The 63,171-nt window shown below is 39.9% G+C and overlaps 1 protein-coding gene and 1 long non-coding RNA gene across 3 annotated transcripts; one reads left to right on the plus strand and one right to left on the minus strand.

Annotated features, from left to right (window-relative positions):
* Positions 1 to 25,695: 25,695 nt before the first annotated feature.
* On the minus strand, positions 25,696 to 29,043 carry LOC149126263 (uncharacterized). The gene is made up of 4 exons (XR_016235796.1): positions 28,931 to 29,043; positions 27,493 to 27,659; positions 26,560 to 26,722; positions 25,696 to 25,828 (listed from the first exon to the last, which is right to left on the minus strand). It is a non-coding gene; the product is annotated as an uncharacterized LOC149126263 (long non-coding RNA).
* On the plus strand, positions 28,996 to 60,654 carry OSGIN2 (oxidative stress induced growth inhibitor family member 2). 2 transcript variants are annotated; one of them, XM_070075846.2, is made up of 6 exons: positions 28,996 to 29,306; positions 36,051 to 36,205; positions 46,818 to 46,954; positions 47,778 to 47,969; positions 53,895 to 53,986; positions 57,796 to 60,654. In XM_070075846.2, the coding sequence occupies exons 1-6, from the start codon at positions 29,263 to 29,265 to the stop codon at positions 58,823 to 58,825; spliced, it is 1,650 nt and encodes a 549-aa protein (XP_069931947.1). In that variant the 5' UTR covers positions 28,996 to 29,262; the 3' UTR covers positions 58,826 to 60,654. The 2 variants fall into 2 exon arrangements, with proteins under 2 accessions (XP_069931947.1, XP_069931949.1); XM_070075848.2 differs by lacking the exon at positions 36,051 to 36,205 and having other exon boundaries at positions 29,022 to 29,306; positions 57,796 to 60,220.
* Positions 60,655 to 63,171: the final 2,517 nt, after the last annotated feature.

Below are 63,171 nucleotides of genomic sequence, written 5' to 3' on the forward strand. Positions count from 1 at the left end.
TCTGGGAAAAGTTTGTATTTCCATCAAAGGCAAACTCAGGTTAAAATGAAAAATAAATTGGGTCTGAAAGTTATATAAAGACAGTACTTATTGAAAAAAACTATTTTATGTAATTTTATTCCCACTGACTAAACCTGACAAGTTATTACAAATTTCAAACCTTGCTCAATATGTAAAATGCTAATTATCAGGGAGTTATTATCTCTTCTCACAACTGAAAGGCAGCAATACTTGGCAACTTATGGAATAATAAGAGCCTCCCTACAGTTGCTCTGAGAGTCAAGATAGTCCCCTGACCACCACAGTTACATGTGGCTTTGACTTGCAATATCTACAGCTACAGAAGCACACACAAAGTATCCCAGATAATTTTCTTGGAAAAAAACAGTGTATAAACCTTTATCTTACTCATAAGGCATGTTTTTCTTTTGTAAATCAGCAGGCACCCTGTGAAGATTTGGCAAGGTCTGTCTGGTATTTCTAGAGCAGAGGTAGAATAACAAAGGAATCTGAGCTGATAAGACTATAAGATTATGAAGATAAAATGTTTTATCAAGTTGTTTTTGTAGTGATTGTGGTGATCCATCAAAAGCCTATTCCCTCTGGTAAATATTATGTTTTTACCCAGGAAAGCTTGAAAGTTTTAGAACATTCAAGTAACTTCCTTCATATCACCTAGCCAAAGATGAGAAAACAAATTCAGTCATATGACTTCATATCCTAATTCCCACACTGACTCTAACATGCTTTTCCTAACTGAATATTTGCAAAAACAAAAATACTATTGTTTAGTTACTTCAGATGATGCGGGTTGGTGAGGAGTCAGAGAAGAGGGCAGATTAGTGTCAACAACACAGAGTGTAAATAAAATAAAATCTTTCTTAAAACTCGAGAAGTGTTCCTATATCTATGTTTGGGTATGAGTGTTACCAATAATCTGAAAATTCATAAAACTGAACTGCCTAATTTTGCAAAGCCAGGACAAGAAATTAGCTATCCAGAGTTTAATGTAAATCTCACATCACTTTCTCTTTCAACAACTTTCAGGATTGGAATTTTGAAACTACAAAATGAGATGAATGTACTTACGCTAGCAACAGAAAACATCTGAAATCAGGATTGGCTGAAATCCATGTTTGTTGTTTTTGCAAAATATAATTTAGGACTATGCATAGGCAAGGTGATAATGTTAAAAAAGAAACTATCAAACTGAACAAATGAAAATGTGTTGGGAAAGCTAAAGACAAAATTTACTTTGGGGAGCCGGCATTGTGGCGTAGCAGGTTAAGGCCACTGCATGCAGTGCCAGCATCCCATATGGGTGCCGGTTTGAGTCCAGCTGCTCCACTTCCAATCCAGTTCTCTGCTATGGCCTGGGAAAGCAGTAGAAGATGGCCTAAGTTCTTGAGACCCTGCACCTGCATGGGAGACCCGGAAGAAGCTCCAGGCTCCTGGCTTCGGATCAATTGGTGCAGCTCCAGCCATTGCAGCCAACTGGGGAGTGAACCAGTGAATGGAAGACCTCTGTGTCTCTACTTCTCTCTTGTGTAATTCTGACTTTCAAATAAAATAAAATAAATCTTTAAAAAAAATGTACTTTGGATAAGTCTGAATTGTTTATGTACTCACAGGACTGGGCAGGTGATACTTTAGTGTCAACGTGCCTTGCTAATTCTAGATCACCAAGGAGACAGAAAAAAGCTTGGAACTAAAAAAGCAGCTAAACTAACCAAATTGCAATGGTGCTTTCAGATCAAAATGTTATATATGTGGAAGAACTGCACTTTCTAATCAGCATTTTGTTTATTTTTTAAAGACTTATTTATTATTTATTTGAAAGGCAGAGTTACAGAGGCGGCAGGGCGGGGGGGTCTTCCATCCACTGGTTCACTTCCCAGATGGCCGCAACGGCTGGAGCTACACCAATCCAAAGCCAGAAGCCAGGAGCCAGGAGCCTCTTCTGGGTCTCCCACGTGGGTGCAGGGGCCCAAGGAGTTGGGCCATCTTCTACTGCTTTTCCAGGCCACAGCAGAGAGCTGGATCGGAAGTGGCGCAGTCGGGTCTCAAACCAGTGCCTATATGGGATGCCAGCACCACAGGCGGCGGCTTTACCTGCTACGCCACAGCACCAGCCCCACACAAAAATATTAACTTCAGTTTAAAATGAGAGATTCTTGAAGAACTTATACTACCCACATACTGCTATGCAAAGAGCATTAAAATAGGATCAAAATTTTCTACAAAATATAAAACCCACTCTTATTACGCACACAAAAATAGCACCCACAAAACTAGATCAATCTTAACAGCTATCTTCAGGCTCTCAGTGTCTTTCAAACCAAATAACTCTAATTTTTATTGCATTGTAAGATGATTGATAAGAAAATCAATAAATTTCCTTTTACATGTAAGTAGGTTATAAGCTGGCATACTGTATAATGAGAACTTTTTGACATTTCAATTTTAAAATTAGGAGGAAAATGTTTGTTAGTCTTTGGAGATCTTCTCCCCCACCATGTTTTACCCCAATTGTTTTATTTCAGTCAGTTGTGCAACATTTTTAGTATCTCCATAAATAACTTCATAATGTTTACTTCAGGATGCAGTCTTACATTTCAAACTAAAAAAGTACCATCACTGAAATGTTTTTCCTTTATTTCAAATATTAATGCATTTTTTAAAAGTTATGCTTTTATGTCAAATTTAATTCTTTGAATCAGCTGGGACCATATAAGGATGCAGTTTTTGCTGCCCCTATAAGACCAATGGTATTTCTGTTCTAACAAGGCACATAATATTCCAAATTACATTTCAAAAGGGCTAGCATTGTACCACAGAGGCTTAAGATACCACTTAAGATGCCAGCATACCATGTGAGCAGCACCTTTTGAGTCCAGGCTGCTCCACTTCTGATCCACCTCCCTGCTAAGGCTCCTAGGAAGGGACCAGCACCATGGCATGGAGGGTTAAGCCACTTTGTGCATGCCGCCATCTCTTACTGGCACCAGTTTGAGTCCTGGCTGCTCCAATTCCAATCCAGCTCTCTGCTAATGTGCCTGGGAAAGCAATAGAGGATGGCCCAATTCCTTGGGCCCCTGCACCCACATGGGAGACTAGAAAGATGCCCCAGATTCCTGGCCTGGACCCGGCCCATCCCCGGCTGTTGCAGCCATTTGGGGAGTGAATCAGTGAATGGATCTCTCTATCTCCCCCTCCTCTCTCTCACATAAATAAACAAATCTAAAATAAATAAATAATGTGCCTGTGAAAGCAGTGGAAGATGGTATAGTACTTGGGTATGGTACTATACTTGGTATAGTACTCATGTGGGAAACTCAGGTGGAGTTTCATCACAGCCATTTGGGGATTCAATCAGTGGATGGAAGATCTGTGTGTGTGCGTGTGTGTTTCTGTAACTCTTTCAAACAAATAAAAAAATCTTTAAAACAAATTACATTTCAAAGATTACATCAATCTTCAAACCTTCAGTGTATAATGATGGCCAAAGAGTTAAAATTCTTTTTTTACTATATGAACGTATTCTGAAAAACTACTTAAAGGCAAATATCCATACATCTTCCACCTTGTGTAAAATAAGTGGACAATAAACATTTATTGGTAATAATGCATTTCTTACTGCCTCTGCAGCAATTTTAAAATGTTTTCTGAAAAGATTTACTTATTTATTTGAAAGACAGAGTTACAGAGAGGCAGAGGCAGAAGGAGAGAGAGCTTTCCATCTGCTGGTTCACTCCTCAAATGGCCACAATAGCAGGAACTGGGCTGATCTGAAGCCAGGAGACTCCCTCTGGGTCTCTCACACGGGTACAGGAGCCCAAAGACTTGGGCCATCTTCTACTGCTTTCCCAGGCCATAGCAAACAGCTGGACGGAAAGTGAAGCAGCCAGGACTTGAACCAGTGTCTATATGGGAGGTCAGCACTACAGGCGGCAGCTTTACCTGCTGTGCCACAACACCAGTCCCTAAAATATAATATTATTGAGGCGAATTTAAACATTGAATGTTTTAACATTAAAATAGTCTGATTTCAAAAAGATATTTAGGGGCCAGTGCTGTGGCACAACGGGTGAGGACGCTGCCTGCAGTGCCAGCATCCCATGTGGGCGCCAGTTCAAGTCCGGGCTGCTCCACTTCCAATCCAGCTCTCTGCTATGGCCTGGGAAAGCAATAAAGGATGGCCCAATTCCTTGGGCCCCTGCACCCACATGGGAGACTCAGAGGAAGTCCTGGCTCCTGGCTTCAGATTGGTGTAGCTACGGCCGTTGCAGCCAATTGGGGAGTGAATCAGAGGATGGAAGACCTCACTCTCTCTCTCTCTCTTTGTCTCTCTCTCTGCCTCTCCTTCTCTGTGTAACTCTTTCAAATAAATAAATAAATCTTAAAAAAGATATTTATAGTAAAGGAAAATTTACAACAGATTCATCCTCATTCCATTTGCAACAAATACTAATACATGGTAGACTGTCTACAACTGTGTCTCTTTGTCAGAGCACTATTAGTTGAGTAAAATCAAAACCAAAGATCTCGAGGTTTTTGGAAAACACTGCAATAAAAACACAGAATAAGATATTTTGAGATTTTTTAAAAAAGATTTATTTATTTATTTGAAAGGTAGAGTTACAGAAAGGAAGAGGCAGACAGAGAGATAGAGAGAGGTCTTCCATCTGCTGGTTTACTCCTCAAATGGCCACAATGGCTGGAGCTGCGCCAATCCAAAGCCAGGAGCCAGGAGCTTCTTCTTGGTCTCCCTCATGGGTGCAGGGGCCCATATCAGACAGCTGGATCAGAAGTAGAGCAGCCGGGAATTGAACCAGCACCTATATGGGATGCCAGCACTGCAGGCAGCAGCTTTACCCACTACTCCATAGCCCCGGCCCAGAGATTTTATTTTTTAAGAGTCTACAGAACCAGTCTATGAACATACATCATATGAACAAAGACTTCACAAAAGAAGTAAATATTATCTAAAGACAACAGAGGAGGAAACTGAGTCTCAGGTCTAGTGTTTAGTTTGAAATCATAGTGATAATGAGGAGCCAAACTTGCACCTCTCTGACTTTGAAACTCTTTGAAGCTCATGATTCAAAGCATTATTTTCACAATTCTTAATCAAATATGAAATCTTTTCTATACCAAGCAAAATTCTGATTTACAAATTTATAGACACAAGATTTAAAGAAACTATTTAAAATATGTAAGGTAAATTATTTCTATCCTAAACAAATTGCTCCTATAGATAATACAAAATAATAAAAATCCTCATATCCTATGACTAAGCAGGACTATTTAATTCATATCTCTCTAACAGAAATATTCTCTAAGCATGGAGTAACATACACTTGAGAAAATTCTTAATAGCATTTTTGGAATTATAAAGACTAAGAAACAAATTCAAGCTGGGGACTTTTTAAATAAATTATGATAATAGTCTTTCATAAATAATAAAATTCAACTTCTTAAAATGAATTAGATATCTAAATGTTAGAAGGATACACGTCATTAAATTAAAAAAGTAAGCTACAGAATATGTTAGTCAAGATAGGATATGTTTTTTTTGTTTGTTTTATTTAAAAAAAACACAAGGAGCCAGTGCTGTGGCTCAATAGGCTAATCCTCCACCTAGCGGCGCCGGCACACCAGATTCTAGTCCCAGTCGGGGCGCTGGATTCTGTCCCGGTTGCCCCTCTTCCAGGCCAGCTCTCTGCTGTGGCCCGGGAGTGCAGTGGAGGATGGCCCAAGTGCTTGGGCCCTGCACCCCATGGGAGACTAGGAGAAGCACCTGGCTCCTGCCATCGGATCAGCGCGGTGCGCCGGCCGCGGCGGCCATTGGAGGGTGAACCAACGGCAAAAAAGGAAGATCTTTCTGTCTGTCTCTCACTGTCCACTCTGCCTGTCCAAAAAAAAAAAAAAAAAAAAAAACACAAGGTATCACATAAAAAAACATGTAATAGGGTAGAAAAAATGAATAGTTAAAAATGTTTACATCTCAGAAGGGAAAGTTGCAGGGGAAAATAGACAAAGAAGAAACAAATTTTAATATAAAAAACAGTGTGAGATAAGAATAGCTATTTTAATTTTAAGTGAATCATTTGCCATATCTTAATCTTCATGTTCAAGTGAACTTCTTCCTAAGAGATCTTAACAGTAGCACATTGCCCTAGTTAAAAAAGAAAGGCATGTCTCTTAATCATCCTAAATTTTACTATAATACTTCTGATATAAATGATTTCAAGATGCAAGGTAAGAGGAAAATCTGAACTAGTAAAATTGGTGTTAATAATGTGAATTACTCTAATGACTAGGTAACAATCATTTTTGCTGGTGACAGGTTTTCCAATTATTTTCTTTCATCAGAACTGAGAAGGGATTTAACCCATTAACTGATGTATTTTAAAAACATGTTTTTATGATAGATCCTTGTGTGGGATTTTTTGGGGATGTATAATTTGGAGACTACAAAATGACAGTTGTACAACAAATTTTACATGCTTATATACTTACTTTTATAACTTATTTAAATTTCTTAGCAAATGAAATATATATTAAATAGGTATGGATATATTAAATATTAAATATATATTTAAAGTATATTAAATACATATTTTAAAATAGTTCATTTCTCCATCTACCTACTAGTAAAATTCAGCAATGTAAAATTATACTTGCTTGAATATTTTAAAAAAAACAGATCCATCTCCATCTATCTCCTTAAGAAGTCAATTACAGTAAAATTTTACCTTTTGTTTTTCATAATTGTATAAACTTTATTTAATCTATTTCTTTTATGGATCAACTAAGATGGTATTTAAAACTCAGTTGAGATAAAAATATAATACACAGAGCTGCAGGATCACAGAAAATATTTTTAATTCAAAATGGATATTTTTGTGCAGAGAAATATGATGAGGTGAATCAAGGCAAGATTTTCAAGCTTAAAATTACATTAAAAGTATTAAGAGAGAATGGAATATGAATCTGAATCCAAAAAGAAAAAGGAATTATGAAATATTTAAGACTTGTTACAGGAAGCTTGTACATCTATATATATAAAAGAAACTATGTTACTAATTTTCAAAATAGGGACTGGCATTGTGGCCTGGCAGGTAAATCGCCACCTGTGATGTGGGAGGTATCCCATTTGGGTGCTGGTTTGTGTCTGGGTTGCTCCATTTCCAATCCAGTTCCCTGATAATGGCCTGGGAAAAGGGCAGAAGATGGCCCAAATATTTGGGCCCCTGCCCTCCACATAGGCGACCCAACCCAGCTTCTGCTTGGCTCAACCCTGGCCATTGTGGCCAATGGGGAAGTAAACCAGCAGATGGAAGATGTTCTTTCTCTCTGTCTATAACTCTGACATACATTTATGTATTTATGTATATATATATGTTATGTATATACTTAGATTTATGTTATTCATTTGAAAGGCAGAAGCTTCTTCTCAGTCAACCACGTGGATGTAAGGGGCCCAAGCACTTAGGCCATCTTCTGATGCTTTTTCAGGTACATTAGCAAGGAGTTGGATAAGAAGTGGAACAGCTGGGACTTTACCTGCTACACCACAAAGTTGTCCCATAATTCTGACTTTTAAATAAATAAACATTTTTTTTTAATTTGCAAAAAAAAAAAAAAAAAAAAAAAAAAAACCTCTGGCTGGCACCGTGACTTAGAAGGATAAGTCTTTGCTGCAATGCAGGTATCCCATATGGACGCCAGTTCAATTCCCAGCTGCTCCACTTCTGATCCAGCTCTCAGCTATGGCCTGGGAAAAGCAGCAGAAAATGGCCCAAGTACTTGGGCCCCTGTGCCCATGTGAGAAACCTGGAAGAAGCTCCTGGCTCCTGGCTTCGGATTGGCCCAGCTCCTGCAGTTGCAGTCTTTGAGGAGTGAACCAGCAAATAGATGATTTCTTTTTTGTCTCTCCCTCTCTTTGTAACTCTGCTTTTCGAATAAATAAACAAATCCTTAAAAAATGTAAAAATAGAATAATATATTATAAACCCCTGTCACCTACCTTCAACAATTACTAAAATTTTACCAATTTTATTTCATTTATTTCCCATTTTTTCTCATTTTAAAGCCCATTTCTAAATATTTTCATAATAAATCATATATTTATAAAGTAGATGACGGTAGGTATCAATTTAATACTGCATTTACTGTGATACCTAGCCCTATCCCTAATGACTCTGATGTAGGCATTACAGTCCACAGACCCCCCCTCGCCTTATCCAGCAGTTTGCCTGTCTCCATTCTGATGATTATAAGTCAACTCCTTACTAAAGATTAACTCAATAAATTAAGGGTTTGGCACAAAGGTCAGGATGGCCCCTCAGAAACTTGAACTGCAATCATCACTTCTACAGCTAACACACTACAGGCACAGGTAATCAAAGCCAAAATTGGCAAATGGGATTACATCAAATTGAGAAGCTTCTGCAAAAGAAATACTCAGGAAAGTGAAGAGGCAACCGAAATAATGGGAGAAATTGTTTGCAAACTATACAACTGATAAAGGATTAATAACCAGAATCTATAAAGAAATCAAGAAACTCAACAAAAACAAAACAAATAACCAGTTAAGAAATGGGCAAAGGACTTAAACAGTCATTTTTCAAAAGAAAAAATCCAAATGGCCATCAGGCACATGAAAAAATGGTCAGGATTGCTAGCCACCAGGGAAATGCAAATCAAAAACACAATGACTGCGGGGCGCCAGATTCTGTCCTGGTTGCCCCTCTTCCAGTCCAGCTCTCTGCTGTGGCCCGGGAGTGCAGTGGAGGATGGCTTAAGTCCTTGGGCCATGCACCCGCATGGGAGACCAGAAGAAGCACCTGACTCCTGGCTTCGGATTGGCACAGCGCGCCTGGCCAAAACGTGCCGGCCATAGCAGCCATTTAGGGGGTGAACCAACGGAAAAAGGAAGACCTTTCTCTCTGTCTCTCTCTCTCTCTCACTGTCTAAATCTGCCTGTCAAAAATAAATAAATAAATAAATAAAATAAAAACAAACATAATGAGGTTTCACCTCATCCCAGTTAGAATGACTTTCATACAGCAATCAACAAACAAGTGCTGGTGAGGATGTTGGCAAAAAGGTAGCCTAATCTTTTGTTGGTGGGAATGTAAAGTGGTGCAACCACCGTGGAAGACAGTATGGAGAAACCTCAGAAATCTGAAAATAGACCTACTACATATAACCCTGCCATCCCACCCCTGAGAATTTACCCAAAGGAAATTAAATCAGCATATGAAAGAGTTATCTACTGTGGGGAGCAATCCGGACTAGACTAAGTTACTCGAATTAAGACTTATTCTATGCATCTGCTCTCCCACAATATGGCGCTGGGAGAGAAGTAAACAGCTTCCGCACAGCTGCCTCCAGTTCAACCAATTAACTGTAGGACTTGCTCCTGATTGGAGAGCAGCGTACTTGGCGTGTGGGCAGCCGAGTTAGGATTGGCGGAAGAGGACTATAAAGGAGGAGAGAGACGGCATGCACCAGGAACATCTAAGGGGAACATCTAAGGGAACCCGTGCAGCCCCCGAGAGAGCCGGCCGGCGGTGTGCCGCTCCCCTGCGGAAGTGGGGAATGCGGCCAGGGGGAACTGCCCTTCCACGGAGGTGGAAGGGATAGTAGCCAACCCGGGAAGAACCAGCAGAAAACCCGGGGAGGGCCGAGCAGACGAAAGAACAGCGCAGGGTCCTGTGTTGCTCCTCCACGAAGAGGGGGAGCGACAATCTACACCTTCATCTTTACTGCAGCTCAATTCACAATAGCTAAGATATGGAATCAACCCAGATGTCCATGTACTGAAGATTGGATAAAGAAATTATTGGATATGTACACCATGGACAGTGGTAAAAGAAAAATGAAATCTGGTCATTTGCAAAAAAAACGGATGAATCTGGTAAACATCCTACTTAGTGAAATAAGCCAGTCCCAAAGGGGCAAATACCATATGTTCCTTACTTGTGATAACTATTAGAGCACCTAAAAGGCAATCTGTAGAAGTGAAATTAACACTTTCAGAATGACTTTGAACAGCCCTTGTCTTGACTGTTGAAGAAAATTTTATCATACTACTTGTTGAATTCTTTACTTAACATAGAGTTAATCATATTTGTATAAAGTTAATTGAAAATAGATCTTAGTGGCTGGCACTGCGGCTCACTAGGCTAATCCTCCACCTGCGGCGCCAGCACCCTGGGTTCTAGTCCCGGTCAGAGTGCCGGTTCTGTCCTGATTGCTCCTCTTCCAGTCCAGCTCTCTGCTGTGGCCCGGGACCCACATGGGAGACGAGGAGGAAGCACGTGGCTCCTGGCTTGAGATCAGCGCAGCACGCCGGCCACAATGTGCCAGCCGTAGTGGCCACTCGAGGAGTGAATCAACGAAAGAAGGAAGACCCTTCTCTCTGTCTCTCTCTCACTAACTCTGCCTATCAAAAAGAAAGAGAAAGAAAGAAAGAAAGAAAGAAAGAAAGAAAGAAAGAAAGAAAGAAAGAAAGAAAGAAAGAAAGAAAGAAAATAAATAGATCTTAGTAAAAAGTAAGTATGAATAAGAAAGGGAGGAGAAAGTGGGGTGGGAGAGCAGGCACAGTGGGAAGAATCACCATGTTCCTAAAGTTGTCATTATGAAGTTTGTAACTGTAAAGCTGTTTAGTTCTGCATACATTCCTATGCACTTACTTCCAAGGGTACAGTTTAAAAGCTTGCCATGGGACCCCAAATCCCCTTAAGCTATGTGGTAAAAATGCCATCTTAAGTGTTAAAGTGATCATACAGATAGGATTAAATGTTAAAGAAATCATGTAAATAAGACTGTCTGGTACTAAAAATAGAATCCAAAAGGAGTGACTGCTCCAACATGGGAAGCAGTCCCCACAGCAGACTCACAGAATGACAATCACTTTAGGTGGCACTCTGAATCAGCCCTTAAGGCATTCTCATCTGACTGAAAAGCTCATGAGAGCATTTCAAGCAAGGAAAGCCATGACACTATGGCAAAAATTGTTCTGCATGAAGGACCTCTGTGGGTGAGACCCCAGTGGAAAGAAGTAGTCATCAAAGAAGGAACTACTTTTCTCTGAAGGGAGGAGAGAAATTCCAATTTGCTTATGGCCTTGTTTAAATACTGAAGGAATCTGTGGATTCAAAAGGCTTCCAAAGCATAAGTAGCTCATGTCAAAAGCCTTGTATAGTCACTGATGTCATACATAAGACTGTTAAATGTTAAATTAACAACAGGAGAGCCAGCGCGTGGCTCAATAGCCTAATCCTCCACCTAGCGGCGCCGGCACACCAGGTTCTAGTCCTGGTTGGGGTGCCGGATTCTGTCCTGGTTGCCCCTCTTCCAGGCCAGCTCTCCTATGGCCCAGGAGTGCAGTGCAGGATGGCCCAAGTCCTTGGGCCCTGCACCCGCATGGGAGACCAGGAGAAGCACCTGGCTCCTGGCTTCGGATCAGCTCGGTGCGCCAGCCTCAGTGCGCCGGCCGCAGCGGCCATTGGAGGGTGAACCAACAGCAAAGGAAGACCTTTCTCTCTGTCTCTCTCTTTCTTACTGTCCACTCTGCCTGTCAAAAAAAAAAAAAAAAAAAAAAAAAGGAGTCACTGTGCACTAATTTCCTGTGCAGGACTTCTGTCCTCAAACAGTTGTATTATGATGGTTAACAGTAAAACTTGTTCCCAAAGATTTATTTTGTTTTAGTGTATTAAGTGGAGGATATTCTTACATGTCATTAGTTTAACTTATGCCTAAGTGTCCAACTCCATTGCTCATTTTCTTAGGTGCTTCCTTAATTAATGATAAAACTCATTCTAAAGGACTTACTTTCTTTTAATGTATTAAATGAAGGATATTCTTACATCTCATAAGCTATAGTCATGTCTGTGGGGAGCAACTGGGAGCAACTCGGACTAGACTAAGTTACTGGAATTAAGACTTATTCTATGCATCTGCTCTCCCACAATATGGCGCTGGGAGAGGAGGAAACAGCTTCTACACAGCTGCCTCCAGTTCAACCAATAAACTGTAGGACCTGCTCCTGATTGGAGGAGAGCAGCGTGCTCGGCGTGTGGGTAGCAGAGTTGGGATTGGAGGAAGAGGACTATAAAGAAGGAGAGAGACAACATGCACCAGGAACATCTATCTGAAGGAACACCTGTGCAGCCCCCGAGAGAGCCGGCTGGCGGTGTGCCGCTCCCCCGCGGAAGTGGGGAAAGTGGCTAGGGGGAACCGCCCTTCCACGGAGGTGGAAGGGTCGGTAGCCAACCCGGGAAGAACCAGCAGCAAACCCGAGGAGGGCCGAGCAGACGAAAGAACAATGCAGGGTCCTGTGTCGTTCCTCCACGAAGAGGGGGAGCGACAATGTCTAAGTGCTCGCAAAAGATATATCATTGTTGTGTGCTTCTTTAAAGTTAATTAAGTTGGCCAGCGCCGCAGCTCAATAGGCTAATCCTCCACCTGTGGCGCCAGCACACTGGGTTCTAGTCCCGGTCGGTCGGGGCACTGGATTCTGTCCCGGTCGCTCCTCTTCCTGTCCAGCTCTCTGCTGTGGCCCAGGAGTGCAGTGGAGGATGGCCCAAGTGCTTGGGCCCTGCACCTGCATAGGAGACCAGGAGAAGCACCTGGCTCCTGGCTTCGGATCAGCGCGGTACGCCAGCCGCAGCGGCCATTGTGGGGTAAACCAATGGAAAAGGAAGACCTTTCTCTCTGTCTCTCTCTTTCACTGTCCACTCTGCCTGTCAATAATAATAATAATAAAGTTAATTAAGTTGATTTAAAAAAAAAGAACTGAAATTAACTTAAAGATGCAATGCCTTTGAACAGCCCTTGTCTCGACTGCTGAAGAACAGGTTGTTTTTTTTTTTTTAATTTTTATTTTATTCATGTAAATTGTTAAACTCTTTACTTAGTATACCATTTGTGTATAAAGTTAATTGAAAATAAATCTTATTAGAGAATGGAACTGGGAATTGGAAAGGGAAGAAGAGAAGTGGTGGGAATGTGTGTGGCAGGGTGGGTATGGTGGGAAAAATTACTAGATTCCCAAAGCTGTACTTATGAAATGCATGAAGTTTGTATTCCTTAAATGAAAGGATTCTTTGGGGGCAGGGGGAAGTTCCATCAATAGCTGAATGTCCAGTCTCTGCCTTACCACTGCCTCCAGGAAGCAGGAATGTTGGTCTTTCCTAAGGTAGCATGTTTGAATGCTGAGCAATATTAATCATTTCTCCTATTTGTATATCTCTATTACCTCTGCTACTACTGCTGTTATTACTACCAGTTCTATCACATATACACAGATATTTTGCATATAGTATCTCACGTAATATTTTAAAAATTTCTCTGAAGTAAGAACTCCAAAAACTTGTTATTCTCATTTTATAAATGAAAAGACAGAAATCTGAGAGGTTAGGTAAATAGCTGAAGATCACACAGTTAGTAAATATCAATGCACAACTAAAGTACAGCCCCCAGCCCCTTCCTTCCACATTAATTATGCAGCTGTTTGTTCTGAATATAAAGTTTCTTCTTTAGAATCTTCCCCTATATTAATGAAAGTTGGGCTCTCACAAGCCTATAACCACATTGATGTTTCAATTCCAACTTCTGATTTTGATATAGATGCTTAAAAATCACATAATCAACTAAATTATTCAGCAGGTAAAAGGGAAACCAGCAAGATACTATAATGTATCTATTTGCATGGGTTTCAACTACTAGGTAAAGAAACTCAAAATAAACATAGCTTAACTTATTCTTTCACAGTAATTGTGAGATAAGACATCAAGAATTGTTAGTACTGTTTCACAAACTATTGCACTATCTTTACTGGATCAGTGCAGTACCTTTATTGAACCAAGAATGGACCCTCGTTTAGGGACTTATATCTGATAAAAAAAAAATTAGTGTCCATAGTCTAAAAGAACTCTTTTAACTCAAAAATAAGAAAACAAACACTCCAAGTAAAATAAAGGGCAAAAGACTTGAATAGGCACTTCACTAAAGAAGATCTGAGAGTTACCAATACATAGAAAAAGATGGTCAACAGTATTGATCATTCAGGAAAAGCAAATAAAACATAAAGAGATGCCAGCAGTGCCAGCATCACATATGGACACAGGTTCCAGTCCCCGCTGCCCCACTTCCAGTCCAGCTGTCTTCTATGGCCTGGGAAAGCAGCAGAAGATGACCCAAGTCCTTGGGCCTCTGCACCTGCGTGGGAGACCTGGAAGAAGCTTCTGGCTCCTGGCTTCAGATTGGCTCAGCTCTAGAGCATCCATTTGGGAAGTAAACCAGCAGATGGAAGATCTCTCTCCCTTTCTCTTCCTCTGCCTCTCTTTAACTCTGCCTTTCAAATAAATAAATAAATTTCAAAACACACACACACACACACACACACACACACACAGAACGAGATACCACTACATATCACCAGAATGTCTAAACTTCAAATGTCTGGTAATTCTAAGTGTTGATGAGGATACTGAGAAACTGGAACTCCATGCACTTATGCAGACGCAAAAATGACACAGCCGGGTTGGAAGTCTCTCATAAAGGTAAGCATATTCCTGCCATTTGACTCAGTAATCCTACTCTAGAAAAACCCAAAGGAAATGAAAACAGACTTCTATACAAAGACCTGTGTGCAAATGTGTAATTTTATTTTTTTTATTTTAATTCATGGTAGCTTCAAGCTGGAAATAACTGCAACATGTAGTAAGCATAGATAGATTCTGGCAGTCCAAAGAATGGAATTCTCAGCTATCGAAAGCAAGACACTCCAAGAAAAAAGAATGACAGGCTCAGGACAATAAATACTTTGTTGTACAGTATTGATGTTGTCTAGGACAGGATGGTTGCTGGAAGGCTGCATAAAGGGGTAAGAGCAATTAAAGCATTATCTAGTATCTAGTATGCTATGCTAAGACTCAAGATTTATGGTTTTGGGAAAAGGGTTAGCCTCTGCAATTCAATTTGGAGAGGATAAGAAAAACTGTCAAGCATTGAAATAAATAGAAAAGAAAATGTTGGTTCAACAGAGCATGAACTAAATAATGTCAAGGAATCCTAACCTGTGTGGGGAGATCAGGAGAAAAACACAAGAAAATAGTGGCATCCATGAGAGTTCTCCAGAGGGTATGATTTATATATGTAAAACAGATGAGATCTAAATGTATGTTTCTGTATAATTTCTTTGTGCTTGCATTATACATACAGTTTCTCTTTCAATGTTCAGGTTAATACATTAACAAATTCAGAAAACTATTAGCTGCATAGGCTCTATCAGAAATATCATCCTTTTTCAAGAAAACAAGATTATTGAGAGAAAAGAATATCCATATTTTCTTCTGTCAATAGAGTAAATAACATTTTACCTATAAATACATATATATCTAAAATATATCTTCTTAATAATGAAGCCAAAAAGTTTAACACAGAAATGAATCAGAGTTTACACATTAACCTTCCATTTAAGAAAGTAAAAAGCTTTGTCAAAATAAAGCCCTTCAGGACAGGTTGGCCATGGGAGTGCCACAGATGAAAATACAAAGTAGGAGGAAGTAGGATCCCAGTCACCAGGGGAAAATAAGAATTAAAGAAACAGAGGTAGTAGGGGAGGCAGTCACCAGACCTGTGCCCAGAAAGCCAAGTTATAACAATGGACGCGTATTGCCAGCTGCTGCCTTTTCACCTAGTTTCCCCTCGGCAGTCCTGAGTGTTCTGCCTGGGCTTGTAGCATCTAAAAGAGGTAATCAGAGGACCATGTCAGAAGGAAAGAACGTGTGTCCAAACGAATGAGTAATAAACAGGGGACTGAAGAGTAGATGGAAGATAATGAATCAGCTCTAGCAGGTGACAATTCTTTCTCTAAATGCTTTTAAACCATTTTGGACTGACTTAATTGTGGCTGTACCATGTATATCCACACTTCACATGTGTGCAGATTTCTGCCTGTGCATTTTGTTGCTCCACCTTGTGCCCCAATTCTGGTAACTAGGCTTCTATTTATTATAAGCCAGAATTTCAGTGCCCAGTTTGATTTCATTCAGGTTAAAAAATAGGCACATTTCGTTCTATGTGCCAGTGTCATTGCAGTTTGTTTTACTGGTACTTCAGTCAATTTAGAGCTTTCTTGGCTTTTGCTTGTCCCACTCACATGGCATGTAATGCTGGGCTCTGAGTAATAAGTAATTAGATGGAAATTCTACTGCCAAAGTAGATTTACTGAGTATAATTATATGCCAAACAAAAATGAAGTATTGTGCATACGAGTAGTGAATTCAAGTTCAAAGTACTGATTTGATCCTTTTGAAAGAAAACGATTTTATTGTACCTTGGGAATGATGAAAATTCTTAAAGCACATGTTGGACAGAATTCAGTCAACAGTTTCAAGAGAAACAAAAGAAAAAATTCTTTACTATAAATATTTGTATCCATGATACAAGTAAACACAATTATAATGAGAAGAAACAATTGATAACCCAATTAGAACTTTTAAGAAGCAATGCAACTTGAAAGATTATAAAGACTTATTCTGGATAAGTCTAAATTCTTTATTATAATAAGGAATACAGTATGTCTTAAGCTAACACACCAGCACAAGTGTATTAGAAGGACTCTTTCCTCCCAAGAAAAACACAGGGATCAAACATAACAATGGAGGATTTGGATATACTGTGAAGCTGGAAACTGACAGCAAAATCTTCAGATTACAGAAGTAAAGAAGAAATGGATGGGACTGACACTATGGCGCAGCGGGTTAAAGCTCTGGCCTGAAGTGCCTGCATACCATATGGGCACCGTTTCTAGTCCCAGCTGCTCCTCTTCTGATCCGGCTCTCTGCTATGGCCTGGGAAAGCAGCAGAGGATGACCCAAATCCTTGGGCCCCTGCACCCACATAGGAGACCCAGAAGAAGCTCCTGGCTCCTGACTTCTGATCAGCTCAGTTCCGGCTATTGCGGCCATCTGGGGAGTGAACCAGCAGATGGAAGACCTCTCTGTAACTGCTTTTAAAATAAATAAAATAAATCTTTTTTTTTAAAAAAAAAGGAATGGAAAAATACAGAACAGTTATTAGTGAACAGGGTAACCACACATGTAACTGTCCATGATAGATCTGCTTTATACCTGTTACTTCAGTACAATGAACAATAATGCCTTCTTTCAATTTCCAAAGTGTCTTGATTTAGATAAAAAATTATAAGGTAGTTCTAGCTAATGAACATTTTAAAACTAGATAGTATGCTTTATAGTGAGGTGTTATGATTCTGGTAAATATGCAAAAGAGTGCCCTGGCCAAAACACCCAACTACTGTTAACATTTCCTACAAACAACCAAGAATCATAAGGATCTGATCATTCAATGAAATGCAGAAATCTCAGCCATTAACCCTGCCTAGGAGGTTGCAAGGAAGCTTGTCCTCTGTCTAGGATATGGAGTGGCAAAGAAGTCACCTAAAGGAAGCCAATAGCTCGGCCAGTGGGTAGCTAAGGAATCTAAATTCATTCTGTCTGCTTGGTTCCAAGGACTCGAAACTGAGATTTTTTTTTTTTTAATAACTCAACCAGATAGAAAAATCCATTCAATCTAGGCAGAAGCAAATGTGAAATTGCCCTGTGGTTAAGATTCTATATCACTGAGTACCAGTTTGAGTCCTAGCTGCTCCACTTCCAATCCAGCTACCTGGGAAAGCAGTAGAGGACAGCCCAAGTGCTTGGGCCCCTGCACCCTTGTGGGAGACCTGGAAGAGGTTCTGGCTCCTGACTTCAGCCTGGCCCAGCCCCAACCATTGTGACCATTGGGGGAGTGAACCAGTGAATGGAAAATCTCTCTCTCTCTCTCTCCTTCTCTATTTTTCTACCTTTCAAATAAATATATTTTTTTAAAAAATTGTATATTTCTATATTGGGAGAAAATAGCATAAACTCCCAACTTCACTACTGAAGAAGAATGTACAATTGAAGATTACAATCTGTTTGAGGAATTAATCACTTTAAGAAACTATTAGCAGACACAATAAACAGAAAATTTGTCTAACAAGAACTAGAAAAAAAAGATAAAGTCTAATTGGGTTTTTTTTTGGTTTTTTTTAAACTTTTATTTAGTAAATATAAATTTCCAAAGTACAGTTTATGGATTACAATGGCTTCCCCCCCCCCCATAACTTCCCTCCCATCTCCTGTTCCCTCTCCCATTCCATTCACATCAAGATTCATTTTCAATTCTCTTTATATACAGAAGATCGATTTAGTCTATATTAAGTAAAGATTTCATCAGTTTGCACCCACACAGAACATAAAGTGTAAAATACTGTTTGAGTACTAGTTATAGCATTAATTCACATTGGACAATGTACTAATGTATTAAGGACAGAGATCCCACATGAGGAGTAAGTATACAGTGACTCCTATTGTTGACTTAACAATTTGGCACTCTCGTTTATGGCATCAGAAATCTCCCTAGGCTCTAGTCATGAGTTGCCAAGGCTATGGAAGCCTTTAGAGTTCTCTGACTTCGATCTTATTCTGACAGGGTCTTAGTCAAAGTGGAAGTTCTCTTCTCCCTTCAGAGAAAGGTACCTCCTTTTTTGATGGCCTGTTCTTTCCAATGGGATCTCACTTGCAGAGATCTTTCATTTAGGTTAGTTAGTTTGTTTGTTTTTGCCAGAGTGTCTTGGCTTTCTATGCCTGAAATACTCTCATGGGCTCTTGAGCCAGATCAGAATGCCTTAAGGGCTGATTCTGAGGCCAGAGTGCTGTTTAGGACATCTGCCATTCTATGAGTCTGCTGTGTATCCTGTTTCCCATGTTGGATCATTCTCTCCCTTTTTTATTCTATCAGTTACTATTAGCAGACAATAGTCTTGTTTGTGTGATCCCTTTGACTCTTAGACCTATCAGTATGATCAATTGTGAACTGAAATTGATCACTTGGACTAGTGAGATGGCATTGGTACATGCAACCTTGATGGGATTGTATTGGAATCTCCTGGCACATTTCTAACTCCACCATTTGGTGCAAGTCCGATTGAGCATGTCCCAAATTGTACATCTCCTCCCTCTCTTATTCCCACTCTTATATTTAACAGGGATCACTGACAAAGTCTAATTGTAAAAACACTTTGAAATAAATATTTATAATGAAGGAAAAAATATAAATCAGAATGAAGTGACAACACCTTATATTAAGTAAGAGCAAGCAGATCTGTGAAACAGCAAAGCAGAAACTTCCTGCAAATAAAATATTTACCAGTATTCATAAGAAAAAAATACTTAGTGGATAGAGTTCAAACCATTTTTCTTTTATTAGTTTAACTAAATATCTGATGGCTTTTGTTATTTAACTCTGGAGATTCACCTTTGCATACGTACTATGTTTTCAATAAGGAAGGTTAATCTTTCCCCCTAGAATTACACATGGAAGACTAGGTGAATTTCACACTGTTTTGAGGAAACTGAGCTTGAATTCCAGTTTTAAACTGTAGTTGTCACAGTACATTTCTAACACACTTAGCTTGAACTTTCATTTACTTCTATCATGGTATATAAATTAACATAAAATGCACACAGATAAGCACATTCACTGCTAATCCCCTAGAACACCCTTATGAAACACCATAGTTATTCCAACACAATGGGCAATACAATAATTATCAATTAAATGATCATTTTAATTATATCATGACTGGGACATTTTCTTTTTCTTTTTTTTTTTTTTTTTTTTTTTTTTTTTGACAGGTAGAGTGGACAGTGAGAGAGAGAGAGAGACAGAAAGGTCTTCCTTTGCCGTTGGTTCACCCTCCAATGGCCACCGCGGCCGGTGCACTGCGGCCTGCGCACCACGCTGATCCGATGGCAGGAGCCAGGTGCTTCTCCTGGTCTCCCATAAGGTGCAGGGCCCAAGCACTTGGGCCACCCTCCACTGCACTCCCGGGCCATAGCAGAGAGCTGGCCTGGAAGAGGGGCAACCGGGACAGAATCCGGTGCCCCGACCAGGACTAGAACCCGGTGTGCCGGCGCCGCAAGGCAGAGGATTAGCCTAGTGAGCTGCGGTGCTGGCCAATTGGGACATACTCTAAAACAAAATGTAAGAAATAACTTTATAGATGTGATTGAAACTATTATTCCTGGGATTTATAAAAACATTTTTTCAGATTGAGAACTTGGACAAATATGTAGTTATTCTAGCAAAAGTAAATATCTAACAAGGTCATTATTACATAAATGAAAGTTGTCTTACTATAAAATTGTGTAAAATTTTAATTGGCTTAAATGTCCAGTCAAGAAATCTTTTTCCATAGAATTGTATCACAAATAAATTATACAATGGTGAGAATTTAAGTTTCCTTTCCAAATAATTTGATCTCTGCTATATCTGACATCCAAAGTCTTCTTTCAATTCTATAGGCAATAAATGCAAAATAACAAGTGAGAGTCTTCAAATTAATCACTGTTACTTAAGTACCTCTTGTGATTCTGATATCCAGGTTAAGAAATAATTTAACAATGAATATTCACAGAATATCTATGAAAGAAGTGCTATGTCACAAAACCATTTTATTGACTTGGAAAGTTAATCTTTTAAGGCTAAAAAAAAAAAAGAATAAAACTAAGAGCAAAATAACAAAAGTACACTTAAAAGGAGAAACACTAATCAGTGTCCTTATGATATGATCCTATTTGCTGTCATAAATTTAAATTCCAAGCTTTGGTTGGGAAATGTGGGAAATAAGTCTATCTCCAAATATAACCTTGCCATGCATCATTGTCCTTTATGTAATGGGAAAATAACCATTGAAGAGGATGATTAGGTAGAAAGGACATCTATAATTTCATTTATGCTAAGCCATTTTTAAGATTAAAAGAACTAATGGAAGGTAATGTACCTTGTAAAGTGCTGATTGGGTAGGTTTTATACAGCACCAACAAAGTAGTAACATTTAAATTAAATGACCTATTAAAGAAAAAAACTGAAACTATCCATTTTTCTCTAGTCAATATTCTCCATAACTCTGCTAACAAAGGCTTAGCTACAATTGTTAGGTAGTAAGTCAGATATGAGCTTATGTGTGTGACAAAGGCTTAAGGAGACATTTGGGTCCAGTACATGCATCTCAAAGTCATCCCAATAAGGATTCAGGGGCAGCCCAGTATTTGCATCCTGCCCTGCTCCTTCTACCAGATAACCTGCCAGGTGGGGGTCCCCACCCCTTCTGCCTGATAATCTTCCAGGTGCAGCCCAGTATCTGCACTTCAAATGCGCCCAGCCCCATCCTTCCTCTAAGGTGGGGCAATGCCAGTCAGGCTTCCCCATGTCTGATAACTTCAGGGGGAAAACTCAGATAGGAGTTTTTCTATTTACATCCAAAAAGTCCTTTGTTCCAAGAGAAGCAGAGGTGGGGAAGCAAGACCCATCTCCTTAACACCCCCCCACCCCTCCACCCCCCCACCCCCCCACCCCCCCCCCCGCCGCAACCAGACTACGTGCTCAGCCCTCTGCCTCTCTGCTGAGCCGCCCACCTGGCCTGCCCAGGTGTAATCTCTCCACTCAACCATGTAACTCTGCTCTCCCCCAGTCCGAGCGACTGGACACTCTCTCAGGTTCTGTCTGGAGAGGTGCCCATCCGTTCTTAAGGATGCCCCTTCCCTAATAAACCTTGCTACTTTACTTTCCACTACTCTCTGTCTCATGCCTGAATTCTTTCTTGCGCGAAGACAAGAACCCTCCATTTGCTGGTAACACAATCATGACCCATATAGAATCTTGCTGTAGCACTAAACTGGCATTTAATCAGAATAAACTCTGAAACTAATATATTAATATAAATTTCAAAACTGAATGATTTAAATTATCCCCACACTTAATATTCTTCCAAGATATAAATAAAACCTAAATCTATGAAAGATATAAAATTTTACTTTGTTCTTATGTTCCCAAGAGATTGAATATGAAAATGGAAAATGGCCAGACTATATGTAAACACAGAACTACGATAAATAATCTGCAACAACCTGCTGAGGAAACTAATCCCTTTATCTACAATGAGCAGTCCATGAAGTCAAATTTCTTTTTCTCTAGCGACAACCTAGGAAGCTAAAGAGTAATTTCTATATTAACTGGTCCCAAATGGTAGGGACTTGATTAGTAACTAAAAGCTTCCCTAATTTTTGTCCGCACATCCAAATTAGAACCAACCAGAGAAAGCCAAACTGTACTCCTAACCAATCATATGGGATAGTTTGATTCTAGTTAGGCCACCTATAGCTTCTTCAGGCCAAGGCTTCCAATCAGTGAATACCCAAAGCTTTCTCACTCTTCTGCCTGCCTTTGTGTCCCTGCCAAATTGCAAGTGATGGGCATTGACTCTCTTATTACAACAAGCTTTAAATACACAGCCTTTGCTTTATCATGTAGTTGGTCTTATTTCCATAAATATTTCATAAAAAGCTAATAGTTAACAGTTAACTAAGTTCTTATCATGAATTATTAAATGCATTAATTGTTATGGGTTATCTAATTGAATTTCATAGTAAATATAACAATGCCTACCAAAATTGGTACTATTACTTCTTTCACTTTTCACTGGAAAGAACTGAGGCTGCTAGATGTTGAATAACTTGTTTGGTACTCAGTAGCAGTTAAGCAAGGATTAACATAAAAACAATGTGATTCCAAAGAGGGTAAATCTTAGCCACAATACTTAGCCTAAATAGGGAGATAGGTACATGTTTAAAAAGCTTTTGTAAGAAAATGGAAAGCATAAAATTAACATTTTATTGTATTTCAAGCTTACAATTGGTATAGTAGAAGAGAAAGAGAACTTGGGATTCCCTTTCTTGTTAGGGATTACACAAGTGAGGCTAGAGGAGTAAAGAAACTTCTCCAATATTAGATAGCTGGTGAACAGACAAGGTTAAGATTAAAGCCCAGCCTTCTGAATGTCAGTCCAGATATCTAGCAAGCTTCACTGGGAGACAGACATTTGCCGGGGGAGATTCATAACTCCACAAAGACTTTACATAACAGTGTAACACCAGCACATTCCAAACATACATTACATAATGTGTGTAATGTGTGTTTGTAATTTGGCTACATATAAATCCTTTCTGGAGATAATGAGCTAAATGCTATTTAAGAGGCCCCTTAATTTCAACAAATATTTATTGAATGTTCACTGGCACTACACAATGTTCTAGACACTAAAGTTTTATTATTGTACAAAACAAACAAAAAAATCCTATCTCATTTGTTTAGTTTCCAGTGAGAAGAAACAAATATTACACAACAGAAGTATAATCAGGCAAATCATACATAAGAAGGTGGTAAGTGCTATGATAAAACTTGAACAGAGTAAATGAAATTGGAGTGACATTTTGAGACACAGAGGACAGGTTAAACAGAGTGATTGGGGTCAGCCTCATTAAGGAAGTGACTAACTTAGACATGTGTGTATGTTGGGAAGAATGTCCCAGGAAGAAGGAACAGCCAAGGAAAAATCCCAAGGAGAGCTTGCCTGGCATGTTTAAAGAACAATGGGGAGGCAGTTTGCGGGATAGGGGGACACTGATAATAATAGGAGGTGAGGAAAGAATAAGCTGGTTTTTAAAAAACAAAGGATAGGGGCCAGTATTGTCACACAACGGATTAAGCCACCACCTGAAGGACCAGCGTCCCATATCAGAGTATCAGTTCAAGTCCCAGCTGTGTCAGGGTATTTGGATCCCTGCTATTCAAGTGGTAGACTTCAGATGGAGCTCCAGGCTACAGAAAGGTCAAAGAAGTGAATATAGTTTCTCTCTCTCTCTCTCCCTCTCTCTCTCTTTTATTTATTTGTTTAAAAGACAGTTAAAGAGAGATAGAGATATCTTGATCCACTGGTTCACTCTTAAACTGAACTTAACGGCTGGGGCTGGGCCAGGCCACAAGACAGGAGCCTGGAACTCCAACAGGTTTCTCATGCGGGAGGCAGGGCCCCAGATAACTTGGGTCATCTTCCTCTGCTTTGCCAGACACATTACTGTGCAGCCAAATCAGAAGTAGAGCAGCCAGGGCTCAAATCTGTGCTCTGACAGGAGATGGCTGGAGTTGTGGGCAACAGCTTAACCCACTGCACCACAATGCTGGCACCCATGTAGTTCTTTCTCAGAGTTTAATCATATTACCATCAGAATGGATATGGTTGACAAAGTCTTGCCACTCTAATTTGTTTTGCCAATTTAATCAATTGTGCAGAAACCGCATGTGGCTTGTACATTAATGATTTGAATCATAGGCCTGAGGTCTATTACTCAGAGATTTTTCTAACTTAATTGGTAGTGATGGGTGGGGAATGGGTGGGTAGGAAGAAGAGGTGCTGCCTGGACACTGAAGCTTTCGAGGAGCTCCCTGGGGGCTTTTAATACGCAGCCATAGTAGAGAACCACTACTCTGGCATATGTGAAAAAGAGAAGGCTTTGTTTTCATTCCTACTTCCAAGCAGTCTGCCCCTCATGCTCATCATTGTTGCTGCTCCAGTATTATCAACATCTGGCATTCCAAAACCACAGAGCCCCTTGGCAGAAAGATCTGCAGACACCTCCTGCCCACCCCATTGGAAACGAAAGGTAGGAAAGGCCACATTTCTCCTTTGCAGCCCAATTCATGAGTTCCCAACAAACAAGGCTGCGTGTGGGTGTTGGTAGAAGGAAAGTCTGTGCTAGTGGGTGAGAATTTAAGAGGAATGATGAGAGAAACATGTGGCAACATGGTTGGCATCAACTGCCTAATAAAAACATTTGAAGAAAAGTCTGTTTAATGTTGAATTCCAAATTTGGCATAGTTCTGATAGAAAATAGCCAGTCTCTTCAACTTTTTAGTAAAGTCCATTTCATTTATGTGTGTTTGGTACATTCTGACACACAAAATTTGCTAACAAATAAATAAATGAATTTAAATGGGCTTAACACCACAAAAGCAACAAATCCCAACCCAACCTTTCTCAAACTCTCCAATCTTTTTTTCTAGAGGCAATCACTTATATCTCATTTTTAGATTTCTCCTATTTGTAAATAATATGCTTACACTGCTAATTCTTGATATATCAATGTTAGATCTTGCATACTTATTTCCTGTCAAGATAGATAAGGATCCAACTACATTAAACTATCCCAAGTTTTCCCAACTTGCAACACTTAACAATTATGTCACTACTATAAGCTTTTCCAGTGATTAAATACGTGGTTTGAAATAACAGACTCATATTTCTATCGCTTCATTTTGTCAGATATGAATCTTGTATCACATACCCTTTTCATAATCTCTCTTCTCCCTTTCACATTATCATCTTTAACATTTACAAAGAGTCCTATAACCATAAAGATTCTCATTAGAATTTTTTTTTAATTTATAAAAAGGGAACAACCATAAAGGATTCTTGCTTTGTCTACAGGTCAACTGTAAATTTGAAAACCAGTGAAGGTTTATCTTACATCAATGAAAACATTATTCACTGCCCAGCCAAGTTGTATTCGATGATTATACTCAGTTTTCATACAACTTTTTCCCTCCACCATACTGGATTCCAAGTTGCCTTTTTGTTTCTGCTTGAACTATCTATCTTTAGGTACCATTATTTCTTCTCATCCACAACCACCTGGTATTTAGGGACTCTTTCTCTATAGGCAGGCCTCCTGCTGCACAACTGTCATCCTGGGACTTACCTTCATTGCTTTTCTGAATTGGTTTTACTGTTTGTAAGATCCAATCTGCTCCAGTTTCTCGGATACCTCCCTTGTTCTACCACACTACAACCTCAAGTAACATCCTAAAAAAGAAAATTTGGGAGGTAAAACTGTCAGTTTATGCTTAATTTTCTTTTCTATTCTGCCCCCATACTCTTCAATGGGTTTTGACTTGGAATCAAATTCCAGGTTCAGAGGCATTGCTTGTCTTCTACTACTCTGTCCTCTTAATGAGAAGGCTGTTGCCAACCTAAATCTCATTCCTTTAAAGGGAACCCGAATTTGCACTCTAGAAGCTTTAGAATCTTTATCCTTGCTAGCCTTAAATTTCATATCTCTTTTCATATCTCTACATGTGTATTTTTTCTTTCTCCCGCTCAGTACTCAGTTCCAAAACTTTTTTCTCTTGTTAAGTATGTTTCACTCAAACACTTTTTTTTTTCACTTTCTGGAACTTCTGATAACCTAGATTACTTCTTATGACATCATTTGTCATATTTTCTATCTCTGTTGCACTCTTTTTTCCTTTCCTCTAGTAGTAATACAAATAGAACCTATTGACTGACCTCCCAGGAAATGAGACAGTAAAATTAGATCTTTATAACTCATTTTCCCTCCCAATTAGTTGGAGGTTTGCCTAACATCAACCCTGCCAGGTATATGGTTTTCTGTGTTCATCTAAGTTCTGATTTCAGTGCTTGGTATCAGTGAACAAAGAAGTTCCTGATATCCTGGACTTACTTTTAGCAGACAGACACATAACTAAAAAAAATACACAAATGCGTATATATACATATTTATACATATTTTATACCTGCATCTCAGGTATAGTTCTGGAGCCTGTAACTGTAGTTTCTGAATTGGCAAGCAATTTTTGTTCAGGTGGGCAGTGGCTTCCTCGGTGGCCTGTACTTGCAGTATGACAGGAATTTTTCTAAGCTGGATCCATATTTTGTTTCTCCAGCTCTCCTATGGTTCTGCAACACATGTAATATTCTGTAAGAAATTTTTCTGCCCTTAAGTTAGCTACAGTGAATTCTATTCTTTGCAACGAATCTAACTGCTATAATATTCAAAAAAATAAATTGTATTTTTAAGTATGAAGCCTGCTTGGTATTTTTCTGTCCCCTGAGACCAAATCTGCAGGGAAAAAAAATCTCAGTTTAAGTCCCCAGCACAGCTCCTGTTTCCAATTTTGCAAGTACTCGGGCAAGCATTCCACCTATTTGCCATCTAGATGCAGAACTGGACTGATGAGAATTCCAAGTTGACAGTTAAACAAAGGCCTCTGCTGTACTAAAAGTGCCAGTGGGCTTAAAGATAATAAATCTGAAGGGCAGCTGAGCTTCACAGAGCTTCAAGTTAATAAAGGAATTTTTTCTAGAGTATTTTCTACAATGCTCTGAGTATTATACTATCAAATGATGCCTTTTCAGACACAGCTCATTGGACAAATTTACCTAGAGTATATGAAATGAAAGTTTACTTTGAATACCACAATATCAGTCTGTTTCCCTACAATTTCACTAACTCTGGATTTTATATTTAAATGAACCTTTACATACAACTTCAACATAAAAATATGAAAATTCTGATATGTCCCACTGGTTACAGAAAAAAACTGTCGATGCAGTCATTGTGACTGGATTAATCATAATTCATTGGGATAGGTGTTGTGTGACACTGGTTAAGATGCCACTTGGGATGCCCATGTTCCACATCAGGCTGCCTAGGATTAAATCCTCACCTCTGCTTCTGATCCAGCTTCATGCTAATGAGCCTGGGAGGCAGCAGATGATGACCCAAGTACTTGGGTTCATACCACTCAGATGGAGTGCCAGGCCTGGATGTTGCAAGCATCTGGAGCGTGAAGGACTAGATGAAAGAGATCTTTCTCTCCCTCTCTCCATCACCCTGCCTTTCAAATAAATAAATAAATAAATAAATTCCATTATCCAGTCTCAACCATGCAAATAAAAGTCACAAGATTAGATACAAACAAGATTAAGCCTAAAATTTCGTATGTCCAATTTATTTACTATATTTACTTAAACTTTCTGGATTGGAATGGAATACCTTTTAGCAACTTGGGTTTTTTAAAAATAAATACCATGGGAAAAGCAATTTCATGCTGTATTTGCAGAACCAATATTAAAACGAACGCATCCAACTGTCGACAGCTGAAAAAAGGAGAACTTTCAAAAATGGAAAATGTATTCTTAGATTGGATAGAGGCAGCTGAATCCCACGATTTCCTCTAAAACTCCACAGAATCTAAAAAAACCTAACTGCAAGTTTATGCAATGTCTACACTCAGCAAAACTGAAGCGGACCTAAAAAAATGTATTTAAAAACATAAACTCATCTTTCAACTGCGAAGATAACTGGGGCTCTTTTGGGAAGGGATACAGAAAGCGATCCCCCGTGTGTCGAACAGTTGATGCGGTCCCCACCAGCTGCCTAATTTCTGACAAACACAAACTAGGCACACTCACTTTTCGGTACCAACTCCTAGCTGTATCACAACCACTGTGGAGGGACTGAGGACAAAGCCCGTTCTTGCTCTTCCCTCGCCCACAGACCACCCCGCAAGGCATGGGGGGGGGGGGCACTGAACACACTGATTTTTAACCAGACACAGGTAATCCTCACACTCGCCAACGTCTGGGAGCCAGACCCACAGCAGCAAGACTGCCGTGAACCGCACCTCTGGGGGTGGGCCCGAGGCACCTGTGGTTTCCAGAGCTCTCCCGGGTGACAGGGATATGGGGTCAAGGGCGACAAGCGCCCGGAAGCCGCGGGCGTCTGACCCCCAGGCTCCCGCCAGGAAACGCGCCGAGGTGGGCTCTTAAGCGCGGGAAGCTCGGCCTTTGCCCAGGATCCCTGCCGGGGTCGCAAAGGCCGCGCCTAACGCTGGACTTGTCACGGGCCCTCCCGCAGGCCAGGGCTAGCAACTCCTTCCCTTCCGCCCGTCCCTCGGCCCTGTCAGCGAGCATCCGCCCGCCTCGCAAGCGCCCCACACCGCATAGCACGGGGCAGGCCGAAGCGCAGGTCCCGGCTGTGCACGCAGCACTCCGCCGGCCGCCCGAAGCCCTCGGCCGCTGAAACCTCCCCTCCATCAAGCCCGGCCCCTCTGCCGCGGCCGCGGCTCCACCAATCGCGGGCCTCGTCTACCGCCGCCGCACCTGCGAGGAGGAGCCCGCGCGCCTCCGCCGCCGCCGCCGCCGTCGCAGCGTCCCCGCCCCGCTCTGCCCCGCCCCCAACGCGGCGCCCCGAGATCACCGGCCGCCAGTGCCCGGCATCCCGGCGGGCGAGGAGCGGAAGCCGCTATCTGGAGGCGGACTGTGGCGCGACCGAGCCGGGGCGTCCGCTGCAACAGGGAAGCGCGGGGCCGGGGGGCCCGGCGGAGCCCGCTACGTCCCGCCGACCCGGAGACCGCGAGTGAGTGGGCAGCCCCGCTGGGGAAGGCGGCGGCGGCCCTGGCGGCTGCGCTGGGGCGCCCCTCGCGCATCGCTCCATGCCGGTGTGGTGCTGCCGCTGCTCCCTGACCGGTCATTTCAGGTGATTTCCCCACTGGGGGCGGGAGGGGAGCGGGCCGGGGGTGGGGAGCGGCCGCCCCAGCGCCTCGGCCGTGTCGCCGGGGTCGGTCCGGTCTGGTTCTCCGCCTCGGCCCCCCAGCTCGGGGACTCCTTGCTTCGGGGAACCATATCTGTGGTGTCCGCATTTCGTCGCCCTGGTCTGCGCGGTCACACGACTGCGATACCGGCTAGGCCCGGCGGGCTGAGACATCCAAGTCGTGCAAAGTTTTAGGAAAGGGGTCCACGGAGGGCTCCCCCTGAAATTTTTTGTTTCACTGGGTGGGAGGAAGGCGAGGAACTGTTTCAGTATTATGATCCAGTTACATCCAGGTTCTGACTGAAGATGTTATGTGTATATATTTTAGAAACTTGGAAAAATGACAATTGTACACTCACGAGTAAAGCTTTTAGGGGTGATAAAGATAATACAATTTTAAAGTAAAAGTGAATCAAGGCACTTTTACAGGGAGAGGGACCAAAGAGACAGTAGAAACTGTTTTTTAACTGGGGTCAAGAAATGCTAAGCATAGCGAAGACTGTAATGTCTTGCTTTCGTAGAGAAATGTTCCAGAATAATGCTGTGTAAACTTTTTTTTTTTTGGTAAGAAGTATGACAACCTGATCAACAGTTGTTATATTAAGGACCATAGGTAGAATTTAGGTGGTCCATGAATTTGGATAGGAAGAACTATTATTTTCACAAAACTTTAAAAACCAACATTTGGAACAAATCACAGTAGTATCTGTGTCTGTCATCAATGGAAATCACAAATATTTTCATATCACAGTGACAGGTATCTAGATATACTGTTTATACTTTTTGGGGGGATAATTACTGTTACTACACATCAGTGAACTGAGAAGTACATGTATATAAAAATGCCACTATGGGAATATATGTGTGTGTGTATGTATGTATATATGTGTGTATGTGCGTGTCTATATATATATATGTATATAAACTGTCTTAATTGGCTTCCTTGTTAATCCTGTTAGTATGTAATGACATTGTTTAGAGAAGACATTGCTAGACTTCACCAAATTGCAAAAAGGATGTAAGGCACGGGAAAGTTCTCAACTCCCTCTTTTTGTAATAACAGTCCTGCTCAGTGAGTTTTGTGTGAGTCTCCAAATTTTAGATATATTAACAAAAATTTTTATGTACTAGATCTCCGAATTTTAACTTGTAACCAAGGTGGGGTTTTTGTTTGTTTGTTTGTTTGTTTTGTTTCATTTCGTTTTTTATTAACTACTTTATGGTGGTTTGAGAACCTCAGGTTCACATTGAAGAGTTTCAAAAAGCAGGTTTCCCTGGTGAAAACTTGTTAAACTGAAGCTCTGAGAAACTCACATGCCTTTCAGAAAATACTGTCCAAATGCTGTTGACCCCTTTTGAACTCAGAGGGGACAGATTGAGATTCATATCCTTTCTTCTGATACCATGTGGTCAATACCACCTTTGTGCAGTTTGGAGTTGAGGTGATAACAAGTTTTTTGCTATATTGTGGTCTTAAGGGACCGAGCAGAAAACAAGTCTGTTATATTTTCATTGGTAAAACAGTTCTGTTACATCTAAAATTAAAGTTTGCTAGCTGCTTTTGAAATATGCTTCTAATTTACTAATGGTACTTGAACTGTTTCATTAGAAACATATTTTACAACAAGTTGCGACAACATCTCGATTTTGGAATTTGCTTAATACCTGAATAGACAGGTACTGTGAGGAAACTGACCTCTAATTGTCCATACTTCCGGTTCTGAAGATGAAAAGGGTGACTGACTAAATCTGTGGTTTTAGAACCCTACTATCCATTTAGTAGAATCAGTTTGGTAAATTTTGGCTCCTGTTTCCAGCCTTTCATTTTGGTTTAATCCTTTAAAGAGTAATTGCTATGGTGAAGGAAAAGTCTTTGTTATCTAAATAGGCCTGTATCATCCTTTAAAATTTTTTTAAAAATTGGACTATAATGTTTCAAAAACAAAAAGTGAGAGGGTAACTTTTTTTTGCTTGTGTATAAAGTGCTATTTTTTATTACAAGGATTCTTCAAAAAGTTCATGGATAATTTGTATTACAGGAAAACTGCATGAATTTCAAAATTATTTGCCCCAAAATAAACTTTATCTTTTAATTCTATTGTCCATAAACTTTTTGAAGCCCTGTTTCTTAAATATAGTTATGCATATTTTGTGGTTTGTTTGTTTGTCCAAATAAACAAAAAGTAGATTTTTGTTTCCCAGTATAAATTTCTATCTTAAAAAGAAATGTTTATCAGGTTGAAAATCTAAAATGGAAACTACCACTGTTCACATAACTGATGTGGTTTGCATTACTTAAAACATTTGCAGCAGTACTAAATTTACTAGGCTCTGATTTTTTAAACTAGTTATTAATTAGCAGGCTTTGATTTTATTATTGCTTTATGTAAAACCAGTTAACCATACTTTTTTGTTTGTTACTTTCCCTCTGTTGATTGATTTTTCATATCTGTGCCAAACCACTTTTAGTTTATCAAATAGCATATACGTTTATTACAGATAGTTTGCCACGCATATTACATTGATGACTTCTTAAAAATATGAACAAATTACTTATATTGTATAAATTTATCTAAGCTAATGTGTAGAAAATTTAAATGATCTAAAAATTTTACTCTTACTTGAATCGTAGGGCATACAAGAGTCAAATTTCTTTTTTCTTTTCCTTTTTATATTTTTTCAAAGATTTATCTGTTTGAAAGGCATAAAGAGAGAAAAAGAAATCTTCCATTTCACTCCCCAGATGGCTGCAATGGCCAGAGCTGTGCCGATGGGAAGCCAGAAGCTTCTTCCCGGTCTCCCGTGCGGGTGCAGGGGCCCAAAGATTTGGGTCATCTTTTCCTTTCCCAGGACATAGAAGAGAACTAGATCAGAAGTGGAGCAGAAGTGGAGCAGCCGGTACTCGAACATGCACCCATATAGGATGCCTAGGATGCCAGCACTGCAGGCAGTGGTTTTTACCTGTTCTGCCCCAGCACTATCCCCCAAGAGTCAAATTTCTTGAGACACACACAAACACACACTCTCTAACACAACTACTAGACCTATTAAATTTACCAGTATTAAAATAAATTTACCAGTATTACAGGATGAAAGATAAATGTCAAAAAATGAATTGTATCTCTGTATACTAACAATGAACAATCTGAAAATGAAATTAACAAGGCAGTTCTATCTGTTATAGCATGAAAAATAATGACATACTTAGAAATAAATCTTTAAAGTTTAGGACATGTATGCTTAAGGTTACAAAACACTGTCAGAAAAAAAGAAGCCTAAATACAGGCACGAGTGCATAATGACATTTGGTCATATACTGCCCGGTGACATCATATTCATCTTAGTTTGTGTATGTATACTCTGATGTTTGCACAAGAAGTGACTACATGAAATATTTCTCAGACCTTAAAGTGACACATGACTGTACATGGAAAGGAATCCTATGGTTATGATTGAAAAAACAATTTTTAAAAGAGCTCTCTGCTATGACCCGGGAGTGCAGTGGAGGATGGCCCAAGTGCTTGTGCCCTGCACCCCATGGGAGACCAGGAGAAGCACCTGGCTCCTGCCATTGGATCAGCGTGGTGCGCCGGCCATAGCGTGCTGGCCGCGGCGGCCATTGGAGGGTGAACCAACAGCAAAGGAAGACCTTTCTCTCTCTCTCTCTCTCTCTCTCATTGTCCACTCTGTCAAACAAAAAAAAATCATAGAATTCATATGGAAATGTAAGGAATCTAGAATAGCCAAGAGAACCTTTGAAAAAGAACAAAGTTAAAGAATTCACACTTCATCATTTCAAAACATACTACCAAGCAACAATAATCAAGATGATATGGTTCTGGCATATAGAACAATAGATCAATGGAATAGAATTGAGAATACAGAAATAAATCCCAAATACATTGCTGGTGAATTGATTTTGATGAGGACCCTGAGATGGTGTCCAAATATCAGGATGGCTGAATATCCATAAATAAAAAGAATGGTATACTCCTACCTCACACCATGTACAAAAATTACAACAAGATGAAGGACCTAAAGAACTAAGAACTCAAAGTATAAAGCTCTTAGAACAGGGGCCAGTGTTGTGCATAGCAAGTAAAGCTGCTGCAAGCAACACCATCGTCCCATATGGGCACAGGTTCGTGTCCCAGCTTCTCCACTTCTGATCCAGTTCCATGCGAATAGCCTGGGGAAAGCAGTGAAAGATGGCCCAAGTGATTGGGCCTCTGCTATCTATGTGGGAGACCTGGAAGAAACTCGTGGTTCCTGCTTCAGCCTGGCCTAGCCCTGACTGTTGTTGCCATCTAGGGAGTAAAGTAGTGGATACAAGATCTATCTCTCTCTGTCTCCGTAACTCTGATTTTCAAATAAATAAATAAACTTAAAAAAAAAAAAAAACTCTTAGAAGAAAGCTTAGAAATAAATCTTTTTGACTATGGATGAGGCAGTGATTTCTTTAGATGTGACGGCAAAAGCAACACCAACAAAAAAGTAAAGTTGGACTTCAGAATGTAAAGCTTACATGATTTAAAAGACATCATGAAAAGAGTGAAAAAGTCCGTGGAATGGGAAATATTTAGAGCCACGTATATAAAAAAGTAACTTGTATCTAGAATGTATAAAGAACTTTAAAGCTTAACAATAAAAATTTAAAAAATTGACAAAGGATTTCTTTAGATATTTCTCCAAAGAAGGTATTCAGATGGCAGATAAGCATATGCAAAGATGCTTAGCCTTACGAGGCATTACAGAAGAACAATTAAAAACTGCAGTGAGGTACCATTTCACATCTACTTGGATAGCTAAGGTGAAAAGTAACAGTGTTTGTAAGGATGTGGAGTAATTGGAACCCTTGGATGTTAGGAATATTAACTGTCACAGAGACTCAGTTTGGCACCTCCTGAAGATGTTAATGTAGAGTTTATGACCAAGCCATTGTATTTCTAGAAACATACCCTAGAGAAATGAAAACATGTGTCCACATAAAACTTACCCATGTATCTGTAGCAGCATTATTCGTAATTTCCATCATAGCCAAAAAATGCAAACAATTGAATGAATAAACAAAATGTATATGCATATAGTGGAATATTATTCAGCTATCAAGGGAGTAAACCTTAAAAACATGCTCAGTGGAAAAAGAAGCTAGACACAGAAGGCCACATATTGTATGGGTGGTTTCACTGATACGCGTTGTCCGGGACAAGCCAGGGAATAAAACTCTCATGTTAAATGCTGTTGCTAAGAGGCAGAAGCAAGCAAGACAGCAGATGCATCTGTGTCTGATCAGAAGCAGTAGATGAAATGATTCTGAAAAGAGTGGATTGAGTGTAAGACACGTCCTTCCTGAGGCAGGTTTGAAGTGTGAGGAAGGGCCTTCCCTTCATAGCCGTGCCCAGTTAGTTATCTCTTCTGGTCAGAAGGGGCCATGCTGGAGGAGTTTAGGTGTTTGTGGGTGGAGGTTACTTTCTTTGGTTCAGGAAAGCTTTCTGTATTCTTCAGAACTCTGCCTGTCTCAGGGTAGATTTGGAACTCTGAATGTTACTAGGAAGCAGAAATAATTCCCTAATTATTTCCAGTTTACCACTTTAGAGATTAGCGAGTTGGCTGAAGTTCTATGAAATAACTGATCTATCCCATAGTTATCATTTTAGGACTAATATTAAACATACCCACTAATAGATACTCAAGTATAATACTTTTAGACATTATGAGTATTGCTGACTATATTAAGAGAAATCAGGGCCGGTGCCGCGGCTCAACAGGTTAATCCTCCGCCTTGCAGCGCCGGCACACCAGGTTCTAGTCCCGGTTGGGGCGCCGGATTCTGTCCCAGTTGCCCCTCTTCCAGGCCAACTCTCTGCTGTGGCCAGGGAGTGCAGTGGAGGATGGCCCAAGTCCTTGGGCCCTGCACCCGCATGGGAGACCAGGAGAGGCACTTGGCTCCTGCCTTCAGATCAGCGCGGTGCGCCAGCCGCAGCACACCGGCCGCGGCGGCCATTGGAGGGTGAACCAATGGTAAAGGAAGACCTTTCTCTCTGTCTCTCTCTCTCTCTCACTGTCCACTCTGCCTGTCAAAAAAAAAAAAAAAAAGAAAAGAAAAAGAATAATCAGGAATTCTGTACTAGCGTACTCTCTGGAGTGATGCTTTATTTTGTGAACATGGCAGATAAGCTAAAATTGATTCTGAAGAGGCAGTGAGAAAGGTGGTAGTCAACGTTAAGGTCTTATATTAATATGTCTTTGAGGATAAAAATGTATAAACCTCATTGCTAATGTCAAAATTCATAATTTATGATATTAAAGGACAGTAATTTTTCCTTAAACCATGTGACTATATTATCTTTAATAAATGAGAAAAATGGAGAGGGGAAACTAGCCATTCCTGGGAGATTTCAGAGAATTATAAAATCCACACTACAGTGCTTTGCCTTTGACTATTAAGGAGAGCTTCGTATTTAGTAGGAACTTGCCTATAAGATACTAGATAAGCAGCTATTTAGGATTTTTGTCCTTCAAAATGGTGTGAGTTGATACGTACCAGAGCTACTAACTTGAAAACATTAACCAGAAACTTTCTCTCTCATGAAACAATGAATATTTTATGGCCTAAATAACATCTGAATGAAAACTGATTTTTATAAAGGCACTATTGACATTTTTTTTTCTCTTTTTTTTTTTTCAAAGAAACTATAGTGACAGTGAAACTGAAGGAGAGATTTTTAATTCCCTAGTGCAATATTTTGGTGATAATTTGGGGCAAAAAGTTAAAGCGATGCCATTAGTTGAAGAAACTTCTTTACTTGGGGACTCGTCTGTGACTTTGCCTGTGGTAATAATAGGTAAGTTATTGCATTTTATCTCTTAAAATTAGTTCTGATCCTTATTATTTTTATAAATGTACAATTAGGCAGTGTAGGTTCTTAGGATTATACTTATAAAATAGTGAAAAATATTCTTAGGTTATTTGATACATTAAAATAGCTAATAACCAGGACTGGTGTTGTGGTATGGTGGGTTAAGCTGCTGTCTCTATGCAGCTCTGGCATCCCATATGGACAATAGTTCAAGTCCAAGCTGCTCCACTTCCTCCCTGCTTCCTGCTAGTGGCTGGGGAAAGCAGCAAAAGATTGCCCAAGTTCTGGGCCTCCTGCCATCCACTTGGGAGACCAGAAGAAGATGTTGGCTCCTGGCTTCAGGGAATGGACCAGTGGATGGAAGGTTTGTCTCTGTCCCTCCTTTTCTCATTCTGTATCTCTGCCTTTCAAATAAATTTTAAAAAGAGCTGATAACCAAATCTCTAGAGAATTTGTTTTATCTGATGGGAATCTATTAGAATTTAATACCTTTTCAGTGGAGGACCGATACTGCATATCAGTTGTGTTAACTTTATGACCAGTATTATGCTAATGATGATAACCAGTATTTTTAGAGTTCTGTTCAGAGAATTCTGTGTGTATTATGGCATTATACCTTGCAACACTATAGCCCCCTGATGTTTGTAAGGCAGATGTAGGGAAATGGATTCAGAAGTTGAATGATGTGTGCAATGTAGTAACTAGTACTCAATTAGCATAGACATAATACGCCACAGTGTGATTATAATTAACCATAATATTACTATTATTTATCCTTTGTATCACCTCAAAAGATAGGCATAAAAGATGTCAGGCATGAAAAATACTAAAATTAAGCTATTAATAAAATGTAATTTCAAATTATAATAGTTTTATAATTTCATTTAAATATCTGTCATGCATATTTTACATCTAATATTCAAACTCAAGGAAGTCAGACAGTACTGTTTGTGTAAAGCCAAGGCAAAGGGGAGAATTTTGGGACATAAGTGCATTTGGGACATAAGTGGCATTTCACTTCCTGTGTCTCTTTGATAGTTTGTTGCAGAGATAGTAGAAAGAGGGTTAAGGTTGTGTCTATGGCTGGCATATGGGAGATGCTAGGAGGGAGAGGAAGGAGAGTGACTTTGCAGTCCTGGCCTCTAGGGAGTTTGATAGAGATGACAGTTTTTACAGTAGTTCACATCCAAGGTAGCTCTCAGTGACCATACATCGTGTTTCTTTTCCCTCTTACATCCTACCCTGGTTTGCCATCCTGAATGTCCCAAAATGAATAAAGGGACTGTATCTTCTTGTCTGGCTAGGCTGTAGGAGGATCAGAAAAGAGAAACTACTTTTGTTTGTGCTTGCCTACCTCACTTCTCCAAAAATAATCTATCCCTGTTTTGTCTCTGCTAACTCATGTATGAGTAGCTTAATCTAATGTATTTAGAGTGACTACTGTTAGCAATAGCATCATCGGCCTGAGCATAAAGAATTTATTTCAGCCAGCGCCGCGACTCAATAGGCTAATCCTCCACGTAGCGGCGCCGGCACACCAGGTTCTAGTCCCGGTCGAGGCGCCGGATTCTTCCCCGGTTGCCCCTCTTCCAGGCCAGCTCTCTGCTGTGGCCCAGGAAGGCAGTGGAGGACGGCCCAAGTGCTTGGGCCCTGCACCCCATGGGAGACCAGGAGAAGCACCTGGCTCCTGCCTTTGGATCAGCACGGTGCGCCGGCCACAGCACGCCAGCCGTGGCGGCCATTGGAGGCTGAACCAACGGCAAAAAGGAAGACCTTTCTCTCTGTCTCTCTTTGTCACTATCCACTCTGCCTGTCAAAAAAAAAAAAAAAGAAGAAGAATTTATTTCTGTAAAACATGTATTGGTTACTTTTGTAACAAATTACCACAAGCCTTATATATTTTTCTGTAGGTCAGATGTCAACATAGATTTAAAATCAAGGTGTCTACGGGCTTATCTTAACCTTCAGGAGGCTCTGAAAAGAATCTGTTTTCTTACCTTTACTAGTGTTTGAAAGCTGTTCACATTTCTTGTCTGTAGGTTCTTTAGCGTCTTCAAAACCAGCAATGATACTAGCTTTTTAATCTTTTTCCATAGTCACATCTTGTTCTCACCAGTTTGGAGTAGAGAGGATCTCTGTTTTTAGGGACTCTGCCATTAATTTGGGCCCCTCTGAATATCCAGGATGCTCTAAAACTCAAGATTATTAATCACATCTGCAAAGGCCTTTTGCTGCATAAGATAATGTTCCCAGGTTCCAGGGCTTAAGACTGAAATATCTTGGGGTGTGAGGGCTCATTCTCCCAACCACAGTTTATTTCTCTTTGAACTGCCTTTTTTGCTCTTTGGTATGTTGTATCATTTTGTTTTGAGAAGTTTAGTGGTTTTTTGTGTGTGGTTTTTTTTTTTTTTTTTTTTGACAGGCAGAGTGGACAGTGGACAATGAGAGAGAGAGAGAAAGGTCTTCCTTTTCCGTTGGTTCACCCCCCAATGGCCGCCACGGCCGGCGCACCGCGCTGATCCGATGGCAGGAGCCAGGTGCTTCTCCTGGTCTCCCATGGGGTGCAGGGCCCAAGGACCTGGGCCATCCTCCACTGCCTTCCCGGGCCACAGCAGAGAGCTGGACTGGAAGAGGAGCAACCGGGACAGAATCTGGCGCCCTGACCGGGACTAGAACCCAGGGTGCCGGTGCTGCAGGCGGAGGATTAGCCTATTGAGCCGCGGCGCTGGCCTAAGAAGTTTAGTTTTTCCAACATGGGAAGTGAGATACTCAGCAGACTCATAGAATGGCAGATGTCCTAAATAGCACTCTGGCCTCAGAATCAGCCCTAAAGGCATTCGGATCTGGCTGAAAAGCCCATGAGAGTATTTCAGGCATGGAAAGCCAAGACACTCTGGCAAAAGATCTCTGTGAGTGAGATCTCAGTGGAAAGAACAGGTCTTCAAAGAAGGAGGTACCTTTCTCTGAAGGGAGGAGAGAACCTCCACTTTGACTATGACCTTGTCTAAACAAGATAAGAATCGGAGAACTCAGAGGGCTTCCATAGCCTTGGAAACTCATGACTGGAGCATAGGGAGATTACTGATGCCATAGACAGGAGTGTCAATTGGTAAAGTCAACAACAGGAGTCACTGTGCACTTACTCCTCATGTAGGATCTCTGTCCTTAATGTGCTGTGCATTGAGATTTAATGCTATAATGAGTACTCAAACAATATATTTCACTTTGTGTTTCTATGGGGATGCAAACTGTTGAAATCTTTACTTAATGCATACTAAACTGATCCTCTGTAAAAAAAAAAAAAAAAAAAAAAGAAAAGAAAAGAAAAGAAAAGAAAAGAAAAGAAACTATCAACTCCCAACTTGACTCTCACTGGGATTAAACATGACAATAGGTCTGATCTGATTTCATCATCATTAAAAAAAATCATCTATTATTTTTCACTTTATGTTTCTGTGTGGGAGCAAACTGTTGAAATCCTTACTTAATGTATACTAAGCTGATCTTCTGTATATTAAGATAATCGAAATGAATCTTGATGTGAATGGAAGGGGAGAGGGAGTGGGAAAGGGGAGGGTTGTGGGTGGGAGGGACGGTATGGGGGGAAGCCATAGTAATCCATCATTCGTACTTTGGAAACTTATATTCATTAAATAAAAGTTAAAAAAAAAATAAAAAAAAAGAAGTTTAGTTTTTTTTCTTATATCCTAATTTCTTCTATTTGTCATTTATTTAATAGATTTTACTTATTAGAACAATTTAAGTGTACAGAAAAACCCAACAAAGTTCAGAGAGTTCTCCTGTATTCCTCCTTTGCCCCTTTCCCCACTTCCCCTGCTGTTAAAATTAACATCTTGCATTGATATGGTATTTTTGTTAACAGTTGACAATTCAGTACTGATGCATTATTGCATCAGTCAGTTTTTTTGTTACTGCAGTGAAATACTTGCCATAAGCTACTTAAAAAATTTTATTTAGCTCCATTTTGGAGCTCAGGGGCATGTCATTGACCTGATTCTGGTGAGGACATTCCTCTCTCCCTCCCTCCCCCTCTCCCTCTCCCTCCCTCCCCTTCCCCTTCTCCCTCTCCCCCTCTCTCCCTCCCCCTCTCTGCCTCTCTCTCCCTCCTTCCCTCCCTCCCTCCCTCTCTCTCTTTCTTTGCATCATATCCTGGCAGATTACAGTTACGGGAGCATGTGTTGAGACAAGAGGTCACATCTCAAAGCTGTACAGTAGAAGGGACCAGTCTTGTTCTTTTTGTAACAACCTTATTGGGAGAACTACAGAGGAGTCTCATCTTCCAAGAGCATGGCCCCAGTGACCTAAGGACTTCCCTCCAGGCCCAACCTCTCATAGGTTCTGCCACTTCCCAGTAGTAACACTCTCAGAACCAAGCCCCCAAATTACATGAAACCTTTGGGGCTGGGTAATGCAAACCACATACAAGCTATAGATATCATTATCTAAAATTTGTAATTTACATTGGAGTACATTCTCCATGTTGTATATTCTGTGGGTTTTTGGTGAATGTATAATGTCGTATATCCACTGTTACAGGATCCTACAGATAATTTTCATTGCCCTAAAACTCTGTGTTCTACCTATTCATACCTCCTTTAGCCTGCACCCCCTGGCAATCATTAACCTTTCTTCTGTGTTACTGATTTTGCCTTTGCCGTTTCCATTCATATAGTTATATTCATACAGTATGTAGCCTTTCCCCTGTTCAGATTGACAGTTCTACTTAACAGTAGTCATTTATCGTTCCTCTATTTTTTTGTGACTTGATAGTGCATTTCCTTTTATCACTGGAAAACATTCTGTTGTGTGGATGTACTGCAGTTTATCTGTTTGCTGTTTTTTTTTTAAACATTTTATTTATTTATTTGAAAGAAAGTGAGAGAGAAAGAGAGAAAGATGGAGATCTTCAGTCTGCTGGTTCATCCCCCAAATGCCTGAATTAGTTATAGCTGAGCCAGATAATCAAAGAACCTGGAAATCCTTCCCAGTCTCCCACGCAAGTGACAGGGACCAAAGTACTTGAGCCCTCACCTGCTGTCTCCCAGAGTTCACATTTGTAGGAAGCTAGTTTGAAAGTGGAGCTGAGACTCCAACCCAGGTGTTCTGATATGGAATGCAGGTGTCCCAAGCAGCAACTTAACTGCTGCACCAACATCAACCTTTATCTGTCTGCTTTTTTGAAGGATATCTCAGTTGCTTCCAATTTTGACAATTATGAATGAAGTTGCTATAAACATTCTGTGAAAATTTTTGTATGGATGTTAAGTTTTAAGCTCATTTGGGCAAATACCTAGGAGTATGATTGCTGGATCATATGCTAAGACTATATTTAGCTTTTTAAGAAATTTCCAAACTGTCTTAGAATATGACTATATAATTTTGCATTCTCTCTAGCCATGAATGAGAGTTTAGGTTGTTCCACATCCTTGTCAGCATTTGGAGTGGTCTGTATTTTGGGTTTTAACCATTCTTATAGGTGTGTAGTGCTATCTGGTTTTAATTTGCAGCTCCATAATCATGTATAATGTTTTTTTAAAGATTTATTTTATTTATTTGAATTACAGAGTTACAGAGAGAGGTAGAGACAGAGAGAGGTCTTGCATGTTCTGGTTCACTCCTCAGATGGCTGCAATAGCGGGAGCTGAGCTGATCCGAAGTCAGGAACCAGGAGCTTCTTCCAGGTCTCCCACATGGGTACAGGGGCCCAAGGACTTGGGCCATCTTCTGCTTTCCCAGGCCATAGCAGAGAGCTGGATTGGAAGAGGAGCAGCCGGGACTAGAACCAGCGCCCATATGGGATGCCGGCGCTTCAGGCCAGGGCTTTAACCTGCTGAGACATAGCATTGGCCCCCATGTATGTTTAATCTTTTCAAATGCTTATTAGCTATTTTTGCACTATCTTTGATGAGGTATCTGATCAGCTGTTTTGCCCAATATTTAATTGGGTTATTGTGGATGATCCCATGAGACTGCCTGCCCTGCCCATGCAAGAGGTTGAGAGGGCATGGTGTGCCGTGCTTCCCAGGAGGGACCCCGCTGCCTGGCTGCTGGCAGGTGGCGGGAGCGCCGGGCACACTTCTCCCCACCCCCAGCTTCTGCCAGTCAGGTAAACTGCTCCTGGGTGTGGCCCAGGCCCACCTGGAAAGCTACCCTAGCTACCTGACCTTCAAGCTAATTGGAGAGGCATATTGGTGCCAGTGTCGGTTCTGACGTGTTGCCCTGAATTAGTTACGCCCCTTCTGCCTGCCCATTAAAAATTGTACATGGTCGTTAATAAAGCAGACGTGTTCACCAAAGCCTCTGCCTGGTGCTTCTTGTTGAAGAACATGATTGCCCCACTCTCCTCGACAGTGCAGGCCTCACAGAATGAGTCCACACAATATTGGTTTTCTTCTAGCTGAATTTTTTTTTTTTTTTTTTTTGACAGGCGGAGTGGACAGTGAGAGAGAGAGACAGAGAGAAAGGTCTTCCTTTTGCCGATGGTTCACCCTCCAATGGCCGCCGCGGCCGGCGCGCTGCGGCCGGCGCACCGCGCTGATCCGATGGCAGGAGCCAGGAGCCAGGTGCTTTTCCTGGTCTCCCATGGGGTGCAGGGCCCAAGCACCTGGGCCATCCTCCACTGCACTCCCTGGCCACAGCAGAGGGCTGGCCTGGAAGAGGGGCAACCGGGACAGAATCCAGCGCCCCGACCGGGACTAGAACCCGGTGTGCCGGCGCCGCTAGGTGGAGGATTAGCCTAGTGAGCCGCGGCGCCGGCCCTTCTAGCTGAATTTTAAGAGTTCTCTGTGTATCTTAGGTACAGGTCATTTATCAGATATGTGCTTTGCAAGTACTTTGTCCTAGTTTGGGACTTTGCTTTCCATTCTCCTAGCAGTGTCTTTTATGGAGCCTTAGTTTTAAATTTTTTTAAAATGGAGTTATTTTTAAAATTATTTTTATTTATTTGAAAGGCAGAGAAACACAAAGATTTTCCATCCACTGGTTCAGTCCCTAGAAGCCCACAACAGCCGAGGCTGGCTAGGCCAAAACCAAGGCCCTGAATGTTAGTCTGGGTTTCCTCTGTAGATGGGAAGGACTTGAGTACCTGAGCCTTTATCACTGCCTCCCAGGATGAATTAACAGAAAGCTGGATGGAAGTGGAAGAGCTGGGACTAGTACCAGACACTCCAAAAGAACACATGCATCCAAAGTAGTGCCTTAACCACTGTGCCACAATGCTCTTTCCAAGTTTTAATTTCAGTTATGTCCTGCTTATTTTTTTCTTTCACAGATCCTGCTGTTGGTGTTTTATCTAAAAATTCATTACCAAAGCCAAGGACTTTTAGGTTTTCTTCCGAAAATTTTATAGTATTGCATTTTTAAGTTGATTTTTGTGAAAGATGTATTACCCAGATTTGTATTTTTTTCCTGAGAATATCCAGTTGTTTCAGCACTTTTGTTGAAAAGACTCCTTTCTTGATTGGATAGCCTTCTTTGTCAAACGTCAATTAAACTATATATTTTTTTCAAGATTTATTTATTTATTTGAAAGTCAGAGTTACACAGAGAGACGCAGAGGCAGAGAGAGAACGAGAGGTCTTCTACCCGGTGGTTCACTACCCAATGGGCTGCAACAGCCGGAGCTGCACCAATCTGAAGCCAGGAGCCAGGAGCTTCTTCTGGGTCTCCCATGTGGGTGCAGGGGCCCGAGCACTTGGGCCATCTTCCACTGCTTTCCTAGTCTATAGCAGAGAGCCGGAATGGAAGTGGAGCAGCCAGGACTTGAACCAGTGCCCATATGAGATGCTGGTTCTGCCGGCAGCGGCTTTACCTGCTATGCCACAGCACTGGCCCAATTGACTATGTTTTGGTTAACTTTATAGGACTCTATTCTGTGCCATTTATCTATTTTTCTTTACTTTTACCATTTACATACCATCTTATTTACTGTAGCATTAGAGTAATACAAGAAATTGAATTATGTTCTCTGAATTTTTTTTTTTTATTCTGGGTCATTCCCTTCCTGTATAAACCTCAGAATCTGTTTGCCAGTATCCACAAAGTATTTGGCTGAGTTTTTTTTATTATAATTGTGTTGAATCTATAAATCAGTTGAGAAAAACTGACATTTTATAATATTGAATCTTGCAATCCATGAATATGACATATCTTTCTGCTTGTGTGGTTCAGTTTCGGGTTTTCTTTGATCAGAGTTTTGTGATTTTTATCATGTAAATCTATCTTTCTTTCTTTCTTTCTTTATTTTTGACAGGCAGAGTTAGACAGTGAGAGAGAGAGAGAGACAGAGAGAAAGGTCTTCCTTCCGATGGTTTACCCCCCAAAATGGCCACTATGGCCAGTGCGCCATGCCAATCCAAAGCCAGGAGACAGGTGCTTCCTGCTGGTCTCCCATGTGGGTGCAGGGCCCAAGCACTTGGGCCATCCTCCACTGCCTTCCCGGGCCACAGCAGAGAGCTGGACTGGAAGATGAGCAACCGGACAGAATCCAGTGCCCCAACTGGGACTAGAACCCGGGGTGTCAGCGCTGCAGGCAGAGGATAAGCCTATATCATGTAAATCTTATCTGTATCTTGTTAGATTTACACCTAAATTATTTTTAGTATAAATTTAAATGGTATATTTTTAGTTTCAAATTTTACCTGTTCATTGCTATTGCTGGTGTATAGGAAAGCAATTGACTGAGGCCTGCATTGTAGCACAGTAGGTTAAGCCACTGCTGCCCATATGAGCATCCTTTATGAGCACTGATTGGAGGCCTAGCTGCTCTACTTCCCAACTCCCTGCTAATAGGCCTGAGAAAGCAGCAGAAGATGGCTCAAGTGCCTTGGCCCCTGCCACCCTTGTGGAGACCCAGTTGGAGTTCTAGGCTCCTGGTGTTGCCCTGGCCTAGCCAGGTCCGTTGTATCCATCTGAGGAGTGAACCAGTGGATAGAAGATCTCATATGTCTCTCCCTCTCTTTCTGTAACTCTGCCTTCAAATAAATCTTTAAAAAAAAAGGGAAGCAATTGACTTTTGCCTATTGATTTATTTGCTGAAATCTTGCTGAAATTGCTTGTGTCTTCCAGTATGTTTTTTCTTTGTTTTTGTCAATTCCTTGAGATTTTCTATAGAAATAATCATGTCCTTTGTAAACTGGGATGATTTTTTTCTAATCTTTATCTCTTTTATTTTCTTTCTTTATTTTATTGTACTAGCTTGAACTTTAATTATGGTGTTGAGTGTGAGTGATGAAAAGGGACATCCTTGTCTTGTTCCTGATCTTAGAGGGAAAACATCTAGTTTCTCATCACTGTGTATGTTGTTAACTATGTATATTATTTGTAGATATTCTTTACCATGTTGAAGAAATTCCCCTCTATTCCTCATTTATTGAGTTGTTTAAAAATTGTAAGAGAATATTGAAATTTGTTAAATGTTTTTTCTACATCTCTTGATACTAGCATATGATTTTTCTTCCTCAGTATTTTGTGCCTTTTTTGTTTGTTTCAAGTGAATTAACTCTATGCCTCAGATCCTAATTTCTACTGTTTGTCATATGTTTCTAATTTTCATCAGAAAAGTAGCTTACTGTATTTTTTTGGTTTTCTGTCATGTTTAGATATTTTCTACTATAGCATTATATGTACAGAGTATTATTCCTTTTCTAGTATTGTTACAGTTTTCATATTTACATCTTTGAGTATATTTTATTTAGTGTAATCTGTTAGGCAAGAAATAGAATTCTTTCATTGATGGCTAGCAGTTGTCATAGATGAATTAAATGTTTGGTAGAGGGCATAGATAAGTGGCAACCAAGACTAAAAGAACTACCTAAATGGAAATAGTTCAACTGAGGTCAACCGTTAAGTCCAGTTTGGTTTTAGTTAAAGTATATAAATATAAAGGAAGGCAATACTTATATTAGGATCTGGGCCTGGAAAGAAAATTGAGGTCAGAACATGGAGAATACTAGATAGTCAGACACAAACAATTGAAGTTTTTAGAGTGGAGGAGAATGTCATATCGACTGTGTTAACCAAATTCATCTGAATGCCCTATGTGCAGTGATTTGGGAGTGGGCAAATCTAAGGAAGGAGAAACAGTAGGAGACTGTCTTCTAGGTGAGAGAACAGGAGTGGGAATAGCAAAGACAACAGACTAGATATAGATGGTAAAATAAGTGTAGAACTAGAACCTAATTAATTTAGGATTGTGCTAAAAATTATGCCCTGAAATGGGATATGGTTTAAAGAATAGGACACCTAAATGAAGGGATTCAAGAATTTGCCTTTACACATTGTGTTTACATTATTAATAGGTTGGAGTGAAGAAGTAACATATAAGAAAGTGGAATGTAATTTAAGGAAAGAGGTCAGCCTAGAGAACCAATTTCTGGAACAGTGAGAGTTGAAGCCTTAATAGATGAGACTCACAAAAGAAAATAGTAGAGAATCAAAATCTTGCAAACGTCTGATTTTAAAAGGTTAAAGAAGGAAGAATTGGCAAAGGAGAAGAGCTGTCTTCACAATAGGAGAAAAACAAAGAACCAGAGTGTAAACATGTATTATGTAACTCTTTGCACCTTTTTTTAAATAGGAAATGGACCTTCAGGAATATGCCTCTCCTATATGTTGTCAGGCTACAGACCATATTTATCATCAGAAGCAATGCACCCCAATGCAATCTTACATAGTAAATTAGAAGAAGCAAGACATCTTTCCATTGTTGATCAGGTATTATCTCTTACTTACGTGTAATTTTTAAAATTTTTATGTTAAAACATTACTTGACTCTCACTGGGATTAAACATGACAATAGGTCTGATCTGATTTCATCATCATTTAAAAAAAATCATCTATTATTTTTCACTTTATGTTTCTGTGTGGGAGCAAACTGTTGAAATACTTACTTAAGGTATACTAAGCTGATCTTCTGTATATTAAGATAATCGAAAATGAATCTTGATGTGAATGGAAGGGGAGAGGGAGTGGGAAAGGGGAGGGTTGTGGGTGGGAGGGACGGTTTGGGGGGGGAAGCCATTGTAACACATGAGTCGTACTTTGGAAATTTATATTCATTAAATAAAAGAAAAAAAAAACATTAGCTTTTACTTAGATGAACATTGTTTCTTGGTTGAAAATTTGAAGTAGTGCTTTCTGTCACTCTTTAGATTAATAAATATATTTTCCTGCGTTCTGTTTGCTTCACTGAGTTTATTAGAACTGATTTTCTGAAATAATTTCTTGATGGCATCTTAAGAGATGCTCGATGTTCAGATAAGTTTTAAAAGGACTTATTTTTTATCACCAGACATGAGGATAGGACATTAGCATGTAACAGCCTCTTAAGTTTTTCTATATATTGATCTGGTTGGCTTTATTGAAACCTAGCCTTTTCCTATATTTGACCAAAGAATCTATTGAGATCTCTAGGAACTTAACTTCAGTGCTGTACAGCCCATTATCAGGGAAACACTGAATTAGAGTAATGATCATTATTATGATAGCTATTTTTAATTTTTCTAAACTGTACCTTTTTTTTCCACTTTGCTTTTAGGACTTAGAATATTTGTCTGAAGGTCTTGAGGGCCGATCATCCAATCCAGTTGCAGTGCTTTTTGACACACTGCTTCATCCAGATGCTGACTTTGGGTATGACTATCCATCCGTTTTGCATTGGAAATTAGAACAGCATCATTATATTCCTCACTTAGTTCTTGGTAAAGGTCCACCTGGTGGGGCTTGGCATGTGAGTATATTTTTCCTGGAATTTTAAAGTATGTGAAGTATATATTTTGTTTTCATAAACCAGCTCGATTCTTAACCATTATAATACTGTAATGTGTAATGTTTATCACCTTAATCCTCTTTATTTGCTTAAATATGCATTGATTACTAGTAGTAATCAAGTTGATTATTGATACAGTGTCTTAAGATACTCATTTCTCAGAAAAGCAGTTCATCTGTTTATCTCTACAATCGTATAAAAATTATATGTAAAACACTTTAGGAATATTTTGCACAGTAACACATTTAAAATCCATGTATTTGTTTTAGAATATACAAAATCTAACGCAGTATTTACAGTGTTTCAAACCAGTGTCTAATATTTCCATACATTTTCAAGATCTTAAAAGAAAAATGTGTTGTGAAAGAAAGAAGTTGTGTTAGTCTGCTTGGCTGCTGTAACACAATTCCATAGACAAGAAGACTTAAACAACAGACATTTATTTATGTTGGTTGTGGAGGCTAGAATGTCTGAGAACAAAGTCCAAGACTGATGTGGTTTCTGGGAAGGTCCTTCTTCTCTTTCACATAGCCACCTCATTGTGTCTATACAGGACAGAGAGCAACCTCTCTTCCTGTTTTTATAAAGCTACTGATCCCATTATGAGGTGCCTGCCTTCACGACCTCCTGTAACCCTAAATTACCTCCCAGTGGCCTCATCATCAAACACCATCACACTGGGGATTAGAGCTGCAAGCAAGGATTCTGGGGGAGATACAGTTCAAATCTATAGTAGAGATTAAACCAGAAAACCAACAAAGATTTAACCAGTAAATTTCACTAGAGGACCAATAATTAATAAATATTTTTAGGTGATTACAGTTAATAGTGTCTAGTATATAGTGAGTATTCATTTGCTATACGAATAAATGTTATAGTTTAGTTTGCTATGTTAATGAAGTAGACTTCATGACAGCATTAACATTAAATATCAAATATCAAATGTTAGTACTTCAGTTGGCTGTTTCTATGGCAGTGTTACACATCTAAGAAGTTGTGTACCCATAATTTATCAAGTAACTTCTTCAGGGTATCAGAGGACATTCCTGGAGTAAATATATCTCTAATTAATTTTAAAATCTTAATTCTTTTTATGATAATAAGTAATAGCTACCAAAGTATCTATGCCTATTTTACTTAAGTATTTCTTAGTCTTTCTGAACTACTCAAGTTGTGAAAATTCAAGCTGTTAATTTTCTTATTCTCTGATCACAACTCTCTTTTCTTCCAGCTGCATCACCCAGTTTCTCACACTTATACCTAATCTTAACACACAGAGAATGCTCTAGGTCCTGCGCTTTGCCACCTTACCTATCAAGTTAAGGTTCTGCAGTTCTTTGATTTAGCATTCTCTTTAATTCCTTTCTTTGATGTCTTATTACATGTGTTTGGAAAAAAAGGAGAAAACAATTCATCCAACTAGCCACTTTATCTTTTTTTTTAATTGAGCTGTCAGACCTCCAGGGGAAAAATTTGTCTAAATGTGGGAAGTGTTCTGTAACCTTAGTTGGGCTCTAAAGATTACTTGATAACCCTTGATTTCTTTATGAGGTTCTTCTTAGCCCTCATTTTTTTTTCTTTCTCTTTCATGTTTGGAAGTGCTCTTGCATCTTCTTTTAAAGAGAAAATAGAACATAGCAGGATTGAACTCATACAGTTTTGTACTCAAACCTGCAATGTATCTCATTTATGCTATTTCTTTATTTTTTGTCCCCAGTGTGGTGGTGTTTGAAGATGAGGCCATTGGGAGGTAATTTAGGTTACATGAGGTCATGAAGGCAGGCGTCTCATAATGGGATCAGTAGCTTTATAAAAACAGGTAACACTGGTATCCAGAGCTCACCTAGTTATTATGTTCTGGATCCCAGTCTTCTCAAGGATATCTAATAGTTGGTGTTATATTTCTCTTTTGCCTTCGATTTCTGTGCCATAGAAATTATTCAGTATGTAAAATTATTTCTAGCTTTAAAAAAAATTTAGATGCCAGCTTATGTCTTTTGTTTTATAGCCAACTTCTTGAAAGTATTGCCTGTACATATTGTCTATAAACCTCTGTGTACTACTCCTTAGTTCATCCATGCTACCTTCTGTCACTGGTTTTCCACTGACACTTTTTTTCTGAGGGTCACTGACTTTTTTCTTAATTTGATGAAGGGGCTGAAAATCTGAGCCTGATAGCATTTGAAGGTATTGATAGCATTGTTATCTGAACTAGCCTTGTTTGGTCTCCTTTTCAGTTACTTTGTAGACTTTGTTCTTAAAACTGGTTCTGTAGACTATATCCCAAGCTGAAGTCTTCTTTTCATAGCTTCATTTTCCCTGCCTTATCTTCCAGCTTCAGTGTGCATATTGATGCTGATTGAGTCTCAAGTCAAAATCCTTGGCCCAAACTGTTCTTTCTCTTACATCAAATAGATATGCCCCTCTGATTATTCCACAGTTGTCCTCAGACTCAACATGTCTACAACTAACCAACTTTATCTTCAAATTTCATCAATTTCCTTATAAATTTCACCATTCTATAGTTACTCAAGGCAAAACCTTGGAGTCTTCCTTGATTTCTTTTTTCAATTCCCACTTCAAATTAATTACCAAATCTTTTCTGTTTTGATAAACATTTTTGAGTAGACTATTTCTCCCCATCATAATTATAATTTTGCAAATATTAGCCACTATTAACTTTTATCCAATTCATTGCAAAGCCTTTCCCACTTAGCTTCTTCAAAGCATTCTTTTTTCTTTTTTTTTCAACTTTTATTTAATAAACATAAATTTCCAAATTTTGGATTACAGCAGTTTTCCCCCCATAACCTCCCTCCCACCCGCAACCATCCCAGCTCCCACACCCTCCCTCTCCCATCCCATTCTTCATCAAGATTCTTTTTTTTTTTTTTTTTTTTTTGACAGGCAGAGTGGACAGTGAGAGAGAAAGACAGAGAGAAAGGTCTTCCTTTGCCGTTGGTTCAGCCTCCAATGGCCGCCATGGCCGGCGCACTGTGGCCAGCGCACTGCGCTGATCGGAAGGCAGGAGCCAGGTGCTTCTCCTGGTGTCCCATGGGGTGCAGGGCCCAAGGACTTGGGCCATCCTCCAGTGCACTCCCTGAAAACAGCAGAGAGCTGGCCTGGAAGAGGGGCAACCGGGACAGAATCTGGTGCCCCGACTGGGACTAGAACCCAGTGTGCCGGCGCCGCTAGGCGGAGGATTAGCCTATTGAGCCGCAGCGGCGGCCAAGATTCATTTTCAATTATCTTTATATACAGAAGATCAATTTAGTATATACTAAGTAAAGATTTCAACAGACTGCACCCACACAGACACACAAAGTATAAAGTACTGTTCGAGTAGTATTACCGTTAATTCTCATAGTACAACACATTAAGGACAGAGATCCTACAAGGGGAGTAGGTGCACAGTGACTCCTGTTGTTGATTTAACAATTGACACTCTTATTTATGGCGTCAGTAATCACCCGAGGCTCTTGTCATGAGCTGCCAAGACTATGGAAGCCTCTTGAGTTCACAAACTCCGACCTTATTTAGACAAGGCCATAATCAAAGTGAAGTTCTCTCCTCCCTTCAGAGAAAGGTACCTCCTTTGATGGCCTGTTCTTTCCGCTGGGATCTCATTCACAGAGATCTTTCATGTAGGTCATTTTTCTTGCCACAGTGTCTTAGCTTTCCATGCCTGAAATGCTCTCATGGGCTTTTTTTTTTTTTTTTTTTTTTTTTTTGACAGGCAGAGTGGACAGTGAGAGAGAGAGACAGAGAGAAAGGTCTTCCTTTGCCGTTGGTTCACCCTCCAATGGCCGCCACGGCCGGCGCGCTGCGACCGGCGCACCGCGCTGATCCGATGGCAGGAGCCAGGAGCCAGGTGCTTTTCCTGGTCTCCCATGGGGTGCAGGGCCCAAGCACCTGGGCCATCCTCCACTGCACTCCCTGGCCACAGCAGAGGGCTGGCCTGGAAGAGGGGCAACCGGGACAGAATCCGGCGCCCCGACCGGGACTAGAACCCGGTGTGCCGGCGCCGCTAGGCGGAGGATTAGCCTAGTGAGCCGCGGCGCCGGCCCTCTCATGGGCTTTTTAGCTAGATCTGAATGCCTTAAGGGCTGTCAATCCATTCTTCATATCAGAACCAGAATTCGTCTTTATAAAACACATCTGAGATATACTAATACAGAAATACCCTTCAGTTGCTCCCTATTCATTTAATGTGTAGTGTGCAAACTTCCTATTGTGTTTTCCATGTTACATTGATGTTTCATCTACTTAGTTTTCTTGCCTTAACTTCTCCTTCTCTTTTTATTTTTTACATTGTGCTTGTGAGAAGTTCAAGTTCACCCTCACTAGACTTAGAAAGGATGATATACACTCGGTTACATTTTATTGCAGTGAAAGGATATAGATTAGAATCAGCAAAGAGAAGATATCCAGTGTATGCTTCTAGATTTCCCTCCTAGTGGATTCAAATAGGGATGTACTTAAATCTCCCAACAGTGGTATATAACAAACCATTTGAAGAGTTATCACCCCTAAAAGCTCACCTGTGCCTGGTGTCCAGGGAATTTTTGTGGGGTCAGTCATGTTTAGGCTAGCAGTGCCCATGTGACTGACTATAGCCAGTCAGACCTCTGCCTGCTAGAGCAAAAACTGGTATTCAGCATAATCACATTGTTAGGATAAACTTAAAACAAAGCAGCGGCCACTTGGCTGCATTTTTTGCCTTTGGTGATCTGTGTAGTCACATATAATGCTTTACAGGGTCTAGCATATAGTACTCTGTGTTAGTTAATTACAATTTTATTAGGATAATATGTCCCCATTTCCAACAGTGGACTGTATAAATAGAGTACGAGGATTTATGAGAAACAAAGCCATTGTTTAAAGAACTGGTTGGAAGAGATTATTGAGGTCATTGGGATAGGTGTCTTGGCCCTTGAGCTTTTCTTACTTTGTGTTGAACAGAGCAGAAGTAAGTAGGTCAAGGGAGCTCACTTCCTAGATGGCAGCATTAGCTTCAGCAGTGAGGCTGTTTCTCAGGCAACTACTGCTAATTCTCCATTCTGAAGAATTGGCTGTAGCCAGCCAGCCTAAATTGCAGAATCATAACTGATGAGAAAAGGGATTGTGTTGGTAATTTTTGAAAAGCTGTTAGTAATATTAAAAATAAAGACATCTAGAGTTTTAGAAGTTAATGAACATTTGTTTAAAAAGTGAAAATATTGATTTGTTCTAAAACATGTACATTCAGACTTAATGTTGTTCATAGGCCAAATCTATGAACATTGTGTAGGCATTGGTGATGTTGTAAATTTGTTTCATAAGTGTATAGTTGTGTGAAAGAAGAATTACCAATGGGTAATACCAAGTGTTAAAAGTATTAAGGGGGGCTGGTGCTGTGGCGTAGCAGGTAAAGCTGTTGCCTGCAATTCTGGCATCTCAAAAGGGCCCCAGTTCAAGTCCCAGCTGCTCCATTTCCAAACCAGTTCTCTACTATGGCCTGAGAAAGCATTAGAATATGGCCTAAGTCCTTGGACCCCTGCACCTGAGTAGGAAACCCAAAAGAAGCTCCTGGCTTGTGGCTTAGGATCAGCGCAGCTCTGGCCATTGCAGCCATCTAGGGAGTGAACCAGCGGATGGAAGACCTCTCTCTTTCTTTGTTTGCCTCTGCCTCTGCGTCTCTCACTCTCTCTCTAACTCTGTCTTTCAAATAAATAAATAAATCTTTTTAAATAAAAGTATTATAGTTTATTGATATAAAGCTTTAGAGGTAATTACACAACCATTTTTATCCATAGCCTTAATAAGTATAATTAGATGGATTTGGCTTAAAGAAACCTGTTACTGCCTAAGTGTGTTTTTTGACTGTACTTTTCTTTATTTCAATAGAATATGGAAGGCTCCATGTTGACAATCAGCTTTGGAAATTGGATGGAGCTACCTGGACTTAAATTTAAGGATTGGGTGTCCAGTAAACGAAGGTAAAGATCAAATGATTAGATTTCTTCTTGTTTTTTAATTTTTTTGGAAGTGTATTGTTTTTATTTATTTGAAAGGCAGAGAGGAAGAGACAGAGACAGATTTCCCATCCACTGGTTTACTTCCCAAATGCCCACAACATCAGGGACTGGGCCAGGCAAAAGCCAGGAGCCTGGATCTCAGTCTTAGTGTACCACACGTGTGGCAGGGCAACATGCTTGAGCCATGGTCTACTGTCTCCTTGTGTACACATTAGCAGGAGGTTGAACTCCGAAATGGAGCTGAGACATGAACCCAGGCACACTGATAATATGATGTATGGCTTTCCAAGTGTCATCTTAACTGCTTTGCCAGATGCCTGCCACATAATGAAATTCTTTGGTATGCAGTGAAAATGAAAATATTTGTGATCTTGTATGAATGAAGAATATAAATATATATGTCTTTCAAATAAAAATAACTCTTTGAAACAGCAATTATAATCTAATTTCCATTTAGATGTTATAAAACCAAGCACAAACTGGTTTTCTGTAACTTCTCATCACTCCCTCTGTGGTTACTCTCATTTACCCACACACTTCTATGAGTATATATGTAATTTCATGTTTGCATATCTTTTGTGTGCCTATCTAAAGTGTTGGGCTATCATGGTAGAGTGTGTATTGTATGATTCATAAATTAGAATGGAGTAAACTACAACCTGGTACATGGTTTTCTGTTTGATCATGTAGGTAAATATTTAATAAGAAGCCTTGGGGGAGAAAAAACCCTACAATTTAAAAATATACATGAAGAGCTATATAATTTTTAAGCATAGTAAATTTTTAAATTGGATAAGAACTGTTAATACAGAAAATATACTGTAATTTGAGTATTACAAAGAAACAAGTTAAAGTGGGAAGTTACTTAGTAGCCTTTGTTAGAACAGGAATATAAATTTAAGTACTTGATTTCCTGCTAGTGAGAAGCTACATTAATCCATAGAAATTTTCCTTAATTTGATGGATAATTGAGATTAAACCTTTCAAAAAATTCATTTTAGCTTTTTAAAAAAGAAAGTATGTGTTGGGTTGAAATTTAAAATTTCAGAATCAGTAAGTGAGCAAGTGAAATTGCCCAACACATTCTGGGTGAGAAATGGAAAACTTTATGATTTTTGTTCCATAAGCATTTATCCTTCTAAATTATTTATATTCTTTTAAATAATATGTGAAAAATAATCTTGTGATAAATAGTAGCTTTAGATCTCACCTTTGCTTAGTGGTAAGAGAAGACTTAAGACTCTAAAGATTGGCAAGGTTTAAGTCCTGACTGTAATTTCTAAGGTTAAAACCCTAGGCAGATAATTTAAACAAGCAGTTATTCCCTAGTCTGTGTTAGGGAGATGATAACAATAGTAACTACTCTATAGGTTTTCTGTAAAAATTGAGAGTTCATACAATCTTCATCTTTAAAAAAAAAAAAAAAAGATTGTCTTATTTATTTGGAAGTCAGACTTAGAGAAAGGAAGACACACAGAAAGAGCTTCCATCTGCTGGTTCATTCCTCAGGTGCCTGAAATGGCCAGGGCCGAGCCCAGCTGGAACCAGGCGCTTCATCTAGATCTGCACATGGGTGCAGGGGCCCAAGCATGTGGACCTTTTGCTGCTGCTTTCCCAGGCTGTTAGCAGAGAACTGGATGGGAAGTGGAGCAGCAGTGATACTAACTGGTGGTCTGCCACTACACAGGCCCCTGAAATTCTGCATCTTATTTACAATCATGAAGTGTTCAAAAGTGAAAAATTTTATGCACTTCAAGTTACAAGTTAAAATGAATTATGTTTATGGATTTTTTTTTGTTTGTGTGTGTATGTTTTTTTTTTTATAGTTCTACTTGCATCTAATTGGAATAGGAGGTTTAGGGACATTACTGCCTGTTTGCTTTTTTTTTTTTTTTTTTTTTTTTTTTATTTTTGACAGGCAGAGTGGACAGTGAGAGAGAGAGACAGAGAGAAAGGTCTTCCTTTGCCGTTGGTTCACCCTCCAATGGCCGCCGCGGCCGGCGCGCTGCGGCCGGCGCACCGCGCTGATCCGATGGCAGGAGCCAGGAGCCAGGTGCTTTTCCTGGTCTCCCATGGGGTGCAGGGCCCAAGCACCTGGGCCATCCTCCACTGCACTCCCTGGCCACAGCAGAGGGCTGGCCTGGAAGAGGGGCAACCGGGACAGAATCCGGCGCCCCGACCGGGACTAGAACCCGGTGTGCCGGCGCCGCAAGGCGGAGGATTAGCCTAGTGAGCCATGGCGCCGGCCACTGCCTGTTTGCTTTTAAATTCAAATGGAAAATAAAAGATGTACTAATCCACTTTAAAAAAAAATGGGTTATATCTGTAGATCTCTCGATGAGTAGGAAAACACATAGACGGGTCGGTGTTGTGGCATAGCAAGTTAAGCCCTGCCTGTGTTGCCAGAGTCCCATGTGGGCAGCTGGTTTTGAGTCTTGGCTGTTCCACTTATGATCCAGCTCCCTGCTAACACACCAGGGAAAGCAGCAGAAGATGGCAAAGTGCTTGGGCCCCTGCCACTCATGTAGACCCAGATGGAGTTCCAGGCTCCTGGTTTTGGTCTGGCCCAGCCATGGCTGTTAAAACCATTTGGGGAGTGAACCAGCAGATGGAAGATTGCTCTCCTCCTCCCCCATTCCTTTAAAATAAATTTTTTTTTTTTTTTTTTTTTTTTTTTTTTTTTTTTTTTTTTTGGACAGGCAGAGTGGACAGTGAGAGAGAGAGACAGAGAGAAAGGTCTTTCCTTTTGCCGTTGGTTCACCCTCCAATGGTCGCTGCGGCCAGTGTGGTGCGGCCAGCGCACCGCACTTATCCGATGGCAGGAGCCAGGTGCTTCTCCTGGTCTCCCATGGGGTGCAGGGCCCAAGCACTTGGGCCATCCTCCACTGCACTCCCGGGCCACAGCAGAGAGCTGGCCTGGAAGAGGGGCAACCGGGACAGAATCCGGCGCCCCGACCGGGACTAGAACCCGGTGTGCCAGCGCCACAAGGCGGAGGATTAGCCTAGTGAGCCGCGGCACCAGCCCAAATAAATTTTAAAAAGAGAATACCCATTACGAAATGTTAAATCTTAATAGGCATAAGATGATTTTGTTCATCAGAAGACAGATCAAAATTCTTTCAGTCATTAGGAAAATAGAACTTAGTAAAAATGTCAAGATGGTCTATATATAATCTTTAAGAAGCTTCATCTAGGTCTATACGTGAGTGCAGGGGCCAAAGCACTTGGACCCTCTTCTGCTGCTTTCCCAGGTTGTTAGCAGAGAACTGGATGGGAAGTAGAGCGGCAGTGATGCTAACTATACTAAGAAGTGTAGATTTTAATTAGACCTGTAATAGCTCAACAGTTATAAATTCTCAATAGTTATAAACTGGTTTAATTTTTAGATGTACACATTTTAATCCCTTTATTTATTTAATGAAAGGTTATCAAGCAGCTAATTTGAGCACTGTAGATGGCACTGGAATCACAAAGGCACATTAAATACTGTCTCTTAATGTACTCATTAAATATTTAATATATTTAATATATTAAATTTAAATATTTAATATATTCATTAAATACTGCTTTCATGGGATTCCTGTTGATAAAACTAATTCATCAGCATTTTTTAACTGAAAAAGAAAAACAGGCTTTCTGTGTGAAGTATTAGGATAATTTATAGCTAAGATAGTCCAGACAAATTAAAAGTGTATAACAGCATACGACAGAGAAGAGATACTCATGGAAACTAAAAGTACTGTCCTTATAGAATATTTTCCCTTTTCCAGGAACCTAAAAGGAGATCGAGTTATGCCAGAGGAAATAGCTCGTTACTATAAACATTATGTAAAAGTCATGGGTCTTCAGAAGAACTTCAGAGAGAATACATATATAACCTCCGTATCAAGACTCTACAGAGAGCAGGATGATAATGATAGTCAAGATGGAGATGTTTCAACAAAGCATTTACAGATAGAGAAGTCAAAATTTATCAAGAGAAACTGGGAAATCAGGGGTTATCAGCGGATAGCAGATGGTTCTCATGTTCCCTTTTGCCTTTTTGCTGAGAACGTAGCTCTAGCAACTGGAACATTGGATTCTCCTGCCCATCTGGAAATTGAAGGGGAAGATTTTCCTTTTGTGTTTCATTCAATGCCTGAATTTGGAGCTGCTATAAACAAAGGAAAGTTGCGTGGCAAAGTAGATCCAGTGTTAATTGTAGGTTCTGGGCTTACTGCAGCTGATGCAGTCCTGTGTGCTTACAATAATAATATCCCTGTGATTCATGTATTCCGTAGACGAGTAACTGATCCAAGCTTAATTTTCAAACAGCTTCCCAAAAAACTCTATCCTGAATATCATAAAGTCTATCATTTGATGTGTACTCAGTCATATTCTGTAGACTCAAATCTTTTGTCTGATTATACAAGTTTTCCTGAGCACCATGTGCTTTCCTTTAAGTCAGATATGAAATGCATTCTTCAAAGCATCTCTGGATTGAAGAAAATATTTAAGCTGTCTGCAGCAGTAGTATTGATAGGTTCTCATCCTAACCTATCCTTTTTAAAGGAACAAGGGTGTTACCTAGGCCATAACTCAAGTCAGCCAATCACATGTAAGGGCAATCCTGTGGAAATAGATGCATATACCTATGAGTGTGTTAAAGAAGCCAACCTTTTTGCGCTGGGTCCCTTGGTTGGAGACAATTTTGTTAGATTTTTAAAGGGAGGGGCACTTGGTGTTACACGCTGTTTAGCTACAAGACAGAAGAAAAAGCATTTGTTTGTTGAACGAGGAGGAGGAGATGGGATATCTTAAACCAAATTTATAAATAAATGGACAATTTACCATTAAAGATTTTTAATAATGGTTTTGCAGTGTACTGGCTTGAATTTTCTGGACTTGAATTAACTGGAGGAGAACCTCAAACTATAGTTAACTTCATTTTGCAGTTCCTAGAACTTGGTGGCCTGATTTGTATAAAAACGTATCAAAGGTGTCACTATTCGACAGATAGAAACACTGCCAACTTCTTTATAATTTAAGCTTTCAGTAACTAAAAATATTCTTTTCTTCCAAGATGTATTTTTAATGGTCATTTTTGGGTTGTTTCTTCTGTTTCATTCCAAAATATTACAACCTTAAATCTATAAAACCACACAGTCTTTAAGTGAGAAATTGTCCTCACTGTATATTGGGTCACCTTGATGCTCAAAAGGTGGTCCAGGGACCAGCAGTATCCTCTTCATCTGTTAGTCATTAGACATGGAGATGCTCAGGCCCCACCACACTCTTACTGAATCAGAAACTGCATTTTTTAACAAGATCCCCAAGGGATATATGTATGTTCAATAAAGTTTGAGACACTGGCCTAAGTGAAAAATGGCTATGTATATATTGCTGGGGGTGGTTTAAGGGCAAGGGGCATTTACAACTCAGGTTTTATTTATTTTGAAATTACCAATTGTAAATTAATTTATTACCAAATATGATAGTCTTCTAAAAATATTTTTATTGTTGGAACCTTGACACATACTTCATAATCTTCTAATAATTTAAACATTCCAGTAATGTTGATATATGTTTTGACATCTGAGAACCCAATATATTTTTCAGAGATTTGTTCTCTAATCACCATAAAATCTAATAAATCTGATTTCTAATAAATTGTGAATGGAACTACTTATCCATGAGTGTGAACATAGTTCATTTCTGTAAGACATCTGGGCATGGTAAGTACTTCTGAAACTGTAATGTATTGGGTATTATCAGAATTATTAAAGCTTAAAATAGAAAAGGTTAAAATTTTTATTTTCCATTCCCAAAATTTCCATTCTCAAAATTAATTTGAGATCACTAATACTGTTTGTTCATTGGAGATGAAAGTAGCTTACACAATGATTATTTATTCGATGTGCCTGTTCTAATTATCTTGATTTGCATTTAAGTGGGCTTAATGTCTGTATTTTCACACAGATTGTCAGAATTTTTAGTATAAGACAACATCTCAAGTTTTCCTTTGTAATTGAATATATCAGTATTTTCTTTGGTATAGTTATTTCATCTTGGAATGTGTTCATTGAATCTCTAATTCTATTTTTCATAGAATTTTAAAAAGTGGACCTGTCAGTATTTTCATGTACACTCTTAACAATGCTATGTGCTTGGTTAACTAAGATCATAACTTATCTTAAATATAATGTTTTAAAATTATTTGCTTCTAAGTAATTGCTTCAGAAGAATTCTTAAGATTCTTGATAATGGCATACCTAATTGAGTTAAAATTGAACTGTAATCCAGTTTCATTTTATGGCAATTTTTTAAAAACTGTTTACACACTTTATTGAAATGGTATTACATCCTCTGACTACATGAGTCAATATTCTTTTGCTTGCCTTTTTTGAATTCTGAATGAATTGGATAGGATATTTTTCTTAATGTCAGTTTTAAATCAAAAATGACAGTATTGTACATATGATTTCTAGGAAGGAGTAAGACCTATTGACATCCTCTTGTGCCTCCGAGTCTGCTCCTACTCAACAAATAGTATTTCTTTTGATGAGAGTTTTTGTTAAAAAAGATAAGAAAAAAAGAATCTTTAGGGAAAATAAAGCTTCAGTAAAACCCTAAATAAATATGGTGGGTAATTTCATCTTTGACAGCCTCTTGTTTATCAAATCTGTTAATGGTAGGTCTCCTCTGTGGCATAAAACATTCAGGCCTTTCCACTTATGTTTAAGGTTATTAACTTCTTTACCACAATTCCAAATGTTTCCTAATTTTTCAGTGTTAACCAGCTATTAAAGAAAAGGAAAATCACTACCTACTCGAGTAGTGTTATGATGTGAGCATTTCCTCCTGATTCTTCTAAGTCTAGCTTGGTACCTAACAAACATCCCATACTTAATAATTGTAAAAGAATGTTCAGGAAACAAGCGGAATATGTTTTGACTTTTAAAAATCAATGATGTAATAAAAATAATATTCATTTACAGCTTTCAGTACTTTAAGCAGCTAGAGTAAATGAACCTTATCCAACTTTACTTTTTGAAAATCTGAGCAGTTTTATCATGTAGTTACCATAGTACCAAACTTTACTAAACACATATTAAAAATTCAAACCAAGGGTATTTAAAAATATTATGTAGCCATTAGGCAGTGATGAAAAATTCTAAATAAATTCTGCTATTAAGTGAAAGTAACTTCTGTTAAGTCCCTGCTTATGGAACAGTGAAGAACTCGAAAGAGAATTAGATTGAGTTTAAATGTGATCTTAAACCTAACTTGTTTTAAAGGGAGGCTTATGGCATAAAGCCACTTTGATCTGATTATATCAGGTCAGATAGTCTTCAAAACAACACTGTATACATTCCTGAAAAAGGAAAAACATGACAGTAGTCTCCAGGGCTAGCCTTAAAAACACTGAATTAAGGATTAGACCTATCCTGTTGATTTTGAATTACCCTGCCACCCATGTTATTTGAGAAAAATAATGCCACTGGGAAAGGAGCTGACCAAAAAGATAAGGAAAAAATGACTGATAAACCACAAAATTAAAATCCTTCAAACTTAAAACTAGTAAAAGGACAGCTTCCCGGTTCCAATCATGATGAAGTGGTGGGAATTCAACTTACTTTCCACTGTAATCAAGTATAGGACTGATTTTTTGATAGAAGTGAGGTGAGCACTATAATTATCCTGCCTTTTTTGCATTGAGTCACTCTGCAAACTATTCCAAGGAGTAGAGTGTATCTGGATGAGAGAAAAACATCACAGTTGAGAGTTCCTGCTGGGATTTGCTGAGCAGTGTACTGACAAGGAAGTTTCACAAAGAAGATACTCCAGAAGTTTGATGATTTCCTTAAGTCTGGCTTTGGTGAGAACCACAAAAGTTGCCAGAGGTCAGCAGCTATAAGCTAGGGGCTGGGCTGTATGGCAATTCTAGAGGTATACCATTCTAGAACATTGTTCTGGCCTGCCAGCCAAACCAGGCCTTTCTAAATACCCTAGGCATTCGATTGTGACTCTCCAAGAAGGCCATGCCTTTAGAATAAGGTTACTAAGATTAAGCCTTAGCAGAATCTAGCAGAGCTGCCAGTAAATTAACTGCCTGCCCACACCAACACTTGACACTCTTAAAATAAGAAAATCCAAGGCTGGTGCTGCCGTAGCTCACTAGGCTAATCCTCCACCTGTGGCGCCGGCACCCCAGGTTCTAGTCCCGGTTGGGGCACCGGGTACTAGTCCCAGTTGCTCCTCTTCCAGTCCAGCTCTCTGCTGTGGCCCGGGAGGGCAGTGGAGGATGGCCCAAGTGCTTGGGTCCCTGCACCCGCTTGGGATACTGGCAGGAAGCACCTGGCTCCTGGCTTCGGATCGGCGCAGTGCCGGCCTTGGTGGCCATTAGGGGAATGAACCAACAAAAGGAAGACCATTTTCTCTCTCTGTCACTGTCTAACTCTGCCTATCAAAAAATAAAAAAATTTTTTAAAAAAGGCAAAATCCAGAATCAAAACAACATCCACAGTGTCCAGCATACACTAGAAAATTAGGTGAGCAGATAAAAAGGAAAATATGGTATATAAACAAAAAAGGAATGAAAACAGTTCCATAACGGATACAGGTGTTGAAAATATCGGATAAGTACTCTAACACAGTTAATACAGGGATAAAATTCAAAAACTTGAAAAGTGTGGAAGAATCTCAGAAGAAAAACTGAAGCATGATTATAGTACAGCTGAAAAATGCATTCTGAAATAATCCGCTGGATGAGTTCAGCAACAAATGAGGATACTGCAGAAAGAGGGTACCTGGTTGATAGAAGAGGATGGGTAAACAGAACTCAACTGAAGCACAGACAGTGGTAAAAAGACTAGAAAATCACTGCCATACTTAATGGTCTGTGGGTCAATTCAAATATCTACAACCAACTTGTATTTGATCAAGGAGCTAAAACTAATTCCTGGAGCAAGGACAGTCTATTCAACAAATGGTGTTGGGAAAACTGGATTTCCACATGAAGAGGTATGAAATAAGTCCCCTACCTTACACCTTACACAAAAATCCACTCAACATGGATTAAAAATCTAAATCTACGACCCAACATCATCAAGTTATTAGAGAAAATAGGAGAAACCCTGCAAGATATAGGCACAGGCAAAGACTTA

The sequence above is a fragment of the Oryctolagus cuniculus genome, chromosome 6 (assembly GCF_051225735.1).
Source record: "Oryctolagus cuniculus isolate XC-2025 breed Fujian yellow rabbit chromosome 6, ASM5122573v1, whole genome shotgun sequence".
Lineage (NCBI taxonomy): Eukaryota > Metazoa > Chordata > Mammalia > Lagomorpha > Leporidae > Oryctolagus > Oryctolagus cuniculus.

Bases quoted from the DNA above. Each gene is read 5' to 3' on its own strand.
- OSGIN2 (XM_070075846.2), top strand. From the start codon at position 29,263: ATGCCGGTGTGGTGCTGCCGCTGCTCCCTGACCGGTCATTTCAG. The intron at 29,307-36,050 runs GTGATTTCCCCA...TTTTTTTCAAAG, and splicing joins TCCCTGACCGGTCATTTCAG to AAACTATAGTGACAGTGAAA. The intron at 46,955-47,777 runs GTATTATCTCTT...CTTTGCTTTTAG, and splicing joins ATCTTTCCATTGTTGATCAG to GACTTAGAATATTTGTCTGA.